Source organism: Amblyraja radiata, chromosome 6 (genome assembly GCF_010909765.2).
Source record: "Amblyraja radiata isolate CabotCenter1 chromosome 6, sAmbRad1.1.pri, whole genome shotgun sequence".
Taxonomy (NCBI): Eukaryota; Metazoa; Chordata; class Chondrichthyes; order Rajiformes; family Rajidae; genus Amblyraja; species Amblyraja radiata.
Genome location: NC_045961.1, coordinates 64949092 through 65021180, shown reverse-complemented (window position 1 = coordinate 65021180; position 72089 = coordinate 64949092).

The following is a 72089-nucleotide window of genomic DNA, read 5'->3' as shown; positions in this document are numbered from 1 at the left end:
ACTGATCTCAGCACAAAGAACACGGTCTTTATCTCTGACTCGGTCTCTGAATCATAACTGACATTAAGGTAGTTTGAAATGGGCATGATTGCGCACATTTGAAGTTGACAACATACCCACCAGAGCAGAGATTGGGAGTGTCCTTAGGTATACAAGTGCACTGAGCTTGCTAGTACCCATGAGATGAAAGATAGTTTCTTAATTGGTATTCAATAGTCTCAAGATATTGCTGATGGCTCATTAGCAGCCAATAGAATGGATAGTTCCCTTTCATCATACAGCAAGAGGCTTACATAGTGCAACATTATAAATTTGGTTGAATATGTCTGAATATTTGCAGATAGCACAGTGTTGCATGAGTTATTGTCCAACTCAAAGTCAATTGGGACTATGGTCCGGTTAAGAACAATGGCCATGTATGCAAGTTAGCATCATGGTATTAATAACCCATGTTTTTTCTACCATTAATGGTTTATCTGTTTAAGTGTTTCGCACACAGAGTTACTGCATGAAACCACAGAGCTTTGAAGTCTTCACGTAGTCACTCACGTGACTTTGAAATTAAAAAAGAAAGATTAAACGTGAACTTAACATTTGAAGTTTAATCTTTATTTTATGAGAAGTTGAAGTGAGGGAATACGTGCCCTCCACTCCCAACCCTACTTCTCATAAAGATCATTCGGTAGTTCTAAGGTCATTAATCTTTCTATAGTTTAAGTTCAGCAACTAGTCTGTGGTTTCATACAGCTGCTCTGAAGCTTGACGCGCATGCGGGCAGGCGGGCTCTTCACGTATTCCCTCACTTCATCTTCTCATAAAATAAGGATCAAACTTCAAACGGTAAGTTCTCGTTTAATCTGTCTATTTTATTTAATTCACATGTTGAAGCGATAAAGTTTTATTATTAATATTTATGTTTTATGTGTCATTCCTAACTGTCACTGTATGTCATGTTGTCACTTGCGGGTGGAGCACCAAAGCAAATCTCTTGTATGTGAATATACTTGGCCAATAAACTTATTATTCATTCATTCATTGATTCATCAACTCATGTAGTTCAAGATTTTTGATTACTGTTGTTTAGGTTTCAACTCGGAAGCTATGAAAAAACTCCACAAAATTGTGACCTGCTTGGTAAAATAAATTGCTATTATGATTGACTTCATTTTAAGATTGTTAAAAACAACTTGCACCGTTCATAGAACCTTCTTAGATGGCTCTGACATGTCATTCTCATTCTGACCATAGAAACATAGGTACAGGAGTAGGCCATTCAGCCATTCGAGGCAGCACTGTAATTTAATATGATCATCCAAAATCAGTACCCCTTTCCTGCTTTCTCCCCATTGCCTTGATTCCATTGGCCCTAAGAGCAATATCTAACTCTCTCTTGAAAACATCCATTGAAATGGTCTCCATTGTCGTCTATGGCAGAGAATTCAACAGATTCACAACTCTCTGGGTGAAAAAGTGTTTCCTTATCTCAGTCCTAAATGGCTTACCCCTTATTCTTAAACTGTGACCTCTGGTTCTGGACTCCCCCTACATGGGGAACATTTTTCCTGCATCTAGCCTGTCCAATCCCTTAAGAATTTTAAGAAGGAACTGCAGATGCTGGAAAATCGAAAGTACACAAAAATGCTGGAGAAACTCAGCGGGTGCAGCAGCATCTATGGAGCGAAGAAAATAAGGAATTAGGCAACGTTTCGGGCTGAAACCCTTCTTCAGACTGAAGAAGGGTTTCGGCCCGAAACGTTGCCTATTTCCTTCGCTCCATAGATGCTGCTGCACCCGCTGAATTTCTCCAGCATTTTTGTGTACCCTTAAGAATTTTATATGTTTCTTTTAGTTTAGTTTAGCTTAGTTTAGGGATACAGCGCAGAAACAGGCCCTTTAGCTCACCTTGTGCGCACCGACCAGCAATCCCCGAACATTAACATATCCTACACTAGGGACAATTGTTACATTTAAATCAAGCCAATTAACCTACAAACTTGTATGTCTTTAGAGTGTGGGAAGAAATTGAAGTTCTCAGAGAAAACCCAAGCAGGTCACGGGGAGAACGTACAAACTTTGCACAGACAAGCACCCATGGCCAGGATTGAACCCGGGCCTCTGGACCTGTAAGCGCAGTAAGGCAGCAACTCTATCACTGCACCTCTGTGCTGCCCTATTTTGTATATCTTTTATTTATTTGTTCTATATCTCTTTACATCACCGTCTATATCTCTCATTTCTCTTTACCCTGACTTTCATTCTGAAGATCTAGACGATCCCGTCTCATCCTTCTAATTTCCAGTGAATATAAGCCCAGTTGATCCATTCTTGCATCATGTCAATACTGCCATCCCGAGAATTAACCCGGTGAACCTACACTACACTCCCTCAATAGCACAAATGCCCTTCCTCAAATTAGGAGACCAAAACTGCACACAATACTCCCTGTGTGGTCTCACCAGGGCCCTGTACAACTGCAGTAAGACATCCTGCTCCTATATTCAAATCCTCTCACTATGATATTAGCAATAGTGATTGGGTCAGCGCCTGTCAGGGAGAACCTGAGGGAGAGTTCATGGTCAAGTAGGAATGGAGAAAATATAGTCGGGAAGTGGATCACACCATTTAGGTCACCTAGAGTGGACCACCCAGGAAGAGAACTGTTGGTGCTCTGTGATTGCCTGTAACTCCAATCCCATGAGCAGCCATTGTGTAAAGTTGTCTGGTACCTACTGTACATTTACACAGTGGCGCAGCGTTAGAGTTGCTGCCTTACAGCACTTTCAGTGCCAGAGACCGGGCTTGATCCCAACTACGGGTGCTGTCCGTACGGAGTTTGTACGTTCTCCCCTTGACCGCGTGGGTTTTCTCTGAGATCTTCGGTTTTTCCCACATTCCAAAGACGTACAGGTTTGTAGGTTAATTGGCTTTGTATAAATGTAAATTGTCCCTAGTGTGCGAAGGATAGTGTTAATGTGCGGGGAACGCTGGTCGGTGCAGACTTTGTGGGCCAAAGGGCCTGTTTCTGCGCGTACCTCTAAACTAAACTAAAGTTTATTTTCAGCTCAAAAAATGTCAAAACCGATGAATGACTGAGGAAGGTGATAGGGAGAAATAAAGGTCAGATTTAAGTGGTAGCATGCAAAGACAGTGATAGCAGGATTATATTAAGAATATAAAAGGTGAAATGGAAAAAAAAATGTTTTAATGTACTTAATCATTTTAAAATCACTGGAGATTGTTGAAAACTGATGGAATGAAGGAAACTGGGTAGTGCCACCTTCTTAAAAGCAGTTCTTGTTAAGTCCACATTTTTGTTCTTTGGTTACAGTGTCATGCACCAGCAAAAGGATGCTATTCTTTCATTTCTGTAAGGAAAACATTCTTCAATTTGAGTATGCTTGTTAGTATCTCCTTAACCTCAAGATCCGATGATGGCAACTTTGAATATTTATGGTGTTGTCTTTGTGGTAACATTTTTAAGTTTGAAATGGAATAATGATATACAATAAACTTGCCTTGTTTAGGGATTAATATATGATTCTAAACAATACAAAAAGCAACAGGAAGGTATTTGTATGTAGTAAGCTAAACCACGAGGAATAACAATATTGCAAAATGCTCCTGGGCCAGGGGGTGAAATAATGAATATTTTTTGCCAGAAATCATGTAGTAATCAACATTGGAATTATATATGTCGATGGTGTGAGGGCAGATTCATTCCTGTCCTATCATATTAAAAAAAATATCATATGAGTTGTGAGTCTGTGGGCAGCTGGAGCCACATCCCAAGATTAATCATTGCTTTATAAAAAAAAACCAAGGGGGAATGAGGTATATGAATTTCTGATCATCTATAATTTAAAGCTAAATCCTAAAAATGTTATTAAATAATGGAGTACTGAATGAAAACACATTAGAAGAAGGAAAAGTCTCCTGGCAAAAATTCTGTTGAGGATGGTAATATGTTTGCAAAGGTCAAATGCTATGATCTATGCTTGCAGGACATAATCAAAAAGCTGTAATAAGTGCAATGAATACACAAGAGTCGTGATGTTAAGAATACGGCTTTCTCGTTTTATACTTACAACAACATTACCCCTGGTCTCACTGATACACACACCTCATTCTTTCCATCAACTCATTCACAAAGTTCACAAACATTGACCATTCTGATATTTTCTATCTTCCACCACCCCAACCCTTTTGTTTTATAAACTGTTACACAAGTATTTAATGATGACACACTAAACAAATGATGACCTTTGCTCAACAGTTGTACAGGATCAATGTAACTTTTTATTATAGCATCTACTGTCCCTGTAAGTGCTACATAACTAGCTGGACCAGGCTGTCTATGCATTTCATAGCATTCAAAGTTGTTGACATATAAACAAACAAGGTGAGTATTAACGTATTGTGCAAGATAGTTTTGAATTTCTTATTTACATATCTGCTATAGAAAGCACAGAGCTATTTGAATATCATGTTACTGCATTTGAACATAGGACAGAAGAGGTCAGGATCAGGTCACAATGTTTGTGCCGAACATGATGTCAAGTTAATGTCCTCGGCCTTCACGCGATCGATGTCCCTCCATTATTCACATATATGTGTCTGTCTAAAATTCTCTAATACCTTACCAATACTGGTGACTAAAATTAGAGCACATGGTATTGGGGGTAGGGTGTTGACATGGATAGAAAATTGGTTGGCAGACCGGAAGCAAAGAGTGGAGTGAACGGGTCCTTTTCAGAATGGCAGGCAGTGGCGAGTGGAGTGCCGCAAGGCTCGGTGTTGAGGCCGCAACTGTTTACTATATATATTAATGATTTGGAAGAGGGAATTAGGAGCAACACTAGCAAGTTTGCCGATGACACAAAGCTGGGTGACAGTGTGAACTGTGAAGAGGATGTTAGGAGGTTGCAGGGTGACCTGGACAGGTTGAGTGAGTGGGCAGATGCGTGGCAGATGCAGAATAATATAGAAAATGTGAGGTTATCCACTTTGGCGGCAAAAACAAGGGGGCAGATTATTATCTCAATGGGGTTAGGTTAGGTAAGGGGGAGGGGCAGCGAGACTTGGGCGTCCTTGTACACCAGTTACTGAAAGTTGGCTTACAGGTACCGCAGGCAGTGAAGAAAGCTAATGGAATGTTGGCCTTAATAACAAGAGGATTTCTGTATAGGAGTAAAGAGGTTCTTTTGCAGTTGTATAGGGCTCTGGTGAGACCACATCTGGAGTATTGTGTAGTTTGGTCTCCTAATTTGAGGAAGGACATCCTTGTGATTGAGGCAGTGCAGCCTTGGTTCACGAGATTGATCCCTGGGATGGCCGGACTGTCATATGAGGAAAGATTGAAAAGACTTGGCTTGTATTCACTGGAGTTTAAAAGGATGAGGGGGGATCTTATAGAAACATATAAAATTATAAAAGGACTGGACAAGCTAGATGCAGGAAAAATGTTCCCAATGTTGAGCGAGTCCGGAACCAGGGGCCACAGTCTTAGAATAAAGGGGAGGTCATTTAAGACTGAGGTGAGAAAAAACTTTTTCACCCAGAGAGTTATGAATTTATGGAATTCCCTGCCACAGAGGGCAGTGGAGGCCAAGTCACTGGATGGATTTAAGAGAGAGTTAGATAGAGCTCTCGGGGCTAGTGGAGTCAAGGGATATGGGGAGAAGGCAGGCACGGGTTATTGATAGGGGACGATCAGCCATGATCACAATGATTGGCCGTGCTGGCTCGAAGGGCTGAATGGCCTCCTCCTGCACCTATTTTCTATGTTTCTATGTTTCTATGTTACCAAATCTGCTTCGACCACCGTCCCAGGCAGCATGTTCCAGGCATTCACCCCCTATATCTGAAGAACTTATCCCACACATTTGACCCTAAAGATATGTCATCTCGTCTTTGATATATCAACCTGGGATAAAGATTTTGACTGTCTATCCTATCAGGTCTCCCCCTCAGTTTTCAATGCTCCTGAGAAAACAGTCTAAATGTGTCTAACCATGCCTTAATAACTAATACCTTCTAATCAAGGCAGTATTCTGGTAAATCTCTCCTGTACCTTCTCCAAAACCTTTACATCCTTCCTGTGATGGAACAACCAGATTTGCATACAATACTTCTTATACTTTTATAAAACTGCAATATGACTTGCTGACTCTAAAACTTAATGCCTTAACTAACGAAGGCACGCCATATACCTTTTATCACTCTATCTTCTTGTGTATAGTATCAGGGAGTTAAAGACTTGGACTCCAATATCCTTCTGTATATCTGTGGTCATATGGGTCTTGCCATTAACTATATACCCTACCCTTACATTCAACCTCCCAAATGTTCAGCACCTCATACTACCAAGTCACCCAAATCCCATGCACCTTAATTTTCAGGTTCATAATCCCAAGAGGGACTTTATCAAATGCCTTACTAAAATCCATGTAGACAACATTGACTGCCCTCCCCTCATCACCTTTATCACCTCCTCAAAAATCTTCATCAAGTTATTAAGACATTATGTAATGTAATTTGGTGTAATGTGAGGGCTCCTAGTAGAACTGAACGATTGTACTTAGATGATGGCAGTAAAAAGATGATGGTGAAAAACATTACAGCTGTTTTTTGAATGTTAATAACTAAGTTTACTTTGTGCCAGATTAAATGCAAATACAGCCCAATTTCAATAAATTGTTGTGTATTGGTGTCAAGGGGATTGCTGAGCATGTAACTGGTTTCAGAACAGTTAAATGTGCATTGAAGTCAATTTATTTGAAGGAAGAGAATGTCATTATAATGGAGAAAAATTGGACAGAACTTATAAGAACACCTGAAATAAGATGCACAAAAGGACAAAGCAACTTCACCTGGCCATTGAATAAAGTGGAAAATATTTACACAAGAATTATGTACATAAAATCATACTCAGTCATTCACAGCAACGCAGTTAGCAGGCGTGATCAACCATCAAATTACTCAGTTATCTGCTTTATATTTGAAAAAGTATTGACAATTTTTGCAACTTTTCACAAATGTAATTTTTTTTTCACACTTTGCAGTTGAAGCCAGGAATGTTGCCAGCGGTGGTGGTGGAGGCAGATACAACATTTAAGAGGCTTTTTTATAGGCTCATGGATATGCAGAAAATTGAGGAACATGGATATGGATCATGTGCAGGAAGAAGATATTAGTTGAATTTAGCATCACTTTTTGACATGGACATTGTGGTCAAAGGTCCTGTCCTGTGTTGTACTGTTAAGTTCCATGTAAGTGACTTTTAATTAACTGCCTGTAAATTTTGGCATGAATCCCTAAGGTCTATAAAGATCCATTTTAGTCAATGACATTTGTGCATAATACATTACCCAGAACTTCATTAAGGCCAAAGCAGTAACTGAGTTCAAAGGTATTCTAAAAACACTAAACAAAACTAAAATCATTGCCTTTAATAAGGTCCCACATTGGAGATTAGTGGGCAAAATTAGAGCACATGTTATTAGGGGTACAGTACTGACATGGATAGAAAATTGTTTGGCAGACAGGGAAAACAGAGTAGGGATTAACGGCTCCCTTTCAGAATGGCAGGCAGTGACTAGTGGGATACCGCAAGGCTCGGTGCTGGGACCGCAGCTATTTACAATATACATTAATGATTTAGATGAAGGGATTAAAAGTAACATTAGCAACTTTGCAGATGACTAAAAGCTGGGTGGCAGTTTGAAATGTTAGGAAGGTGCTATGAGGATGCAGGGTGACTTGGACAGGTTGGGTGAGTGGCAGATGCATGGCAGATGCAATTTAATGTGGATAAATGTGAGGTTATCCACTTTGGTGGCAAGAACAGGAAAGCAGATTATTATCTGAATGGTGTCAAGTTAGGAAAAGAGGAAGTACAATGATATCTGTGTGTCTTTGTTCATTGGTCACTGAAAGTAAGCATGCAGGTACAGCAGGCAATGAAGAAAGCTAATGGCATGTTGGCCTTCATAACACGAGGAGTTGAGTTTAGGAGCAGAGGTCCTTCTGAAGTGGTAAAGGGTCCTAGTGATACCACACCTGGAGTATTGTATGCAGTTTTGGTCTCCAAATTTGAGGAAGGACATTCTTGCTATTGAGGGAGTGCAGCGTGGGTTCACAAGGTTAATTCCCGGGATGGTGGGACTGTCATATAGAAACATAGAAACATAGAAAATAGGTGCAGGAGTAGGCCATTCGGCCCTTCGAGCCTGCACCACCATTCAATATGAGCATGGCTGATCATCCAACTCAGTATGTTGAAAGAATGGAGCGACTGAGCTTGTATACACTGGGATTTAAAAGGATGGGAGAGGATCTTATTGAAACATATAAGATTATTAAGGGATTGGACACTGAGATCATTCCCATAACAAGCCACCCGAATGTCAGTTATGACCCAGAGACCAAGCCTGAGATTCAGTAAAGATTGTTCTTTGTGCTGAAATCAGTTGCTAAAAGCATAATCAATTTAAGAAATACTGCTCCCATTAGGAATACAGTAGAAAAATATTTGCATAATTTACTGATATACATTGCACACTATAATGAGTGTAGGCTTTAGAGCGGTCATATAAAAGACACCCTGCATAATGTTAGTGAACAGCGGGTGAATTACCAATCATTTATTGTCCCATTTATGGGAATATAGAGAATGACAAAGCAGCACAAGCAGTGTCAATTGTGCTATCACACAAACGCATCTCTAAGCCCAAACTGAAAGCAACACAAACCTCTGTTACTTCCGTTTAAAGGTAACACATATTTTGTTCACAAACTTCCCATACATCGTGTAGAGCTAGCTTCCCGAGAAATCAGGCTGCCCCAGCCATCACTCGTGACCGAGTAAATAGGAGCTGCTTCAGCCGCTTTACCATGGCCTGAATGAATATGTAAAGTTGGCTTTATTAAATTTCATGTTGCCTCATCCTTAATATCGCAAGCGGTATCTACTGATAAACCCCTAAGTTTTATCAGCTGCAAATTTTGCATGTTATCTAAAACTCAATGACACAATGCCCTTTGATCTGAGTAGGGCAACATTAACTTCCACCACTGGCTTTGTTATCAAAACACCAGATAAACTGTGCCTCATGTGTATAGATATTGCAAAGTATGGATCTTCAAGATCGATTCTCTGAATCAGCTAAATTGCTGAAAGCCAATCATTCATTTTAAACTGGGTAACTAAACACATGATCAGATTAGCCAAATCCTAACCTGATTCGGCATGCTCCATATTTCTGTAATCTTGAGAAATATTTGTTCTTGTTCTTGGGCAGACCACTCATCCTCCATGAGACGTCACTGATTCCACTTGGAACCACCATTCCTCTATTGACAATACGGACTGGAATCTTTCTGGCTTCTCTTGCCGCGGAAGATGCATATCTAGGTATTCATACATTTCGCTGATAACATATAATCAGAACCTTATGACTAGAGCTGAAAACACAGTACCCCTGATGTGGGAATATGAGTTCCCTGTCAACTCTTGACAATACGAGTCACCATGAATCCTCAGCGTTCTTCCTCAGAGTGGAATTTAGCATATTGCAAACCTGAACCAGGAATTGCTTCACAGTCCTCTGACTGAAACCACCTGTCTGAGTCGCCATAGTGCGCAACACAATCTCTTCGACCAGCCACTCAATTAGGAATACTGGTATTGAGAGCCTACAGATTATTATAAATACATTTTTGATTCACAACATGAGCCTGCAGGTCAGATAAAAATGCTATATGCCAGACCAGCTTCCTGCTGGTAGCTACCTATCCCAGAGAGAATGTCAACGATGTTTCCAACGGACTGGCAACTCCACTAACTGAGCAGAAATTGAAACATGTGTTGAGGGAGTCTTCAACTACTTCATTCTACTGAGCAGCCTGATAACCTCAATCACAGATGTTGAGGCAGTGCTTCCCTGGTCAATATGACCCATATGGCCAGCCAGTTCCATGGTGGTCTACCCTGAACCCTGCTAACTAAGCTGTTCCTACTTGGAACTTACAGAAGTTACTATCCAAGGCACCCTGCCAATGTCTCTGCATCAACCTGATCTTTCCTAGAGACAGTGGAAAGATACTAGACAGCCCACGCTGCCAGTAAACCCAAACCTGGGCCGACAGACTGCTCCATTTCGGAGTTTTACGGAGGTTAATAAAGAGACCTTATCTACCAGTGTCTCTGAACCCGGGTCAATCTGCTTGTTGGAGCTTTAGCGAAATTCCATTTGCAGACCCTGTCTGACCACATCTTCAGCCCCATGCTTGCCATTCCTTCAGCTAGTGTGATGTTAGGCAGCTGATGCCGCTGGCCAACTCCTCTTTTAGTGGCTTGCAGGGACTCCCCGGGGACGATGAGCGGAGCACCATACACCAACTTCGAGGAGGACGATGACAGATCCTCCTTGGGGGCCGTCCGAATCCCTAACAGGACCCATGGCAACTCATCCATTCACCCAGGACCCGTGAGACGAGCCTTCAGGGCAGCCTGAACCGCTCCACCAGCCCATTCGATTGGGGATGGTACGCTGTCACGTGGTGGAGCTGCTTCCCCAATTGGCGGGCCATGGTGGATCACAGTTCAGACGTGAACTGGGAGCCACGGTCGGACGTGATGTGAAGTGGAACCTCAAAGTGGGCAATCCAATTTTCCACGAGGGCACGAGCGCATGACTGGGATGAAGAGTCCGTGAGCGGGATGGCCTCTGGCCACCGCGTAAAATGGTCAACCACTTTAAGCAGGTGCGAAACACCCCGGAACAGAGGCAGTGGCCCCATGATATCCACATGTGCGTGATTGAACCGCCGGCGTGGCACTGTGAAGTCTTGAACGGGCGCCTGGACATGTTGATGCACCTTTGATGTCTGGCACGGGATGCACGCACGGGCCCAGCGACCGACCTGCTTTCGAAGTTCGTGCCACATAAACCTTGCGGCCACCATAGCGACTGTGGCTCAGATAGATGGGTGGGCCAGCCTATGGATCACCTCAAGCACGCGACAGCGCCAGGCCGCTGGATCAATAGGCCTTGACTGACCTGTGGAAACATCGCAGAGGATGGAACCCGAGGGACCCAACGGCACATCCTCAAGCACCAAGCCAGAGATCGCGATGCGGTACACCGGCATCTCATCGTCCACCAGCTTGGCCGCCGCCAAGGCGGAGTAATCTATTCCCGAGGCCGGGTTAAGCACGGCTGCAATTGCCGGACCGGACAAGGCATCTGCCACCAGGTTGCATTTCCCGGTAATGTGTCGGACGTCTGTTGTATACTCCAAAATAGCTGCCAGCTGGCGCTGTTGGCGGGCGGACCAAGGATCCAAAACCTTCGCAAAAACAAATGTGAAATACTGATTGAGTTGACATGAAGACAGAAGTTCAAGATGGCCATTACAGGTAGAACACAGGTGGTCTACTAAATGGTCACCACATCGATGCTTGGTTTTGTTGATGTTATGTCCCTGGATAGTGGTGAGGAAGGACGTGACAGGGCAAGTGTTGCACCCCTACAATAGCAGAAGAAAATACTGGGGGTGAGGAAGGATATGTATGAAGGTGTGAAAGGATCAGGGATTCATGAAGACAATGGCCTCTCGAGAAAACAGACATGTGGGTGGAGAGGAAAAGATGTAACCGGTGATGGGATCCTCTTGCAGGTGAGGGAAATGGGAAAGTATGGAAATGTAGGCTGGTGGGGTTGAAAGGTAGGGAACAAGGGCACCTGTTCTGTTTGGAGAGAGTGGGATGTGATCAGATGTGCAGGATCTGGAGGAAATGCATGTGAGGGCTTCTCTCAGTGGGAAGCCACCTTTCCTGATGATAGACGACGTATCAGATGTCCTAGTGTGGAAAACCTCATCTTGAAAACGGGTGCTGAGCGATGGAGAAAATGAGAGATAGGAATGGCATCTACACTGGAGATCAGGATAGGAAGGGGTACAGTTTAGATTGGTGTGGTGATCCATGGGGTCATAGACATTGCTGGATGCTTTGTCCTCCAAGATGGAAACAAAAAGATCAAGAAAAGAAGAAGTGTCAGAAATTTGGTGAAATTTAGGCCACGATGGACGTTGGTGGCAAATGTGATCAAATTGATATGCTGTGCACAGGTAATACTCTCGTTCATTATCCAAGACATTATCTTCCATCTATTAACCTGTAATCAACCAGCAATGGCAGAAGGCCCTGTAGGATGCAAATGCAAACAAGGTCATGGATGCTAATTACCTGCAGTAGTGAGTCACACCATTGCACAGAATCACTAGTACAGTGCAATGGCAATGTCCCTTTTATAATGATGATACAAATCATTATAATAACATTTGTCAATAATTACATTTGTCAATAAATCTGATGTGATTACATGGGAAATGAGCGAGCACATCATTGCACATCCAAGGTTATTCATATTAGCTCTTCAGTAATGGTTTGGAATATGAATACATACTTAATATTTTATAGTTTTATTTCTCTCAAGAACTACATTTATTCATTTGAACTGAGGAAAGGCCAGAAACTATAAATGCTTCTGCTTCTTAATGTTAAAACTTAACAGGATTGTGAAATTATTCAATTTTTGGAGGTCACATGCCTTTCATTTATTATCATTATAAATAGAAATGTCAATTTTCTATTGATGGATAACATAATGGCATCCTAATAAGGCTTCATGATAATATTGATTTATGTGATGGAATAGCAATAAATTTTCCAGATTAATGTTTCTTATCCAGACTGTCACGTTTAAAAGCATAATCTATATTACTAAATCTCTGTTTTTGACCGCTTTTGGTCTTCTGTGCTGCGATTTCTGAGAGAACGCCACCACCTATGGCCGTCATTTTTGGCCACCTTGCTCAGAGCTACCCTCCGCCGCATGTGCGCCGAGGATTTTTCCAGTCGATGAAAAATGACGGAGATATTAATGTTTTTACAAAATTCCGCCTTCACTCTGCTGCCCCTGCTGGAGGGAGGGGGAGGGACTATAAAACCAGGAAGTGGTGTGCCTCAATCAGTCTCTCATCAAGATGTGACTGCAAGTTGGGGGCTATGCGTCAGTAGATAGTGTGGTTATGGGGTAAAAGGAGCAAATTAATAATATTAATATAATATCAAGGGGGATAATTAGCGTGAGTGCGGGGGGGGGGGGATAGTTAGTGTGTGTGATGCTGCATGACGCCTCCCCCCCTCCCCCCCACAACCGCACGTTGGGGGAACAGACCCAACGGGTCTGCACTTGGTCTAGTAACTCATAAAACTCATTATAAATCAAGCACAATAAAAGTAATTAATTTTGAGAATTTTAATGTTTTTGGTTGTTTACAATTTGTTGATAAATAACAATAACAATCCCTAAAAAAGGACAGTATATTTCTGGACATCCAAGAAGAGTAAGAAGCCATTATTCTGTAGATGTATGATTTTCAGTTATGAGTTCTTTGCAGTTGCAAATGTGAAACATTTTACAATTTCATTAAAACAAATGAAACTAGTTAATACTAGAGGCATACTTGAGTAGCAATGTCACACTTTATGGTTGGGAAAAATATGAACCCATAAATATGTATTTAACATTTCCACTTTTTGGTTGACGTTCAATGCCATTGATATGGTCAATCATAGTGAGCCATGGAAACATGTAGCATTGAAACAGAGTCTTTGGCCTAACTCACCTCATTTAAGTTAGTCCCATTTGCATGCACCTGGCCCATATCCTTCTAAACCCTTCCTATCCATGTACTTGGTCAAATATCTTTTAAATGTTGCTATTGTATCTGTATTCAACTGATTAATCTGGTAGATGTTCCATATTTCCAGTGAGCTGCGAGCCGGCAGACCTGCCAGCAGCGTGTTCGTTTTTTCAACTTTTTTTGTTTTTTTAGTGTCTCAATTGTTTTTAATGTTTCTCTGTGTGTCTTTTTCCATGTCGCCTCCCCTGTGGACTAACATTGAGGATCGGTGCGGCCTTCCCGGAGGCGCACACGGGACTTCAGCAGCCGATGCAACGAGGATTCTTTCGTCGTGGAGTGGTCGAGCCTTCGACGAGGGACGCTGTAGGGGAGCACTCCGTTCGCTGGCCCGCGGCAGCATGAAGCCGCACCGTCCGGAGCCTGGGATCCCTTGTTGGGGACCCTGGAGGAGATGGGCTCTGACCGCCGGCCCGCAGCCTAATTTTAACCGAGGGCACGACGGGGACTTCCATCCGGAGCGGGGTCCCTCGCCGGGGATCCCTGGAGAGGAGCAACGACCGCCCTGCGGTCTGCAGTGCTTCTGGCTGTGGCGCGGCGGGGACTTTAAATCTTCGACCGCTGGCCTGCAGCCTACACCATCTTGAAGTCACGGTCTCCGGTGGGGAAGAACCGATTCTGGACTTACCTGGACTTACCTTGTCTGCACATCTGGACGCCCGCAGCAATGGCTGCGGAGGGTTGTGGTCCCGACCACGGGGGAAAATGGAGGAATGACCAATTTTTGTGCCTTCCACCATAGTGATGAATGCTGTGGTGGATGTTTGTGTTAATTTTTTATTGTGGATTGTGTGCTCCGCGTTCTTCCCAGACTCCAAAGATGTAAATGTTTGTAGGTTAATTGGCTTCGGTAAAATTGTTTTAAAAAATGTTGCAAGAGTGTAGCACGGTGTTGGTATCACTGATCGACAAAGACACAGTGCGCCAAAGAGCCTGTTTCCTCACTGTATTTCTGAAGTAAAGTAAAGGTGAGAGGTAAAAGATTTAATATGAAACTGAGGGGAAACTATTTCACAAAGAGTTTGGTATGTATATGGAATGAGCTGCCAGAGAAAGTTGTTGAGTCAAGTACAATAAAGACATTTATAAAATACATTTAGATGAAGGACCAGTGTCTGTGCTGTATGACTCGGTGACTCTCCGTGATTCTCTCTCTATCCAAAATTGGAATTTGGCCTTTTGGATTTTAAAATGAGCAATTTTCCTGTCAAAGTGATATTTGCAAAAATTGCTTTATTTGTGATTCCATGTTTGAAGATCATGAGCTGTAACACCCTCATGTCTATAACCACTGCTATATCTTATCATCACAGTGTTTTCCTTACATTCAGCCTCCCAGTACTAGGTGTGATGCCAGAGAACCAATGCTGCATTTTATTTTGGCATGATCCTGATCGTCTTTTCACCAGCTGGAAGTTTACAACACTTGTTTCCATTGAAATGACCTTTGAGGCCCAATCTGATCATTCACTATTCAGGCACTTGGCATATATCCTCGTCACTTTAATTCCTTGCATACACACAAGTCTATACGCTATAAGATTTACTGATAAATGCTGAGAGGAGTTTTCCCTGATGATGGAAATCCAGAAACAAGGGACATAGCTTCTGAATAAAGGGGTCAACATTTTAAATGGAGATGAGGATGAATTTCTTCTTACAGCACGTACTGAATCTTTGGAATTCTCTACTTAAGAGAACTATGAAGACTGCTGTTGAATATATCCAGCTCAGGTGGTTAAAGCTTTAGATTACAGGGGTATAGGGGAATCAAGGGTTATAGGGAACTGTTATCAAAGTTGAGTAGGCCAAGATCAGATCGACCTTGATACTAAATGGTAGAACAGTCTTGAGGAACCATGTGGCCTACACTTAATACAATTTCTGGTGTGCCAAAGTTCTTCAGTAGAATCTTGAAATTTAAAAAAAAACTATTAAAAAAAAAAGGAATGAAAGGTATGGTCCAATTCATCAATTAATAAGGAATATTGCAGATAATTATATTAATAGAACAATGGAATTTTGAAAGATACTCTCTTCCAGTTTATTCAGCAATGCATTTATATTACAGTTAATTTGTACTCAACATTAAACACATTTTTCTGCTCTTCTATATAATCCAATAGATATCTACCATACTCTGCTTTGAAGGTTCAATTTACCCAAAATCTCCAATGCCTTAAAGGTGAGAGTTCCAGATTTATACTTCCTACTGAAGTTATCTGATTTAGTCCCTGAAGAATCTAACTAAGTTTGTTTAAATCACTTTCATTTGAGGGCTCCCACCCAGGAAAATTATTACTCCTGATTTTATCAAATCTTTTCATGAATTTACTAGGTTACTCTTCGAATATCTACACTTTACAATTTACAGATTATGTTTTTTGTTGTTGTCTTAACTGAGTAAATCCACTGTACTTCTGGCCAATCTTCACTGTGCACATTCCAGAGGCACATGTTTTTATAAAGTCGCAATGAATGTAATTATGCACCTTAATTCCAGATTATCAATTGATAGGTAATTTCCTCCGCATTGTATCCAGACTTCCTTGAAATACAGGCCAACATTTCATCAACATTTGTGATTATGTTTCTTGATTTCTAGCTTTTAGTGATTTATATATAGTCAGTCATAACTCTTTGTTTTTAAATACACCCTCCCTTTTACATTCATCAGGCCTGGCTCACCTGTGGCTTTAGAGCTGGGAAAACTGCTCCTCAAGAGGCAAGCCACCAAGCCAAGCTCATAACCGGGAGCAAAAGTCACAATAGACATGAAGCTCCTCTATCTATATTAGAGCCATTAATCTTGAGCAGCAAGATACATAAAAAAAAATAAAAAAATTATAGTTAACTTCTTGCAATTAGATAAAAGATTCTACAATTCATTAAACACTCAGAGTAATCTACACAGAAGTATGAGATATTAAAATTGTACTTATGCTTTTGTTTTAGAAGAAATGTATGCTTAGATATTGGATTTCACACTGCAACTTTTTTCTTGGCACTATGTGATTGCTAATTGCTTTTGCACTGAGTAGATCATGATTGAGACTAGTTCAGAATCATTTAAATCCAAGCACAATATTCCACTATACATTAGTTACCCTTATGATCCAGTTTCAATTTTTTGTCAGTTACATAGATGTTGTCATTCCCCATGGGAGCTTGGACCACAATGTCCCGGGATAGTAGTTTCTCAGACAATACTACGCGGAACTAAAAGGCACTATATAGTAACAATAATAATTTATTAATTTCTGCGCTCACCTACATTGAAACATTTTTGCAACTTTTTTGATCTCTTGGCTATCCCAAACACTTCAAGCCAAATTCCTACCCACATCATGATGCTACCCACCCACATAGGCTATTAATCCCATTCCTTTTTATTCTGTTACCCACTCTGGCACATTGCTGGTCTTCCTCCACCTACAATATTAACTGTGATGCTGGATTTTCCATCTACCTCAATCACAACCTAAACACTCCAAAACAACAGACTTCAATACACCTGCCACCTTCCCCCAGCACCATCCACCCCAGCACACCACTCGATCCGTTCATTTGTAGCTGGCAAGTTCAGGAACCCGGCCTCAGAAAAAAAAAGCTTTAAGTAAGTGCAAAACGTAGTTTGATGCTTTACAATCTATGGCAATTTTGATACCAGCAAAGCCATTTCCTGACTTTGGTCCCTGGCCACTTTGAAGTGGTTGAATAGTGTCAGTGAGACTCACTCCTTGCATCTGGCTTGGATGACTTGGTACTATGGATATAGGTGACTTCACCTAATGGGATGAACACACAAAGATCCTGTTTCCATTTAATTTTTCATGGAGGACAGGATATCATCAATCAAACCTAAATAATGTTAAATATTAAAGGGTGGCACAGTGTTGCAGCGATAGATTTGCTGTCTTGCAGTGCCAGAGACCACGGTTCGATCCTGACTACTGGTGCTGGTAAAGGTTTGTAGGTTAATTGGCTTTGGTAAAATTGTAAACAATATCCCTAGTATGTAGGATTGCATTAATCTCCTGGGTGTTTGCTAAAGTCTAAAGTAATGTCTAATAAATTGAAAAGACATTTCCTTTGAAACCATTTTCTATTCTATTAAAGTCATTCTAATTAAATATAGGCACAATATAATATTTTAACATAACACATACTTCACCAATAGAAACTCTATGAAAGGTACACCTCAAATTGGATTTTTATGTTTTAACATTTTTATGTTTGAACTTAATAATCAAATACACTGAAGTGTCTATTTTATTCCATTGAATGCCATCTCATATTATTTGATTACTATTGGTATTGCAGCCATGATTACGCAAGAATATCACAGAATAGATTTGTTAAGGGACTTTGTAAAATATTTGAATTAAATATATATTTTAAGAGTGCTAAGTGAAATTGGTGTAAATTTGATGACATGAGACATTTATTTGTCACATGTACCAATTGGTACAGTGAAATGTGTGGTCACCATACAGACATACTAATAAAAAAGAGCACGGAACAAGATAGTCTTTAACATAGACATCCTCACACAGCGGAATCAAAGTTTCCCACTGAGAGGGAAGGCACCAATGTTCAGTCATCCTCCTCTGTTGTTCACCCATGGTCGGAGGGCTCCCAAACCCCTCACTGTCGCCGCAATGGGCGGCCCGATGTTCAGGCCCGCTAGCCAGATGATGGAACTCCGACGTCTGATCGAGAGAACATTCTCAGCAGCTTGAACTTCCGAATCGGCCACTTCCTATGATCTTATATTCTGCTTAGGATAAACATACGTTTTTATAATTTAATGAACACCTAACATGTTTTACTTTTAACATCGACAGGAAGTCTCAACTGGGATATGTTTAGGGCCATAAACATCACTAGTTTATTTGTTGGGAAATTGTCTGTCAACTGTGCTTCTGTATTATTTTGAGAGAGATTATTGAAGCATTTATAATTCGTCATTGGAGTGTACATGTAGATTGACAATTTAATTTTTCTATTAAGGACCTATTTAACTGACATCTGAAAATGTAATGTTTGAAACAGCATATGCAAGATTTTAACTATATTACTAACAAATAAACAAAGAGTAATGCTGCCATCAAGGTTAAGGATAGAGTCTAAATCTAATATGGATGCATTTCTACAGTCTGGCACACTTTTATGCTCAAAACACCTTAAAGCTGAATAATTTCTCTGTATCCAAAACATTTTAAAGTATTATTTCAGAAATCGGAGTAATATGTGGTACACGCAAACAAACAAAAAGCTTCAAGAAGATTTTGGTAGATTTTATTTCAAGAGAAGGGCTTTGAGTGTGTGTTGCTCATTTTTAAGTTATTGGACAATTGTACAAGACCCTTTGAATCTTGACAGTGATTACAGTCTACAATTTTGGTAGAAGAGTTTCACCCCTGTCAGGGAACGGTGCAAGGAAATAGTTAGCAATCAGATAATTTGCAATTTCCTTAATACAAAACTAATTTGTAACTATACACAAGGCAGCATGAAGGTTCACTGTCTGTTATAAAACTTGAGTCATGATTACTTCATTTGGCACTGTGCTGACTAGATTCCAACCAAGTTTCGTAGTTGCTAATTCGTCGACTTGGATATAGCTCCGGAGGTGGCGGCGCTGTGATACAGCTGCGGCTCGCCTGCAGTCTGTCTGTTTTTACTTTTTGTGTTGTTTTTTTTTGTCTAGTTTAGTAATTTTTTTGGTTATTAGGTGGTGTTATGTGTGTGGGGGGAGGGTGAAACAGAGCTTTCTGTCTCTCCCTTCGGGGGAATGCGACTTTTTTTGTCGTATCCCCCTTCTCTTCCCCCGTCTGCGCTGAGGCCTAATGGCGGAGCTGGCGGCCTCCAACCTGCGACCGACCTCGAGGGTCCGGAGGTAGAGCCAGCCAGGCCTCACCAACGCGAGGCTGGCCGTCTTCGAGCTGTGGCGACGTCCGGGTAGCGGCACGACTCGGCGCTCCGGTGAGGGCGGACGGCGCGGGGCTGCGACACTCCTGTGTGAGCGGCACGGCTACCGGCTGGAAGGCGCTCCCGTGTGAGCGGCCTGGGTCCCGGCTGGAAGGCGCTCCCGTGGGGGCAGCCCGGTGCGGGGCTGAGCCGCTGCCGTGTGGGTGGCCTGGCTATCGGCTGGAAGGCACTCCGGTGAGGGCGGACCGGCTCCCGGCATGAAGGTGCTCCCATGGGGGCAGCCCGGTGCGGGGCTGAGACGCTGCCTTGTGGGCGTCCCGGTGCGGGGCGGAGACGGTGCTCTGGCGGCTGAGGCGGCGTTCTGGCGGCGGCGACCCTGATCCGGGGCTCGGCCGCGGGCCAGTGGAGGACAATGTCGGGAGCTCGCAGGTCACAGGCTGGTGCCTGTTTTCCGGAGCACCCGTTGCAACAGCTGCGGGCAGCTTCGACCACCCCCGGGCCGCGGAGCTTGAACCGCGGGACTGATACCATCGCCCGGTGGGGTATCGCCTCGGCGCAGAGGGAGAAGAGGAGGGAAGAGACAGTAACTCTAAGACTTTTGCCTCATCACAGTGAGGAGGTGTTTGGTGAACTCACTGTGGTGGGTGTTAATTTGTGTTTATTCTGTTTTGTTATTATTACATGTATGGCTGCAGGCAACAGCATTTCGTTCAGACCGAAAGGTCTGAATGACAAATAAAGGATTCAATTCAATTCAGCTTAAGAGTTCAATTGGCTGCAATGCTGCACAATGGATCTACAATAAAATACAAGAATTACAGATTCTCAATTAATTGCTTGTTAAAGATTCACTCACCAAAATCAGTTCTCCCATTCCTCATACACCACATGACTACAGCCATTTAGGACTGGACTGTGAGGAGAAGTAATCTGGCTACAAGGTAGTGACATTGTACTTGCATTACTTTCATATCATTTCATCATGATCTTTTACCCACAATACAGGCATTACAGAAACCATTGGCAATAGCATATCTGAAAGAATGGAAAAAAAGGAAAGTGGCTGTACCTTCATACCTCATCACCACACATCACATGTCCCAATCAAACGACATTCACAACTGATGTACAAATTGAAAACAATGCAAGTGTGCAACTTACTTTTCATTTAATCAACATCTGTAACCTGGCTAGATGATGATGAAAGATAAAAATAAAGATATACTTCCGTGTGATTTAACAAACCGAGCCAACCCCTTAGAGGTTGACATGAAAGTGCTGGAGATACTTAGCAGGTCAAGCAGCATTTGACTTAGAATGAACGTTTCAGGTCAATGGTCCATCATAAATGAGGCCGTTCCAGCGAGTGGAACGGCCTCAGGCCACCGCGTGAAACGGTCCACTATGGTGAGCAGATGAGTGACACCTCGGGACGGTGGTAGGGGGCCCACAAGGTCGATGTGGATGTGGTAAAAAATGTGCGGTGGGACGACAAAATCCTGCAGAAACGCATGCACGTGGCGTTGGACTTTGAAAGTTTGCAGGGGATGCATGCCTTGGCCCAGGAACTGACCTGCCTACGGAGGCCGTGCCATACAAATTTGGCTACCACCAACGCAGTAGTTGACTGGATAGAAGGGTGGGCTAATTCGTGGACTGAATCGAAAACGCGACGTCGCCAAACCGTAGGGACGATAGGTCGCAGTTGCCCCATGGTGACATCACAGAGGACAGTAATGCCAATGAACCCAAGTGGGACGTCCTCCAGTATCAAACCCGAAATGGCGGTTGGATATAGAATCATCTCGTCGCCGTCCTGTTGCACAGCGACCAGGCCAGAATAGTCAATTCCCGAAGCTAACCTCCGAATGGCATTAATGGCAGGGTGAGATAAGGCATCAGCGACATGGTTGTTCTTACCCGCCACGTGTTGGATACAGGTGGTATACTTCGGATATGAAAGTCAAATGCCATTGTTGGCATGCGGACCAGGGATCGGACACTTTAGCAAAGGCAAAGGTAAGGGGCTTGTGGTCTGTAAAAGCTGTGAAGGGTGTGCCCTCCAGGAAAAACCGGAAATGCCAGACAGCAAGGTAGAGGCTGACAGCAGGGTCAGACGCGTCCACGGTGAGAGCGGTAGGGGCATTGGCCCACGGGTGAACGAGTATAGTTGCGTTTGCCAGTGCCTCCTTCGTGTCGTCGAACGCGGACGTGGTTTTGGCATCCCACACCAGGTCCTGCTGTTTGCCTGCCAGACACTGAAACAAAGGTCGCATACTCCGGGCCGCCGCTGGTACGAAACGATGATAAAAATTGATCATACCAATTAACTTATGGAGACCCTTCATTGTGGCTGGCTAGGGAAACTGTCGAATAACCTCCAAATTGGCGGGGAGCGGGGTTGCGCCCTGCTGGGTAACATGATGGCCGAGAAAGGTAATCGAGTCGTGGCCAAACTGGCACTTGGATGGATTAATAGCGAGGCCATGGTCACTGAGGTGCAGGCAAAGCAACCAGAGGTGCGCGCAGTGCTCTTGGCGAGACCGACTTGCGACCAGAATGTCATTGAGGTAGATGAATAAAAATTCCAACCCCCGGCTGAGCATGTCCATATGCCGCTGAAAGGCTTGGGCGGCCTTTTTTAGGCTAATTGGGCTTCTCAACCATTTGAATAGTCTGAAAGGGGTGATAATGGCAGACTTGGGCACATCATCAGGGTGGACAGGTATCTGGTGGTACCCGCGCACCAGATCAATTTGAGAAAAGTATTGTGTTCCGTCCAAATGGGCCGTGAAATTCTGTTTGTGAGGGATGGGGTAGCGGTCGGCAGTCGTGGCGTTGTTGAGGCAGCGGTAGTTCCCATTGGGTCTCCAGCCGACGGACGCTTTGGGGACCATATGGAGTGGGGAGGCCCATGAGCTGTTGGAGCGCCGCTCAATACCATCTCTTCCATTTGCTGGAATTCTTCCATGTCAAGCTGCAGCTTGTCAGGCCGGAGCCTACGTGCCCGTGTGTGTAGTGGTGGGCCGGTGGTGGGAATGTGGTGTACGGCGCCATGTTTGGGGTTGGCCGATTTAAACTGGGGGGTCAGAATCTCAGGGAAATCGGCCAGAATTTGACCATACGCATCGTCTGCGGCCAACACCGAGCCGAGATCTGGGGTGGTGAGGACCGCAGGCCACAACGATGTGGGTTGGAGGTTCTCAGATTGGACGAGACGTTGGCCTTTCACATCTACCATCAGGGAGTGGGCCCATAGGAAATCAGCGCCTAACCTGTTTGGTTGGGGACGCTGCAAGTCAGCTGCCCTGCCAGCAGTGTGTTCGTTATTTCTACTTTTTTGTTTTATTAGGTTTCTCTAAGTGTTTGTTTTGGGTTTTTCTTGGTATGTGGGGTTGGTGGGGGGGGGGGGCGGGGAAGGGGGAAACCATTCTTCAGTCACTCTCGACGGAGAGGTGACTTTTTCCATGTCGCTTCTCCGCCTACCCTCTCGCGGCCTAACAGCTTGGATTGGAGCGGCCTTTCCCGAAGTCGGGCCCAGAGCTTCAGCAGCGGGCGCAGCATGGACTTTTCCATCGAGGAGTGGGGGCGAACCCTTGCTGGGGGTCGCCAGAAAGGAGTGCTCCAATCGCTGGCCTGGTGACTTTGGCATTATTGGGCTGTGGTCTGCGGAGCTTCTAGCCGCGGTCGTGGCGTGTTCTTTATTATTGTAAACAACACGTACTATGCACGCACTTAGTTGGGAGTTAACAATTTGGCTGTTGTTATCGTGAAGAGCACTCGCTACTGAACACACTGAAAAGCACGCGAGCGAACCCCTGTCACGTGACCATCCTGACCAATGACGAGGGTTCTGCATACACAGTTTAACCACTAGGTGCCGCTACAGTATTTGCTGCAAATACTTACAGCTCCACAATGAAAGGAACTGAATGTTACATTACTTTTTGAAGATAATTCGTAGAGTTTCAAAATTGTGGTATCTTCTTTTAAGCAAAAGTTGACTTCACGGTTACTATAGTGCATGAAACTCAATTTAACACTATTTATTATATATAAGTTAATAACGTTCACTGGGAACTTGTCTGCCCAGCTCTGTGCCAGGTTCAGAAAGTAATGACATTGTATTTTGAGGATGATCTTTCATTGAAATTGAATCACCTTACACACAAAAATATAGCACAACATGAACCTGTTTTCACAGAAAATGTATTTGTAGCTTTAGGTTTCTGTGTTTCAAACCACCCTCACCACACAGCTGTTAAATGTGTACAATCATTGTTGGTTTTTCTAAATATACAATACCTTTCATGTTTTCCACTTTAAATTTATAACCATTTCTATATCCAAATCTATTTCACCCAACACATTATTGCTCCCAGTAGTGTTTTGTCAGTTACCTACAATTCTGCCATTTTATATAACCGTCTGTACTTTTTAGTGAAAATCAACTCTACACGAAGATCATAAATGCAATGTGTTCCACCATGCACTGTTTACAAGCCTTCAACAACAAATCAAAGTACATCACATCCTTATGGGGTTTTTTTGCACAATAATTAACACTCTTTCCACGTAACTAGATAAACTCCCATAATATCTGCTCTCATTTTGGGAATAACTCTCTGTAAGCATATTATCATACACATTCTTGGAAATCTATTAACACTACGCAAATCTCTTTATCTGTAAAATCAATTACACCTTAAAACGCCATTAAATATGTCAAATTCAGAAATCTGGATTTGCTCTGGATCCAAAAATCTATATTCACTACTCTGAATTATTTCTTGTAATCTTGTATGTTCAGTATTTTACATCTATCAGTGATTGTCTCCTGGCACACCAATTTCCAAAGAAAGACCCCAGTGTCTATCCTGTAACAACAAATTTCCAATTCTCTGTTAAATTGATCGGAGGGTGCAGAGGAGAGATATTTATTTTTACAGCCAATAATGCTTTTAAAAATAAATCTAAAACATTTACTTTCTCCTGCTCATTGCAGTTGAGAATCTTCTAAATGCATTTGTCATATGGTCCCAGGCCATTAATGTTTCAAACCTCCATGGATAAGCTAGTTTAGAGCAGGATAAGTGTTATAGTTATTTACAATTCACTGTAAAAATACTCACATAACACCCTGGAGGCACATAGAGAGAATGCAAACACGACTGTAGTTTTTTGCTCATTTAGAACTAAATCATGTTTGATGTAATTCAAAATAGAGGGGAGATCATGAATTTTGCAACCTGAGGATGACTTGCAGTAAATGGGGATTTTACTGTCTGTGTAAAATAGTCATTCAGAACATATTCTGATGTGACTTTGCCAGTCTAGAATGGTCACAGTGATATGTACTGACTTATTTTATATTTGTTCTCAAACCTTGGGTGTACAGTGAATATCAGCAGTTATTTCACGTTACAAAGTTGAAAATTTAACTGATAAGTTGTCGATTATCGAACTTCTACAGGTACATGGTAGAAAGCACACTGACTGGTTGCATCACCGGCTACCTCAGTAGCTCAGTTGCCCAGGATTGAAGGAGTCTGCAGAAAGTAATAGACATTGTGCAATTCATCACAACCTATCCACCATCAAAGTGATCTACATTTGTCGCTACCTCAACAGGGTGCTAATATCATCAAAGATGGCCACCACTGATCAAGATCCTGATGTCATTTTTAATAACCCTCTTTGCTGTCTATGTAATGTGCAAATTTACTAATCATGCCTTCTACGGTCTCATCCAAACCATTGATATAAACCACACACAGCAATGGGCCCAGCACCAATACCTGAGGCACACCACTAGTCACAGGTCTCCAATCCAAAAGAGCAACTTTCCTCCATCAGGCTTTGCTTTCTTCCATGAAGCCAATTCTCTACCAGTCAGCTAGCTCCCTAGGTCACATGGGAACTAATCGTCCAGAGCCACCTACCATGTGGAACCTTGCTTGGTTCCACATAGACACAAAGCTTTGCCCACATCAATATTTTTGTTTACTTCTCCACAAAACTAAATCAGATTCTCTAACACAATTACTCACTTACAGAACCATGCTGACTATCCCTAATCACCGGTGTCAATCCAAAAACATATATAATCCAACAGTCCTTCCTCATTACCTGCTGTGTTACTGCCTATTATGTCTACTGAACTTTCTTTCATCACCTTTCATACCAACATCCGAACTCCCACCAGCCATAGTCCTGCATTGGGTCCTGACCTTCCTGCAAAAAGTATTTTCCAACATTTACAGTAGATCTAGCATTAAATAATTAACAGTTACATATTTTCAGGTCAGGATTGCATGATGATGTAGTATTTTAGTATTTTAATTCTGAAACTCACCATGCAAAAGCACTGAGCAAATACTTTCACTAAAGGAAGTGAAACATTTTAAAAAGATGATTTCAATATTAGGGATGGACAAAAAAATTCCATTCATCAGTAAAGAAAAAGGAAAATGAATTGTTCAGATTCTGAAACCTGGAGAAATAGCAATTACTTTGATCATCTGTTAATTCCCAGAGAGGTGGCAGCAAGAAATGATTAATCACTTTGCTTAGATGGCATGCACACAGGAGGGAACACAGTGTTCTGCAAACTATTTTGACAGAGGAATGACAGCATTGAAACACGTCAAAGAAGTCAATGAGCTGTATGCAGAAAATTGGAGAGTTTTACTAGAATTGTTGTGCATTACTTATATTTGTATAACACTACTACTAATTGACTGCTTATCAATTGGAGATATACAATCAGGTAATGCCATTTATAGGCAATAACACTCTTGGGCATAACTGCTTTTGATTCTTGCCATCAGATTTGCAGTTCAACAAAGGAAATCTTATGCACAGCCAATACAGTACAGATCTCTCTTTAAATTTTCCTCAGGAGGTCTTGATGATGGATCTGTTCATCTCATCCCAAAAGAGAAGGATTGTATGGCAGGTCACCCAAGACTAGAAAGTGGCAGTGAGTGAGAAAGGTACAACATACAAGGGCAGGTGGAGTGGTTGACAAAATACATAGCAAGACTGGCGAGAATTTTTTTGATGTTCTATATGGCATATTCTATACAGACCTGCTTAGCATTGCGATCATCTTTGTCATGGGCCGACTGTTGGAAGAATAGAAATGCCCAATATGTACTGTAGCTGTGTAAACTTTGCATCCATTACATCACTCATCCCCACACCCATTGAAATTCTCCACATTGACATGTGGCCTAGGTTTGCTCCATTACATCAATAACCACACTTCAAGATTATTTAATGAGTTTTATTACATCTTGTTTAGTTCTTCCTCAATTACATTTCCAGTCCTTTGCTCTGTGATTTAAAATGAGTTCATTCATTTGGTCTTCATACCATGTATTTTCTGAATGCTGCAATGTACTAAGTGCATGGAATATTGTGTACCTATGAATGATATGTTACATTTGGTAATTTAGGCCTCTGTCCAACAATACGATTCTTACTCAGTTCTATAATATCTATGTTACTAAAAGTCTGTTCTTGACCGGTTTTGGCCATCTGTGCTGCGATTTCCAAGAGAACGCCGCCACCTAGGGCTGTTATTTTTGGCCACCTCACTCAGAGCCCCCCTCCGCCTCTTGTGTGCTGAGGATTTTTCCAGTCGATGAAAAATGCCAGAGATATTAATGATTTTACAAAATTCCCCATTCTCTCTGCTGCCCCTGCTGGTGGCAGGGGGGATGGACTATAAAACCAGGAAGTGGTGTGCCTCAATTATTCTGCAAGCTGGAGGAAGGCAGAGGGTCACGTTTCTCTGAGCTGTGAATAACACTGAACACATGTTCACACAACTATGAGTAAGTACCCTTAATGTGGTTTGAAAATGAAAATATGGTTAAAGTAAAAAAGCACTGCCTGCAAATGGTTGTTTGGGGGGTTTGGGCTGCAATAAAAAGGCACTCTCTCCCCCCCCCCTCCTCTCCCCCCTCTCCTCTCCCCCCCCCCCCCTCTCCTCTCCCCCTCTCCACTCCCCCTCTCCTCTCCCCCTCTCTCCTCTCCCACCCTCTCCTCTCCCCCCTCTCCTCTTCCCCCTCTCCTCCCCCCCTCTCCTCTCCCCTCCTCCTTTCCCCTCTCCTCTCCCCCCTCTTGTCCCCCCCTCCTCTCCTCTCCACTCCCCCCCTCTCTCTCTCCCATCTTTTTCTCCCCCTCCTCCCCTCCATCCCCTCCCCCACCGTTCCTCCTCTAAACCCCCCTCCCCTCCACACACTCCTACCCCCTTCGCCCCACTCCCCTCCCTGCTCCCCACCTCTCCCCTCCCCTTACCTAACCCCCCTCTCAGCAGATAAAAAGGCACTCTCTCTCCCCCCTCTCCTCTCCCCCCTCTCCTCCCCCCTCTCCTCTCCCCCTCTCCTCTCCCCCCTCTCCTCTCCCCCTCTCCTCTCCCCCCTCTCCTCTCCCCCTCTCTCCTCTCCCCCTCTCCTCTCCGCTCTTACCTCTCCTCTCCTCTCCTCCCCCCCACCTCTCCTCTCCCCCCCCCTCCTCTCCCCCCCTCTCCTCTCCCCCCTCTCCTCCCTCCCCCCCTCTCTTCCCCCCCCTCTCCTCTCCCCCTCTCCTCTCCCCCCTCTCCTCCTCTCCCTCTCCTCTCCCCCCCCTCCTCTCCCTCTCCTCTCCCCTCCCCCCCTCTCCCCTCCCCCCCTCTCCACTCCGCAGGTGGAACTCACCGCGGCTCGAGAGACTCGAGAGACTAACAGAGACTAACAGAGGCAAAGAGGTTTGCCACGCACTGCAAGGGAGCAGTGGACCAGACAGGAAGAGCGGAAGGAATTACCACTAGACAGCCAAACCAGTAGGTAATTTACGGCTGGGGTGAGTACTTTCCCATTTATAGGAGGTAGGATTATATAAATAAGGGGTGTATCAATACAGTAGGGGATTCTTAAATAGGACCAGTTAATTACTTATATAAGATGGGCGGTCAGGAGATGTGCCAATACTGCGAGATGTGGGAATTTGTCGACACCATTGATGTAGAAGATCCCTACAGCTGCAGTAAGTGTTTGAGGCTAGAGGAACTCCAGCTCCGCATTGATGAGCTGGAGACCCAACTTCATACGCTGCGGTACATCAGGGAGGGGGAGTATTACCTGGATGTTTTGTGCCAGGGGATGGTCACACCGACCAGTTTAACTAATTCAGTAGGCAGTGAGCAAGGAAAGGAAGGTGTGGCCATAAGCGAGGCAGGTAGGGGGAACCAGGAGGAGATGCGGCAGGAGCCACAGCCCTTGTCCCTGACGAGCATGACCGAGGCTCTTACTCAATGTAAGGACGGGATCAGGGGCTGTGGGAGGGATGAGCAACCTGGCTGCAGCACCGTGGATCAGGAGGCCATTCAAGAGGGGGGAGTTAGAAGAAATGCCGTAGTGATAGGGGATAGTATTATTCGGGGGGTAGATAAGGTTCTCTGCGGCCAGCAGAACATGTCCCGAAGGCTGTGTTGCCTACCCGGTGCTAGGGTTAAGGATATCTCTGCGATGCTGGAGAGAAATTTGCAGTGGGAGGGGGAGGATCCAGTGGTCGTGGTCCATGTGGGGACCAATGACATAGGAAGGACGAGGAAGGAGGATCTGCTGAAGGAGTTTGAGAAGTTAGGGAATAAATTAAAAAGCAGAACCTCGAGGGTACTGATCTCCGGATTGCTACCTGAGCCACGGGCCAAATCGGCGAGGGTACGTAAAATTAGAAAGCTAAATGCGTGGCTCAAAGACTGGTGTGGGAATAATGGGTTTGGTTTCTTGGGCCACTGGCACCAGTACTGGGACAGGGGGGATCTGTTCTGTAAGGACGGACTTCACCTGAACGGTGCTGGGACTGGGGTCCTGGCAAATCATATAACTAGGGCAGTAGAGAGGTCTTTAAACTAAGTAGCGGGGGGGAGGTATCAAGGGGGGTAATAACGGCAGGGGTAGAGGAAATAGAGCAGGGTATCAGTGGGGAAGCGGAAAGTCAAAATGTGACAGGAGACAGAATGTGTGAAGATAAAGCTCTAGATGTAAAAGGGGCAAAAATGGAAAGGAAGGGTAGTAAAAATCATCTGAAAGTGCTTTATCTAAATGCACGGAGTATTCGTAATAAGATAAATGAATTAACGGTGCAATTAAGTATATATAGTTATGATATCGTGGCCATTACGGAGACATGGCTGCAAGGGGATCAGGACTGGGAGTTAAATATAGAGGGGTACTCGACAATTAGGAAAGATAGACAGGAAAGAAAGGGAGGAGGGGTGGCCCTTTTAATAAGGGAGGGAATAACGGCAATAGAGAGGAAGGATATTGCGTTGAAGGATCAGGATAGTGAAACAGCTTGGGTACAGATAGAGAATAATAAGGGGAAAAAAACACTAGTGGGTGTAATTTATAGACCTCCAAATAGCTGTGACGCTGTTAGTCAGAACATAAATCTGCAAATAGTTGACGCATGTAAAAAGGGAACTGCTGTAATCATGGGGGACTTCAATTTTCATATTAATTGGGCAAACCAAACTGGGCAGGGTAGACTAGAGGAAGAGTTTATAGAATGTATTAGAGACGGGTTCCTAGAACAGTATGTCACAGAACCGACAAGGGGGGAGGCAATCTTGGATCTGGTTCTGTGTAATGAAGCAGGATTAATTAAAAATGTCATAGTTAGGGACTCGTTGGGAACAAGTGACCACAATATGGTCGAATTGCATATTCAAATAGAAGGGGAGCAGGTTGAAACTCAGGCTAGGGTGCTTAGTCTAAATAAGGGGGATTATGAAGGTATGAGGACTGAGCTGATCAAAGTTGACTGGGATAGCAGACTCAAGAATAAGACGGTACATGAGCAGTGGTGTACGTTTAAGGGTATACTGTATAACCTTCAAGAAAAATTTATTCCTATGAAGAAAAAAAGGGGTAAGGGTAAGAACAGTCAGCCATGGCTCAGTAAAACTATAAAGGATAGTATTCGGCTGAAGGCAAGGGCATATAAGGTAGCCAGAGATAGTGGGAGGGTAGAGGATTGGGAAGCATTTAAAGGTCAGCAAAAAATAACTAAGAGATTAATTAAGACGGGGAAAATAGACTATGAAAGGAATTTAGCGAACAACATAAAAACTAATAGTAAGAGTTTTTATAGCTATATAAAAAGAAAAAGGGTGGCTAAGGTGAACGTTGGTCCATTGGAGGGTGAGACTGGAGAGTTGTTGGTGGGGAACATGGAAATGGCAAAGGCATTAAACGAGTATTTTGTATCAGTCTTCACCATAGAAGACACAAAAAATATTCCAACGCTGGATAAACAGGGGGCGGTAGGAATGGAGGAGCTAAATACTATTAAGATCACCAAGGAGGTGGTATTAGGGAAATTAATGAGACTGAAGGAGGATAAATCCCCTGGGCCTGATGGATTACATCCAAGGGTCTTGAGGGAGATAGCGGTGGGGATTGTGGATGCATTGGTGATAATTTTCCAAAACTCCCTGGAGGCAGGAACGGTCCCAGTGGATTGGAAAATGGCCAATGTAACACCTATATTTAAAAAAGGAAGTAAACAGAAGGCGGGTAACTATAGACCGGTTAGTCTAACATCGGTGGTGGGTAAAATGTTAGAGACAATTATTAAAGAAACACTAACGGGGCACTTGGATAAACATGACTTCATCGGACAGAACCAGCATGGTTTTGTGAAGGGGAAGTCCTGTTTAACGAATCTGCTCGAATTCTTTGAGGAAGTAACAACCCGGGTGGATAAAGGGGAACCGGTGGATGTGGTATACTTGGACTTCCAAAAGGCTTTTGACAAGGTGCCACATAAGAGACTATTGCTAAAAATAAAAAATTATGGGATTGGGGGTAATATATTAGCATGGGTAGAGGATTGGCTAACAAATAGGAAGCAGAGAGTGGGGATAAATGGTTCATACTCGGGATGGCAACCGGTAACTAGCGGGGTTCCGCAAGGGTCGGTGCTGGGACCCCAGTTGTTCACAATTTATATAAATGATTTGGAGGAGGGAACCAAGTGTAATATATCAAAATTTGCGGACGATACAAAAATGGGAGGAAAAGTAGGGGATGAGGAGGATAGGAAGAGTCTGCAAAAGGATATAGATAAGCTAGGTGAGTGGGCAACAACTTGGCAGATGAAATTTAATACTAATAAATGTGAAGTCATTCACTTTGGGAAAAAAAATGATAGGGCAAGTTATTTTCTAAATGAGGAGGAGCTGCGTTGTAATGCAACGCAAAGGGATCTAGGGGTATTAGTACATGAATCACTAAAAGTTAGTATGCAGGTGCAGCAAGCAATCAGGAAGGCCAATGGAGTTTTGGCCTTTATTGCTAGGGGGATTGAGTATAAAAACACGGAGGTCTTGCTGCAGCTGTACACAGTATTAGTGAGACCACATTTGGAATACTGTGTACAGTTCTGGGGTCCATACTTAAGAAAGGATGTACTAGCCCTGGAGGCAGTGCAGCGAAGGTTTACAAGATTAATTCCTGCAATGAGGGGATTGACATATGAGGAAAGGTTAAGTAGGCTGGAACTCTACTCTTTGGAGTTTAGAAGAATGAGAGGCGATCTCATTGAAACATATAAGATCGTGAGGGGCCTTGATCGGGTGGATGCACCGAGGATGTTCCCAATGATCGGGGAAACTAGAACTAGGGGACATAGTTGCAGAATAAGGGGGGGTTCTTTTAAAACTGAGATGAGGAAGAACTTCTTCACCCAGAGGGTGGTTAATTTATGGAATTCACTGCCCCAGGGAGCAGTGGAAGCAGAAACTTTAAATATATTTAAGACTAAAATAGATGGTTTTTTAGCTGCCAAGGGGATAAGGGGCTACGGGGAGAGGGCAGGGATATGGACCTAGGTATGGTTAGTATAGTAAGACCTGAGTGATCTCCTGGACAAGTGTCGATCTCCTGGATTGGGGTCGGAGAGGAATTTCCCGGATTTTTTTCCCGAATTGGACCTGGGTTTTTATCCGTTTTTTTGCCTCCCCCAGGAGATCACGAGGTTCTTGGGGTGGAGAGGGGTGATAGCGGTATAAAGGGGAGGATAGTGTCTTGTGTTCTGTGTCTTGTGTCTACTGTTTGTGGGTAAGTGTGTCTGTTTAGTGTTCAGCCATGAGCGAATGGCGGTGCGGGCTCGACGGACCTGGTGGTCTACTCTCGCACCTACTTTCTATGTTTCTATATGTTTCCCCCCTCTCCTCTCCCCCCTCTCCTCTCCCCCCCTCTCCTCCCCGCCTCTCCTCTCCCCCTCCTCTCCCTCTCCTCTCCCCCCTCTCCTCTCCCCCCCGCCTCTCCTCTCCACTCCCCCTTCTCTCTCTCCCCTCTTTTTCTCCCCCTCCTCCCCTCCATCCCCTCCCCACCGTCCCTCCCCTCCACACACCCCTACCCCCTTCCCTCCACCCTCCTCCACCTCCCTGCTCCCCACCTCTCCCCTACCCTCACCTCACCCCCCTCTCAGCACACCCCCTCACTCCCCCCTCCCCCTCTCCTCTCTTCCCCCTCTCTCCTCTTCCCCCTCTCCTCTTCCCCCCCTCTCCTCCCCCCTGTCCTCAACCCTCTCTCCTCCCCCCCCCTGTCGTCAACCCCCTCTCCTCTCCCCCCCTCTCCCCCCCCTCTCCTCAGTAGCTAAGCGTCAGGAGATAGGGTGGTTATGGGGTAAAAGGAGCAAATTAATAATATTAATATAATATCAAGGGGGGTAATTAGCGTGAGTGCGGGGGGGGGGGATAGTTAGTGTGTGTGACACTGCATGCCGCCTCCCCCCCCCACAACCGCACATTGGGGGAACAGACCCAATGGGTCTGCACTTGGTCTAGTAAAATTTGGATAATCTAGAGTTGTGGTGATAAAAATATATAATTGCAAACTTTTTATTCTGCCTACTTATGATTGCTTGGTTTGTGAAGGTTATACTTTTTTTCAGAACAATATATTTTATGTGTACAGAGTAGACCAATGCACTGAAATCTATTTTATACATATTTTTAAGACATATAATTTTATATTGATTAATGTGATAATCAGCAAATTATTAATCAGAAAATCAGAGCTGTGAATAACAAGGACAATGGAATAACCCAATGCAATACTTTAAACTGTGTAGAAAGAGTAAATCAAAATTACAATTAGATTGGGGAAGATGAACTCTTGGAGTATGAGGAATGTTTTCTCTCTGAATCATGATTTTGAGGAACCAGGGAAACAGGTAATTTTAGAACTAGTTGTGCAATGAAAAATGGATAATTAACAATCTGGTAATTTGGAACTTGACAGGGAGGTGTGTTCATAATTTTGTTTAGTTTATTGTCACGTGTACCGAGGTACAGTGAAAAGCTTTTGTTGTGTGCTAACCAGTTAGCGGAAAGACAATTCATTTAATATAATCATAGAAAATCTGATCAAAGATAGTCCGAGGGTCGTCAGTGAGGTAGATAGTAGTTCAGGACTACTATATGGTAGGATATCATAGGATAGTTGGAAATAATTTTGTTCGACCTGAAAGGAGGGGCTGCAAAGCTCTGACAACAGTAGATTGGGTCACTGTATTGCACTGCATTATAAACTGCATTAGGTGGAAAGGCAATAAACAGATATAGTAATGTATTAATACAAAGTTTACAACAAATATTTAAAACAAACATACAAAATGGGAAATTTAATCCAAACACAGCTAATGAGTTAAACATAATATTAGGTCAAGAGAAAGACTAATAATGTTACCAAAAAGAACAATAATCATAAGAATGTTACCAGAAAGAACAATAATCAATTTGAAAATTTCAAAGTATGCAAGAGATCACTGAGGAATTAACATGAGGGGAAAGGAGAGTGTATCCTACAAAAAAAAACAGACTGTAAAGAAATTCATAAAAGACACTTAGAGCGCAGAGGAAAAGACCAGCAAAAGTCAATATCCTTTCTGATAGATTGAGAAAAGAAATATCATATTGGAGAATGGGACAGAAATTAACATTGAAAGGTACACAAACAATTATTGGAAGGTCTCGAGTGATTGACGAGCTGAAAGAAATTAATATATAATATTGCATAATTTAAAGAGACTGCCAGCTGACACATTTCCAGGACCAGATGACTAGTATGCCAAGGTTTTGAAGGTGGTAATGAATGCATTGGCGCCAGCCTATAAAATCCCATAGTTTAGGCAATAGCTTTCAGTATAGATTGACTGACACCTCTCAATCAGATTATCAATCTCCCTTCTGACCCCACTAATGAAGATAAGTTTGATATAGAAATAGGAAGCTTTGGACTATTTAGCTTGTCAGTGGCATGAGGGAAATGTTGGAACCTATTATAAAGATAAGAAGTAGCGGAGTACTTCAAAAATAATAAAATCATTGAGCAAATTCAAAATGGATTTATGAAGGAGAAATCACAGACTTATGCAGCATGAAGACAGGCACTTCAGTCCTACTCGCCCATGCCAACCAAGATTCCTCATACAAGTCAGTCCCATTTACCCACTTCTGGCTTATATCCCTCTGAACATTCCCTATCCACATATCCACATTAGGCAGGAAATGGTGTTGGATAGGCTGATGGGATTGAAGGCTGATAAATCCCCAGGGCCTGATTGTCTACATCCCAGGGTACTTAAGGAAGTGGCTCTAGAAATCGTGGATGCATTTGCGATAATTTTCCAATGTTCTATAGACTCAGGATCAGTTCCTGTGGATTGGAGGGTAGCTAATGTTATCCCACTTTTTAAGAAAGGAGGGAGAGAGAAAATGGGGAATTATAGACCAGTTAGCCTGACATCGGTGGTGGGAAAGAGTCAATTATAAAAGATGAGATAGCCGCACATTTGGATAGCAGTAACACGATTGGTCTGAATCAGCATGGATTTACGAAGGGGAAATCATGCTTGACTAATCTTCTGGAATTTTTGAAGATGTAACTAGGAAAATGGACATGGGAGAGCCAGTGGATATGGTTTACGTGGACTTTCAGAAAGCATTTGATAAGGCCCCACATAGGAGATTAGTGGGCAAAATTAGGGCACATGGTATTGGGGATAGAGTGCTGACATGGATAGAGAAGTGGTTGGCAGGCAGGAACCAAAGAGTAGGGATTAATGGGTCCCTTTCAGAATGGCAGGCAGTGACTGTGGGGTACCGCAAGGCTTGGTGCTGGGACCGCAGCTATTTACAATATACATCAATGATTTGGATGAAGGGATTCAAAGTAACATTAGCAAATTTGCTGATGAAACAAAGCTGGGTGGCAGTGTGAACTGTGAGGAGGATGCTATGAGAAAGCAGGGTGACTTGGCAGGTTGGGGGAGTGGGCAGACTATTTTTTCCTCGTTAGTATAGTGATTAGTATCCCCGCCTATCACGCAGGAGACCAGGGTTCAATTCGCCAACGAGGAGACACGGGGTTCAATTCCCTGACTTCTTGTTTTTGTTCTATACATGTTAAGCCTTCATGGCTACTTTTTTGATGTTTATTAATAATTGCCTCGTTATATACTCGGAACAATTAGGGGCCGGTATGAAGTGGCCATTTGGCTTGTTTTGTGTGTCATTAATGATGGCACGTGTCTTTAAATTTTAGACTGCCCGTTATATTGTGGGTGGGATTCATGACGTATTTTAGGGCATGTTTTGAGCTAAGTTTCATGCGCAGAAGCTTAGTTTTTAGTTTAATTTCGGACCAGCATGGAGAAGGTTTACGATTTGACCATGGAAAGTGTAACGGAGACACGAGGAGTTTTCTAACATTTAAAGTGATAAGCTGGAGTTCGATGAAGATTATAATAATGTCGGAAGAAGTTTGGATGTACCTGACTGTTTTTCATCAACAATCAAGAATTTATTAATCAAAAGACTGTGTTTTGGAAGATTTGTCTGTGAAGAAGCTCTGAAGGTCTCTGACGGTGAGCTTTCATGCGTATAAAGACATTCCCCTGAACCATGCAATCCATTTAGCAGCTGGAGGGAATAATCTCTTGAACGATATAAAAATCTGCTGCTACAACCCCCTCCTACACACACCCGTCCAACCCCCTCCCCTTCCCCTCCCACACACACCCCTTCCCCCCCCGTACACACCCCCTTCCCTCCCCCACAATCCCCCCAACCCCACTCACCCCCTCCCCCCACATGCCTGCAGCCCACACAGCACTCCCCCCACCCCTCCCCCCACACACACACACCCACCCCCACCATAACCCTCCCACCACACACACCCCGCCAAATACCCACCCCGCCACACAGCGGTAGGCCACAGCAGGGGTAGGCAGCAGCAGTGGTAGGCCATGGCAGCAGTAGGCCACAGCATCGCTCCCTCCTCCTACCGGCCCCTGACAGGCCCCGCCTGAAGCTGTCCCCATCCCCTGGCTACAGAACGCTTCCACTGGCCCCCGCCTAAAGCCGTCCCCGTCCCCAGGTGCAGGATGCTGCCCCCAACACCGGACCCCACCTGAAGCTGTCCCGTCCCCAGCTGCAGGACACTTACCCCCTCTCCCCCAAACGGCCCCCACCTGAAGCCATCCCCATCTTCAGCTGCAGGATGCTCCTCACCAGTCCCCGCCTGAAGCTGGTGGGGAGCGGTAGCTAGAAGCCATGGCCATGGCAACGGTAGGCTATGGCTGCCACTGCCTCCCACCAGCCACCATCTGAAGCCCTCCCCCTCCTCCTCCCCGGCTGCAGGACGCTCCCCCCTCACCCCCACCGGCACCCGACAACCCCCCTTCCCCGTAGCCGCCCCCTACCCCGGCTGCAGGATACTCTGCCCCACCGGCCCCCGATGACCCCTGCCTGAAGCTGTCCCTCTCCTCCAACTGTAGGATGCTCCTCCCCCTATACCACCAGCCCACGACAGCCCCCGCATGAAACCGTCCCCCTCCCCAGGCTGCAGTACAATCCCACCCCCACCGGCCCCTGCCTGATTCCGTCCCATTCCCAGCTGCAGGACGATACTTTCCCTCCCCCTCCTCACCAACCCCCACCTGAAACCGTCCCCGTTCCCAGCTGCAGGATGCTCCCCACCAGTTCCCGCCTGAAGCTAGTGGGGAGCGGCAGCGTTTACCATGACAGCAATAGGCCATGGCAGCGGCATGGGAAGCCAGCAGTAGGCCACGGCAGCGGTAGGCCACGGCAGCAGTAGGCTGTGGCAGCGGTAGGCCGCGGCGGCGGTTGGCCGCGGCAGCGGTAGGCAATGGCAGCGCTCTTCCCTCTCCCCACCGGCCCCCAACAGGCCCTGCCTAAAGCCATACCCCTCCCCTGGCTGCAGGATGCTCCTCCCTCCCCCACCAGCCCCCAACAGCACCCGCCTGAAGTCGTACACCTTCCCTGGCTGCAGGACGCTCACCCCATTGGCCCCCGAGAGCCCTTGCCTGAAGTTGCAGAAAGCAACAAGAGACGCGACAAGAAAGAATGGACTGAATAAATCTCATCTTTAATGTTTGAATTGTTCTTTTTGTTATTCACATTTTAAGCTTTAATAATCCCTTTTCCACTTGCCCTGCCCGTCAGCGGCACCTGCGCAGTAATACCTGTGTGTTCTACGTCCCAATGGGAACCCAATGGGCGGGAATGGCTGCACTGCTGGAGAGCCGCTAAGAGTGGATGTGGGGGGGGGGGATAGAGTGAGTGCAGGACGCTCCCCCCCACCCCCACCGACTCCCGACAGCCCCCACCTGAAGCTTCCCCCCTCCCCAGGCTGCAGGACGCTCATCCCCACTGACCCCTGCCTGAAGCCATCCTGTCCCCAGCTGCAGGATGCCCCCCACCAGTCCCCACCTGAGCCGGTGGTGTGCGGCAGCGGTAGGCAGTGGCAGGGGTAGGCAGTGGCAGTGGCAGTGTTAGGCTTTGGCAGGGGTAGGCAACGACAGGCATAGGCAGTGGCATGGGTAGGCAACGACAGGGTAGGCAGCGACAGGGGTAGGCAGCGACAGGGGAGTTGTCGGGTGCCGGTGAGGGTGAGGGGGGAGTGTCCTGCGGCCGGGGAGAAGGAGGGGGAGGGCTTCAGATTGTGGCTGGTGGGGGGGGGGGTGGCAGTGTTAGCCGTAGCCTACCGCTGCCGTGGCCATAGCCTGTCGCTGCCTATGCATGTCATGCATAATGGTCCCCAAGCAGCAGGCTGAAACAATATATACAGATATCAAGCAGTTCAACCCAAATGGGACGTTATGATTTGTAATTTCAGTCTCAACTCTGTACTTGCTCATCTATCGGTAACGTTTTTGTTGTATTTACAATATTATTTATTTATTACGAAGATAACGGTTGCTTCCAGTTGACGAACATTAAGTAACTCATTTGCCTCCTAAAATGGTTCTGGCTATGAATTAAACTGGTGAAAATGGGGTTCAGACACAAGTAATGACAAATATATTTTGTTATAAATTTGTTAATTCTTCCTCAAGATTCATGAGTCCCTCAAGAAATAATTATTCACAGACATAACACAGCATTTTTTCCAGTTATCTACTTCTTGATCATTTTATCTATTATCTACATGGCATGATTCATTCTCTTAAGGCTATGATACAGTGATCAGTGGACCAATGTCTCCAAGTTGCGCTATTCAGTCACAACATTTATTTTTTGAAACATAAGTGACTCAAGTGTAGTCACAGCATCCATGCAAAAGACATTTTATTATTGCAAAGTGTAATAAATCATATCACCTCAATCCCCACCCAATTAATTAATGCAGAGATAGATTTTCATCGTAATGCCTGTCAGTTTAGAAATGGTTAAGAATTCCTGAAAATTCTGGTCAAAACTAATTCAAAATGTTATTGATTTCTTCAAAATAAGATTCTCTCTTTAGCACTTGGTGCACAATCATAAGGGTTTCAGGTTGATGAAGTGTTGAGAAAGGCTAATTATTTCAAAATCTAATTTAAGGAAACACAGCCAATTAAGGAGTTGTAAGCAAAGGGAAAACAAAACAATCACAATCATAATCATACTATATTAGCCAAGTATGTTTTGCACCATATGAGGAATTTGATTTGCCATACAGTCATACTAATAAAAAGCAACAGAACACACAAAATACATTTTAACATAAACATCCACTACAGTGACTCCTCCACATTCCTCACTGTGATGGAAGGCAAAAGAATATTCAATCTCTTCCCATCTTTGTTCTCCTGTGGTTGGAGGCCTTGAGCCTTCCTTGATGGGACGATCTTGACTCCCGTAGCTGGCAGTCAGGCCCTCTGTGTCGGAGCGATCAAGCTCCTGCATAGGGGGGATGTCAGCTCCCCGCACCAGCGATCGACCCTGGGTCAGGGCTAGTCGAAACCTTCTGTGACTTTGCTCCCGACATCGGTCTCTTACCCAAGACTGCGAGCTCCTGATGTTAAAGTCCGCAGGCCGTAGTTGGAGCATCGATCCCAGGCAAGGGCTCAGCCCCGATGGTAAGTCCATGCCCCACGGTGGTCCCAAGGTCAGTCCCAAGCAAGGCCCACAATGTTAAGCATTTGAATCTGATAGATGCATTCGAACCATTGGTACACAAGAGTGGAGAAGATAATTAGGAACAGCTATCAAAAACGGAGGAATTAATAAAAAGTTAAAACAAAAGTGCTTGACCAGAGAGGGGATAAAGGGTGGTCCGGTCATTACAATGACAGTCAGCATTGGGGTTGAGCAGTGATCATAAGCTGGGCAGTGTTGTGGGGATCCAGAAAAGAGCATTGGATTGGTACATTTCTTAAAAGTGTTTGTGTGACACAGAATCTCAGTGCCACACTCTACAAGCTGGGACTGGCTTCAAATGATCTCCTTTAACTAATGCTAAAGCACAAATGGATGGACAAAATAAGTACATGTGGCTTTCAGATGTGGCTTGGATGTCAATGGATGCCACGGTGCTTGTCTGGACTTCAACAAATGGTGGACCTGGAGGAATGGAGGACCTGCAAATTAACACCATGTAAATTACAGTACAATGTCTATGGTTCTCTTTACATTTCTATTTTAATTGAAATTAAATTGCTCAAAACACAAAAATTTAGCATTGCATAATCTAATTTTCAGCATTCGACTTTCTGGACATCCGGGGAATACACCATTTTGCTGTTGTTTTTTAACTGCATTAACTGTTTAAATCCTAAAACTTCAAAGCTTGTATCCCGAGTATCATCATTTATACATGGGTACCTTCAGAAGGGTTCAATTGATAGTTACTAAAAACAGGAAATATGAGTTGTTGCATACTCCTTCGCCTGAATCAAGTAAGTAAGTTTATTGACCAAGTATTTACATACAAAGAATTTGCCTTGGTGCTCTGCCCACAAGTAACAACATGACACACAGTGACAGTTACGAATGACTCAGAAAACACTAAACATTAATGATAATAAAACATTAATGATAAAATACCATTGATCAAGCATGTGAACCAACAAAATACTAGATCAAAGGGAGGCTACAGATTTTTGACTGTTGAGTAGAGCAACTACTCGTGGATAAAAACGGTTTTATGTCTGGCTGTGGCAGCTTTGACAGTCCAGAGTCGCCTTTCAGAGGGAAGTGATTCAAAGTGTTTGTGTCCAGGGTGAGAGGGGTCAGAGATGATCTTGCCCGCTCATTTCCTGGCCCTTGCAGTGTACAGTTCATCAATGAAGGGAAGGTTGCAGCCAATAACTTTCTCTGCTGATCGGACGATTCGCTGCAGCCTCCTGGTGTCGTGCTTGGTGGCTGAGCCAAACCAGACCATGATGGAGAAGGTGAGAACATACTCTATGATGGCCGTGTAGGATTGGACCATCATTGCCTGTGGCAGATTGTGCTTCCTCTGCTGCTGTAGGAAGTACATCCTCTGTTGGGTCGATGGTAGCCCCCCACTTAAGATCCTTGGAGATGATGGTTCCCAGGAACTTGAAAGACTCCACAGATGTGACTGTGGTGTTGTTGATGGTGAGTGGGGTTAGGTGAGGGGGAGCTCTCCTAAAGTCTACAATCAATTCCACTGTCTTAAGAGCATTGAGCTCTAGGTTGTTGCGATGGCACCAGGACGCCAGCTGTGACACTTCCTGTCTGTAGGCAGATTACTCCCCATCCTGGATCAGTCCAATCAGGAATGTGTCGCCCGCAAACTTGAGAAGCTTTACAGAGGTGTCTGTGGAGGTGCAGTCGTTGGTGTAGAGAGAGTAGAAGAGAGGAGAGGGTACGCAGCCTTGCGGTGCTCCTATGCTGAGTGTTTGCGGGTCCGAGATGTGCTTTCCCAGCCTTACATGCTGCTTCCTGACTGTCAGGAAGCTGGTGATCCACTAACAGAGGGGTTCAGGCACAGTCTACTCGGAAAGTTTGTAGTGTAGTAGCTTTGGCACAATGGTGTTGAATGCAGAGTTAAAATCAACAAACAGGATCCTCGCATAGGTGCCCTGGCGGTCTAGGTGCTGTAGGATGAAGTGCAGGCCCAGGTTGACTGCACCATCCACAGATCTATTGGCCCGATATGTAAACTGCAGAGGGTCCAGCAGGGGGTTTGTGATAGTTTTCAACTTGGCCAGCACAAGCCTTTCAAGTGTCTTCATGACTACAGAGGTCAGTGCGACAGGCCTGTAGTCATTAAGATAAGTAATCCTTGCCTTTTTGGGTACAGGGACAATAGTGGAGACTTTGAAGCAGGCAGGGACAGCACTTGTTTGCATGGACTCATTAAAAATGTCTGTATAGACCGGTGCCTGCCAGGGGGAAACATTGTCAGGTCCTGGGAATTTCCGGCTTTTTTGTCCTCTGAAAAGCCTCTCCACCTCCTCTATTTTTATTGTTGATATTGGATAAGTGATGTTGTGCAGCACAGAGGGTGTGGATGATTGGGTGTGAAGTGGTGATTGGAAGTTGCTGGGTGTAGGAGGGCCAAGTCTTTGCAGACTGAGGTCAGGCTGTGAGTGGGTGTGAAGTGTTGGTTGGGGTGGTAATTGGTCCAGTATTTTCATATTGGAGTCTTGCCTTAAGTAGGTGTGAAGTGGTAAATGGGAAGGAGGCCATTCTTTGTTGACTGGGGTCTGGCTGTGTTCGTTGGGGAGGAGAGGGGAGGGGAGGAGTGGGGATGGGAGGGGATGGGAGGAGAGGGGAGGGGAGGGGAGGGGAGGGGAGGGGAGGGGGTGCCAGGGTTACGCTTCTAATTTTCAAACTTGAAGTAAAACTTATTCAGGTCGTTAGTCAGCTGACGATTGTCCAAAGAGCGGGGTGCTTTCCTCTTGTAGCTGGTGATATCTTACAAACCCTTCCAAATTGAAGAAGTTTCAATAGCTGAGAACTTGCTCCTCAACTGCTCAGAGTACCTTTCCTTGGCAGCTCTGATGCCTCTTCTCAGCTTGTACTTGGCCTGCCTGCATCCCCGCTCCTGTAGGCCTCCTATTTAGGCCATTGAGCTGTCTGAGTTCTGCAGGAACCAGGGCTTGTTGTTGTTGACCGGGTCTTAGTTGGAATGCAACTGTCCTTGCAAAAGCTGACATATGATGATACAGTGTCCGTATACTCATCGAGGCATGTGGTTGCTTCCCTGAACACATTCCAATCCGTGCCGTCAAAGCAGGATTGTGGGTTCTCAATGCCTTCGCTTGTCCACCTTTTTGTTGTTCTGACCACAGGCTTAGCAGCTTTTAGTTTCTGCCTGTAGGTCGGAATAAGGTAAACTAGACAATGATCAGAGAGACCCAGACCTCCTCGGGGAAAAGAGCGATATGCGTTCTTGATTGCCGTATAACAGTGATCGAGTGTTCTCTCCCCTCTGGTGGGACAGGTAACATGAAGTCTGTATTTTGGAAGGTCACGGCTGAGGTTAGCTTTGATAAAGTCCCCCAATACAATGACCATGGAGTCCGTGAATTCACTCTCTACCCTCATTACCTGGTCAGCGAGTTACATTTGCGCCTCACGTACGCAGGCTTGGAGGGGAATGTAAACTCCAGCGAGAATAAAGGAGTTAAATTCCCTCAGAGAGTAGAAGGGTTTGCAGTTTATAAAGAGGGATTCTAGGTTGGGAGAACAGAAATTTGACAGTTCCGTGATGTCGCTGCACCAGTCCTGGTTGGTATAGAAGCATATTCCACCACCTCTTGATTTCCCCTCTGCCTCCACTTCGCGATCCGCTCTGTGAAGTTGGAAGCCAGCCAGATGCAGCGCGCTGTCCGGGGTCGACTCACAAAGCCAGGTCTCGGTGAAACACAGGGCAGCAGCTTGAGAGAAGTCTTTGTTTGTCCGTTGCAGGAGTTGCAGTTCGTCCACTTTGTTCTTGAGAGAAAGTACGTTTGCCAGGAATATGCTCGGTAGTGGTGTGCCTGATCCTCGTCGCCGGAGTCAAGGGAGTGCTCCAGAGCACTTCCCACAGGTCCCTCTCCGTCTTAAGACCATGAACGCAGCCACAGCCAAGCCGAATAGTATGTCCAAATAATCCAGCGAGTGAGAGAAATGCGGAATGATGTTTGTAGGTGCCGTATGTTCGATGTCTATAAGTACCTCTCTCGTGAAAGTAATCTTTGTAGCATTTTCACAGACGACACAAATGAACAAACACATACAAAACAGCAAGGAGCAGTACACCATGGTCGCCATCGTTGGCGCCAGCAGCAGCAGCAGCTACACTGCAAGCAGCTACAAAGATATTAAGGCTAATCAACTTTTTTGAAATATTTCCCACAGTCTTATCTATTACCCCCAAATTGTATAATTCAATTACACACAAGAGTCAACTACAATAACACATTAATCTAATTTACATGTTTTTGGGATGTGAGACAAAACTGGAACACTTACAGGAAACCCACATGGTCACAGGGAGTTTGTGCAAATTCCATGCAGGAAGCATTCAAAGTTAGGTTTGAACGCAGATCTGCTGTTTCATTGCAGGTTAATAGTAAGATTAAACGAGAACTTACCAGTTTGAAGTTTGATCTTTATTTTATGAGGAGTTACGATGAGCGACTACGTGAAGAACCCAACCAGTCCGCATGCGCGTCAATCTTCAAACAGCGGTGTGAAATCACAGATAACAGTAACTGAAGTAACATAGTAAGATTGTAAACCAGCCATACCAGATGACTTTTATGATATGAGGGCCGGGAGCGGTGGGCACTTAATCGCTCATCGTAACTCCTCATAAAATAAACATCAAACTTCAAACTGGTAAGGTACACAAAAAAAAGCTGGAGAAACTCAGCGGGTGCAGCAGCATCTATGGAGCGAAGGAAATAGGCAACGTTTCGGGCCGAAACCCTTCTTCAAACTGGTAAGTTCTTGTTTAATCTTACTATTTTACTTCCGAGTCACGTGAGTGATTCCGTGAAGATTTCAAAGCTCTGTGATTTCATGCCGTAGATATGAATCCAGGCGTCTCACACTGCATCAGTTGACTCAGGAGGAGTGAATAATGAGCAGTACATTGAATCATGGTACAGATTAACATGTTGATGCTTTAATTCACAAAAAGAAAGAAAGAAAACACAATAGCGACCCCTCTCTCCCAGGGGGAAGCTATGAAACAGAACTTAAAATGTAATGGGCGAACACCCTGGGTTCGATAAGTGGTTTATTATAAAACCTCTGAAAAGTCAGTTAATTTGACCATCCTGCGGCCGCGAGGATATGGTCTAGAGGGACATCCATTGCCCTCGCTGCTGACGTTGATGCCGCCCTGGTGGAGTGAGATTTAAAATTGTCAGTATTAACTCCTGCACAACCCAGCACTTGTTTCAGCCATCTTGAAATGGTCTGAACCGACACTTTCATATGTGGCTTTTTGTGGCTAATAAACAATGCTACCTCCGAATCTCTGAGGCTCTTGGTGACCTCGATGTAATGTCACAAGTGCGCCACTACACACAGTCGTAAATCTGTTGGATATGCTGACAGTACAAGCTTGAATCCTGACACCCTTGGTCTGCTTTGTTTAATTAAATCATAGATGTAAAATATAACTTCATTCCCAGATTACACCATCCTGTCCAGTCGCTGCTTCTGCAAAGTCTGAACCCTTTGCGCTGACACCAGCGCCATGAGCATGACCAACTTCAGGGTAATATTCACCAAAGACAAGGATGTGGCTGGACCCCACTGACAAGCAGCGTGAGTACCACGCTCACATCCCAGATTTCAGAATATCTGGGTCTGGGGGGATTGGAATTAAAAACACCCTTCATAAACCGGGATATTAACGGATGAGATCCTACAGACTATAGTTCCGACCCCAGGCAAAGGAAGATGACAGGGCACTCCTGGCACTATTGGTGGTACTACAGCTCAACCCTTCATCAAAATTCTAGCACATCTGGGATGCATGCTGTGTGGTATGTAATGTTCCCATGTAAACAAAACTCCTCCCATTTCCTGACATGAGAGATGTACTGCTTTTTGGTACTATCCCTCCAGGACGATGTGATGACACCCACGGTAAGATTGGATAGTCCCAGACCCGGATATGGCCTCCTTAGAATCTGCAAATTAACATATTAATACGATCACACAATGGGTGTTAATCCCCAGTCACAGGATGCACCAATAGGTCATTACGTTTTGGGACCACCATAATAGGCTGTGTTATTATGTCCGAAATGAGAGGGAACCATGGCTGTGTAGGCCAGTCTGGTACCACCAAAACTCCTGAGGCGGAGTCCTGCTTGATCTTGATCAAGCACTGACTGATGAGGCAGAATGGGGGTAATGCATATAAAAACACTCCGCGCCAGAGTAGCGAGAATGCATTTACCGCTACTGCCCATGGGTCTGGTTCCCATGAAACATACTTTGGTACCCGGTGATTGAGTCTGGATGCAAAGAAATCGATATCTGCCATCCCATACCGAGCAACAATATCAATAAATACATCACGATTCAACATCCATTCAGTGTTGTCATGGAATTTGCGTGACCTGGTGTCTGCCACCATGTTGAATCTGCCTGGCAAGTAGACAGCTGAAACCCAAATGCTTCTTATAATGCACCAGTGCCAAATAAGGTTAGCCAATCTGTCACAAGATTCCGACTTGATTCCACCCATGTGATTAACATACGCCACTGCCATGGTGTTGTCAATCTGAAGCTGAACGTGTAAGTGGTACAATAAGCCTTAAGCCCATAGAATGCTCCCAATAGCGCTAAATAACTAATTCCATGTGATTGGAGAATAAATGCCTCATGCATATTCCATCTGCCTCCACAGCTAGAAATTGTATCAGTAGCACCTCAACCTAGGGCACTAACATCAGTCTGTAAAACAACTGAAGGTGCTTCAATCAGAATTTTGCTGGAGCGATTTGAAATGTTTCTTATCCACCACTGTACTTCAGCAATAGCTTCAGCTGGTAACTGCTGGGCCTGTTGAAATGACCTGCATGTATCCCCAGTGCCTGTACCTTTGCCCTCTGTCAATTTTGGTAATGCAAAGGTCCATACTGTGCAGCTGGAAAGGCAGCTACCAATTTGCCAATCAAGCTGGCCACATGCCTCATTGAAGGTGATTGCTCCCCTATGAGCTTGTTACAGCCTTCTATTAAATCTAATCTCTTGCCCTTGGGCAGAGTCACAGACATGTGAGTTGAATTATCAGTGAATCCCAAATAATCAATAACTTTAACTGGTATCAATTTTGATTTAGCTGGATGAATGAGAACCCCCAATCTCTCAACCATGAGTTTAACAGCTGAAACAGATAATTCAGCTGCCTCCCGGGTTTTTCCAATTATTAAGGTATCATCGAAATAAGCCATTACTATATGACCCTGAACCCGGAGTAGCCCCAATACTGGTTTTAGCAGCTTTGTAAAAATCTAGGGGCTGAGGTTAAAGCTGCAGGCAGTGCTTTAAATTGCCATTATTGCCTCATCCAGCTAAATTTCAAATATCTCCTATGATCTTTATGAACAGGCACTGAGTAATATGCATATTTTAGAGCTATACATGCCATATAACACCCTCTGGAAACCAATTGCTTGGCAGTAGCAAATGTTTCCATTTTAAAATGTTTGTACTACACAAACGGATTAAGGTCTGTCAGGTCCCAGATAATCCGACTCCCACCATCTTTCTTTGGTCTAGGAAAAATATTAGACAAGAATTGGTGAGTTTGATAAACTGTCTTCTCAATTACACCTTTTATATATAATTTTTCAATTTCAGCTTGATCCTCCAAATTCTCCTTTTGTGAGAAAATGAGTGCCCGCCTTGGTGTATGATGTGTGGGTGGACACAAATTGGGAATTAATTCAATTCAAATCCCTTGTATACTTTGCAGTATAAACAACTCTGATGTTATCCCATACCATTCATTCAGAAACCAGTGTAATCTCCCCCCAACAGGTAGGTAATTCTCACTCAATATGTTTCGACAAGAACCAGACCCACCTACCTCCATGGTTACCAGTGGAATTCTCTGTCCCCTGGTTCTGGTGGGAAAAGGCATGTTTGCCCGTGCTCCTGCTGGAGTGCGCCAGCTGCGCACATTGAATGGCCGGCTTGGTCCTTGACCGGACCCGGTTTCAGCAAACTGTTTGTAGGGGTACTGCCTCCGTAGGGTTCTGCTGGTCATTGGCGCCTTAATGAGCCCGACGGTTTTTGCCTCGTCGTCCAGCTCCTTCACCTGTTATGTGAGGTTTTCCCCGAACAGCAGATTCGGTGGCTGGATGTTGCTAGGCTTACACAGGGCAGCGAACTTCAGGTTGATCGTAGGGCGAATGGCGCTCTTTCTCAGGCAGTTTATCTCAAAGTGTGCATTGCACATGAGAGCCAGGGCATCCTGCTGAACATCAGTCAGGTGCCCACCATCCACCGACCTGCCGAATGCTGTAATGCTCAAAACGAGCAGCTTCAGCACCCTTTGCAGCCTCATTTCCTGCGCCCTGATGTTTACGCCCATATGGCTCCAGGTGGCATGGTTTACGGCCGGCACTTTAAGCAGGATACAATTAGCCGGGGTGTCGTACTTCTTAGCCGTTGCATCCATGGTCGGCTCCTGAAGCTGGTGTGAGGCCAAGTAATTTATACTCGCAGCCAACTCTTCACCCAGCAGCTCTCCTGAGTCTGTTGGGATGGCAAATCTTGCTGCCAGGAATGGAACCTCCGGCTCGTGCCCTTCATCCCTTGGGGCAGCCTCCACTGCTAAGCCCACAGATTCAGCGTCAGAATCATACTGACCCGTTATGCTCTCCTCCTCCAAGAGGGAGACATTAAGCAGCCCTGTAGTTGGTGCCGCTGGCACGGACTCTTGGAGAGGCCGGCGCTGACACAATTCCTCCTGCTGGAGTGTGTCTTGGTGGAGCATCCTCTCCATTATGAGCTCCATCCTGCATATCCGAACAAACACGGTATCCATTCTCGGAGGGGAACCCTCCTGGCCAGACTTGTCCGAGTCTATCGGCCTTGCAGTAGCAATGTTACAAAATTTTGAGATTTAAAAAATCAAGTCTTTAATTTATCCCATCAGATAAAGCATAAAAAAGAAGTTTAATTTACACCTAATTCACATTCATATCTTCAGTATTAAAAATGTTATGGCCATTTTCATACTCGGAAATTGGCATCTTGTTCCCTATTGCTTTTTCATTGACTTAACACAAAAGCTGTGATCGAGAACATTTAAAAGCCCATAACTTTCTTAACATTTAAGAGAACTGAAATAAATTTTCAGTTATTATAGATTGAAGCATTCTGAAACAAATATGAAACAATCTTACTTAGATTACTTGAAATTAAAGCATATAATTAATTAGTTACCTAATTGTAGCTAATTACAAAATTCAATTACTAGATCTAAACATCTATCTATTTCTTAAGAATAGATTAACATTTTTAAATAGCCTAAGTGTCCAAATAACATTCACACAAGAATTCAGAATATAACATAATTTTTAAATCTCATTGTCATGGGTTTATAGGCCAAATGGAAGGAATTTAATGTTTAATACCTGTAAATTAATGGCCATATAAATCAACTTGCTTGTGGGATTTTCTGGAACGCGACCATTTGGAACGTTGAGGTTGCGGTGATTTTAGTCCCCCATATCTATAGCAAATACACTGCCGGTTCTTCGGGGAAAAAACCCACCTTCGCAACTTAAAATGTGAATTAAATGCATCTTAAGAAACACTTCTATACATAAAAATAAACTACTTTCTTTTACCTGTCCCCTACATAAAATCCGGCCCCATTGTCGGCATTGACGGCTTCAGAAGCTGATTTAAAAATCACTCCACCGATTAACTGGTCGGGCGAATTTTTTTTTAAAACACACAGAACGGCCGTCGGAACAATTCTTTAGCAAAAAATTGCACTCCAACAAATATAATCCAGGACCAGTTCGGAAAAAAACGTGTTTTAACCCTGTCCCCCCCCCCCCCCCCAAACACGCCAAAATCGAGCACACGGCCAGTGGCAGAATTGCAGCACCGCTGAAGGTAAGTATTGTAACATACCTACTTGCAGAGATGCTGGTGGCTTTACGCCCCGCAGGCGCAGCCACGGTGCCCTCAGACACCAAGTCTGCAGTCGCTGGTCTTACTGTTAGCGACTCGGTAGATGAACTAGGCGGCCGCTCGCTACCCGCACTCCCGCGGTCTTTAGTTACTTTCGCGACGGCTCGCCTTGCTCTCAACGTTTTCTCCATGCTTGGACTTGCCTCCTTTAACAAGAATTATCAAGCGCAGAAACCTCTGACTAAGTTTGACATTTACCTGAGGCTTTTTAAACTTACCGCTGGAGGAGCGCTGCACCTCCTAGCCGGTCACTGCCCCATGCGTCAGACGTAATGACGAGCATGCGGACTGGCAGTGTTCTTCACGGAATCTCTCACGTGACTCCGAAGTAAAATAATTTGTATTTTGTTTCCACGCTGTATCTCTAAAAAGTCTAAAAAGGCTGCAGAAATATCTTGACAGTCTGCAAGACCCCATCCCAGCACACCAATTGTCATAGTTATCAATTTTTTTAAATGTTTGAAAATGTCAAAGATATTCACAACATTTAAAAAAAGTAATGTTAAAAAATATATACAGTAGTTAAAAGACCAAATCATGTTATCTCAAAAATTTCAACTATCAAGGGGTAATAGACAGGGATGTGTGTTATCACCCCTGCTATTTGCCCTTATGATAGAACCCCTGGCTGAAATTATAAGAATTCATCCGAATATTCAGGGCTATAATACCAGGGACTCAAGGAATAAAATCTCATTATATGCAGACGATATACTTTTATATATTGCAAAGTCACAAACGAGCATACCAAATTTATTAAATTTAATAGAGGAATTCGGGTCTTTTTCTGGATATAGAATAAACTGGAATAAAAGTGAAATCATGACATTAAAACCTCAAGAACCTACACACTTATTGAAGTTCCCCTTTAAAATCGCAACAGAAAAATTTAAATATTTGGGTATTCAGATTACTAGAAAATATAAAGCATTATTCAACGCTAATTTTATACCTTAATTAAATAAACTTAATACGCTGATTAAATTTTGGAAAACACTTCCTTTATCATTATTAGTTAGAATAAATGCAATAAAAATGATCTTCCTACCACAATTACTATACCTATTTCAGTCTATACCGGAATATATACCAAAATATTTAAAAAAAAATTAGACTCTAATATTACTAATTTTATTTGGGACTATAGATCACATAGAATTACAAAAAAACACTTATGTAAACCAAAAGAGGTCGGGGGACTTTCACTTCCGAATTTTATGTATTATTACTGGGCAGTGCATATTAAGAATATAATTGGGTGGTACACACAATTGCTGGGGAAACTCAGCGGGTGCAGCAGCATCTATGGAGCGAAGTAAATAGGCGACGTTTCGGGCCGAAACCCTTCTTCAGACTGATGGGAGGTGGGGAAAGAAAGAAGGAAAAGGGGAGGAGGAGGAGGAGCCCGAGGGCGGGCGGATGGGAGGGTGGGAGGAGACAGCTAGAGGGTTAAGGAAGGGGAGGAGACAGCACGGGCTAGCCAAATTGGGAGAATTCAATGTTAATGCCATAAGGACGCAAGGACCCCAGACGGAATATGAGGTGCTGTTCCTCCAATTTCCGCTGTTGCTCATTCTGGCAATGGAGGAGACCCAGGACAGAGAGGTCGGATTGGGAATGGGAGGGGGAGTTGAAGTGCTGAGCCACCGGGAGGTCAGGTAGGTTATTGCGGACTGAGCGGAGGTGTTCGGCGAAACGATCGCCCAACCTACGCTTGGTCTCACCGATGTAAATCAGCTGACATCTAGAGCAGCGGATGCAGTAGATTAGGTTGGAGGAGATACAGGTGAACCTTTGTCGCACCTGGAACGACTGCTTGGGACCTTGAATGGAGTCGAGGGGGGAGGTGAAGGGACAGGTGTTGCATTTCTTGTGGTTGCAACGGAAAGTGCCCGGGGAGGGGGTGGTGCGGGAGGGAAGGGAAGAATTGACGAGGGAGTTGCGGAGGGAGCGGTCTTTGCGGAAGGCAGACATGGGGGGAAATGGGAAGATGTGGCGAGTGGTGGGGTCACGTTGGAGGTGGCGGAAATGGCGGAGGATTATGTGTTGTATTTGCCGGCTGGTGGGGTGAAAGGTGAGGACCAGAGGGACTCTGCCCTTGTTGCGTGTGCGGGGATGGGGAGAGAGAGCAGTGTTACGGGGTATGGATGAGACCCTGGTGTGAGCCTCATCTATGGTTGCAGAGGGGAATCCCCGTTCCCTGAATAACGAGGACATTTCCGATGCCCTGGTATGAAATGTCTCATCCTGGGAACAGAATAATAATTTACTGGCTGGATAGTTCTACCCAACAGACAGAATGGATAAAAATGGAGGAAGAGGATTGTCATCCTTGTAATATAGGAACGATCCTCTTCTCCCCGAAAAAACTGAATAACACAATATATAAGAAGAACCCAATTATATATGGTACAATAAGAATTTGGAAACAAATAAAAGTATCTTTAAAATTAAGAAATCTATCATTGTTAATACAAGGATATCAAAAAATAACTCCTGAATTATTGGAAGAAGCAATGAATATTGAAGCTGACTCACAAAAATTAATATCATATTTATATAATAGTATTCTCAATATAGACCTACCATCGACAGAGGTACTTAGAGAAGAGTGGGAACGGGAACTAATGATACAAATTACAAAGGTTACATGGGAAAAGTACTTAATATATATTCACAAATGTTCGATTAATGTAAGACATAATCTAATTCAATTTAAAATTTTACATAGATTATATTATTCAAAAACAAGATTGAACAAATTTTATCCAAATATATCAGCCATTTGTGAGAAATGTCTATCCCAAAATGCAACTATAACACACCCCTTAGTTTCCTGCATAAAACTTTATAGATTTTGGAGTGATATTTTCGAAATATTTACAAAATTATTCAAGATAAGAATGGAACCTAATACTGAAATGATTATATTTGGCGTAATGGAAGATGGGAATAAATTGAACATATCTCAAAATTTATTTTTTAACTATGGTTTAATAATAGCAAAAACATTAATACTTAAATTTTGGAAAAATACATTAATACCAACGTTTAAAATGTGGATTGCAAGTATGTTGGACACCGCACATCTTGAGGAAATGCGATTCCTCCTAATGGATAAATCAGATCAATTCAAAACTAGCAATTATAGGCCTGTTATTTTGACTTCAGTGGTGGGCAAATTAATGGAAAAGATACTTAGAGATAATATATATAAGCATCTGGATAAACAGGGTCTGATTAGGAACAGTCAGCATGGATTTGTGCCTGGAAGGTCATGTTTGACTAATCTTCTTGAATTTTTTGAAGAGGTTACTAGGGAAATTGACGAGGGTAAAGCAGTGGATGTTGTCTATATGGACTTTAGTAAGGCCTTTGACAAGGTTCGTCATGGAAGGTTGGTTAAGAAGGTTCAACTGTTGGGTATAAATGCAGGAGTAGCAAGATGGATTCAACAGTGGCTAAATGGGAGAAGCCAGAGGGTAATGGTGGATGGTTGTTTGTCGGGTTGGAGGCAGGTGACTAGTGGGGTGCCTCAGGGATCGGTGTTGGGTCCTTTGTTTGTCATGTACATCAATGATCTGGATGAAGGTGTGGTAAATTGGATTAGTAATTATGCAGATGATACCAAGATAGGGGGTGTTGTGGATAATGAAGAGGATTTCCAAAGTCTACAGAGTGATTTAGGCCATTTGGAAGAATGGGCTGAAAGATGGCAGATGGAGTTTAATGCTGATAAATGTGAGCTGCTACACCTTGGCAGGACAAATCAAAATAGGACGTACATGGTAAATGGTAGGGAATTGAAGAATACAGTTGAACAGAGGGATCTGGGAATAACCGTGCATAGTTCCTTGAAGGTGGAATCTCATATAGATAGGGTGGTAAAGAAAGCTTTTGGTATGCTAGCCTTTATAAATCAGAGCATTGAGTATAGAAGCTGGGATGTAATGTTAAAATTGTACAAGGCATTGGTGAGACCAAATCTGGAGTATGGTGTACAATTTTGGTCGCCCAATTATAGGAAGGATGTCAACAAAATAGAGAGAGTACAGAGGAGATTTACTAGAATGTTGCCTGGGTTTCAACAACTAAGTTACAGAGAAAGGTTGAATAAGTTAGGTCTTTATTCTCTGGAGCGCAGAAGGTTAAGGGGGGACATGATAGAGGTCTTTAAAATGATGAGAGGGATAGACAGAGTTGATGTGGATCAGCTTTTCCCTTTGAGAAAAGGGAAGATTCAAACAAGAGGACATGACTTCAGAATTAAGGGACAGAAGTTTAGGGGTAACATGAGGGGGAACTTCTTTACTCAGAGAGTGGTAGCGGTGTGGAATGAGCTTCCAGTGGAAGTGGTGGAGGCAGGTTCGTTGGTATCATTTAAAAATAAATTGGATAGGCATATGGATGAGAAGGGAATGGAGGGTTATGGTATGAGTGCAGGCAGGTGGGACTAAGGGAAAAAAAGTTGTTCGGCACGGACTTGTAGGGCCGAGATGGCCTGTTTCCGTGCTGTAATCGTTATATGGTTATATGGTTATAACAAGTTGGTCTCCATTTGTCGTCTTTTTGGAATCATATGGTGCAACACAATTGTGAAAAAATAACAGTTTCAGGACTGGACGAGGGTTGGTCAAGATTATAAACAATGATCTCCTTACTTTTTTTTAATTTACATTTTTAAAAAAAAAATGTTTTATTCTCTTTTTTCTATTTTATTTTTCTCAACTTTCTTCACTCATTCGTCATTTTTCTTTTTCTTCACACACTATATATCTCTCGTCTTTCTATCCTTTACTATCTAACTTATTTTTCTTATTCTAATCTTTCTTTAATATAACAACAACAAAAAAAGAAGCTGTACATAAAATGTATTATGAAAATATATATTATGCACTTTGGTGCCAGATGATTGTACTTACTTCAAATAAAATAAAATAATTAAAAAATAAAAATAAATAAAAGACCAAATCACTTGCATGAACACATGCATTTATAAACAATTCAAGATCTTTCAACTAATTTAATGAATGAAAATAGCTCCATTTACATTCTTCCCAGCGGTTGGTTTCTCTCATTTATTTTAATGGCAGCTGTGGTATTTGCACTGGGATTATTCAAGCACAGGCTGAGCAGGCAGATTCAGTCTGCAGGAGTTAGCACTGCTCATTTGCAGGCCAGGGGGATTCCATCCTACCACACAGGAAAGGTGACGTTACAGAGACAGAGCCCAAAATTGCTTGGCTGAATTTGGTCCATGCTGCCGCTAAGTACAGGGGCATGCGCAGAGAAACATGGGTAAATCCAAGTAGTAGCAAAGTTGGGAAGGGGATTCAGCTAATCATTTTAGAAAGAATGGGAGGGAAAGAATTGATAAACTAATTTAACAGTGATCCCTATTCTAAATGGATTGGAGTCAGGGAGTCACAAAGCTCTGCAGCATGGAAACGGGCACTGTGGCCCACCTTGTCCATGCCAACTAAGTTAAATTTCTTGGCTATTTGCCCCCACTTCATCTATATCCATCTATACCTTTCTATCCATGTATCTGTCCAAATGTCTTTTGAAAGTTATAATTGTATCTACTTCTATAGTTTCCTCTGACAGCTCAACCCAGATACAAACTATCCTGGGTAAAAAGGTGTATTCCAAAGTTGCAAAAACGTGGGGTTTATGCAGGCATTTTAAGGGATAAGGTAATGCAAGGCTTAAACAGCCTTGTGTTTTCCCCTTAAACTGTTCTATAAAAAGCATTGTTTTGATCTGTCTGCCAGCTTCTGACAGGTACAGGGTCATAAATGCCCCAGTGGACTTGCTGGAACAGAAAGACAACGAACAAGGATTGATTGATTGCTGTCTGGAGGCACAACTTGGACCTTAGAAACATAGAAACATAGAAACATAGAAATTAGGTGCAGGAGTAGGCCATTCGGCCCTTCGAGCCTGCACCACCATTCAATATGATCATGGCTGATCATCCAACTCAGTATCCCATACCTGCCTTCTCTCCATACCCTCTGATCCCCTTAGCCACAAGGGCCACATCTAACTCCCTCTTAAATATAGCCAATGAACTGGCCTCGACTACCCTCTGTGGCAGGGAGTTCCAGAGATTCACCACTCTCTGTGTGAAAAAAGTTCTTCTCATCTCGGTTTTAAAGGATTTCCCCCTTATCCTTAAGCTGTGACCCCTTGTCCTGGACTTCCCCAACATCGGGAGCAATCTTCCTGCATCTAGCCTGTCCAACCCCTTAAGAATTTTGCAAGTTCTATAAGATCCCCTCTCAATCTCCTAAATTCTAGAGAGTATAAACCAAGTCTATCCAGTCTTTCTTCATAAGACAGTCCTGACATCCCAGGAATCAGTCTGGTGAACCTTCTCTGCACTCCCTCTATGGCAATAATGTCATTCCTCAGATTTGGAGACCAAAACTGTACGCAATACTCCAGGTGTGGTCTCACCAAGACCCTGTACAACTGCAGTAGAACCTCCCTGCTCCTATACTCAAATCCTTTTGCTATGAAAGCTAACATACCATTCGCTTTCTTCACTGCCTGCTGCACCTGCATGCACACCTTCAATGACTGGTGTACCATGACACCCAGGTCTCACTGCATCTCCCCTTTTCCTAGTCGGCCACCATTTAGATAATAGTCTGCTATCCTGTTTTTGCCACCAAAATGGATAACCTCACATTTATCCACATTATACTGCATCTGCCAAACATTTTCCCACTCACCCAGCCTATCCAAGTCACCTTGCAGTCTCCTAGCATCCTCCTCACAGCTAACACTGCCCCCCAGCTTAGTGTCATCCGCAAACTTGGAGATATTGCCTTCAATTCCCTCATCCAGATCATTAATATATATTGTAAATAGCTGGGGTCCCAGCACTGAGCCTTGCGGTACCCCACTAGTCACTGCCTGCCATTGTGAAAAGGACCCGTTTACTCCTACTCTTTGCTTAGTACACACACATTTCTGTAAATGGGATAATTATAATTAGAATTAATTTGCAACATTGTAAGCATTGCTTGCCTGTGGTTTATCATTCCCTAAAATACTTTGAATAATGGAATTTATACATTTGAAAACATCTTATTACCTGATGAAATATAAAATAAACAATGTTAAAATTGAGAATGGAAGCACCTGGAAAGCATACTAATATATAGATAAGGATAAGGAAAGGCTAAAATATGCATAAGGAATGTTCAAGCTTGTTGTAACTGGATGTTTTGCTGTTGTGCCTTGATTAGATGGTTTGGTCAGTTTTTAGGGATTTAATAGACTGTGGGAACCGTTGGGTCCCATGTTCACACGGGAGGGCTGGTCCCCCGACACAATATTCCACCTCTCCACCAATTCCAATATTGGTGGTCAGTGGGGGGGGGGGGAGGGGGGGGGGGGATTTCTGGAGCACTGGTAAGGGTGTTGTTAGCTGCAGGGACTACTGGTCTCCAGAGGGCTAGTATGGACATTGTGGGCCAAATGGATTCTTGGGGTGGCAGGTCAGTCCCTCAAGCCTGATGTGCTGGCAGTTCACTCACGGCTGGTGGGCTGGCAGTTGACTCATGGCTATTCCTTGAAATTCCATTTCAAGCAGTGTGCAAGGCCACCAAATTCAAATCCATTTTCCTACCATTTCAAGCAGGGTGCAAGGCCACCAACTTCAAGTGCAGTTGCTTACCTCTTCGAGCAGGGTGCAAGGCCACAAAATTCAACTGCAGTTTCATACCACTTCAAGCAGGGTGCAAGGCCACCAAAATCAGGTTCAGTTTCCTACCACTTCAAGCAGGGTGCAAGGCCACCAAATTCAAGTGCAGTTTCCAACCACTTCTAGCAGGGTGCAAGGCCACCAAATTCAAGTGCAGTTTCATACCACTTCAAGCAGGGTGCAAGGCCACCAAATTCAAGTGCAGTTTCATACCGTTCAAGGAGGGTGCAAGGCCACCAAATTCAAATGCAGTTTCATACCATTTCATGCAGGGTGCAACGACACCACATTTAAAATACAGTTTCCTACCATTTCATGCAGGGTGCAAGGCCACCACATTCAAATGCAGTTTCATACTATTTCAAGCAAGGTGAAACCACCATTAAACCACACAAAACACACAACTCACAGTTCAGTAGACATTCAGTGTGTTCAGTTGATTCACAGCTCAGACTGAGTTGTGACCTCTCCCTCCGCATCATGCAGAGACTGAGCCACACCCATACTTCCGGGATTTATAATCCCTCCCCCTTCCACCGGAAAAGATGTGGCCTTCATGACGTGATTGACAGGAGAGAGATTCTCAACATTTTTTAAACACTAATAAGACTTTTTTTTTTCATTGATGGGAGGAATCCTCTGCACCTGATCAGCAGAGTGGGACTGAGAAAGATGGGCAAAAATCACAGCCGTAAGTAGTAGCGTTTTACCTAAAATCAATATAGTGCAAACAGGAAGTTGTCAGGTTTAGATAAACAACCATTTGCAGTGCATTTTCACTTCAACCCAAACAACCATTTGCAGTGCATTTTCACTTCAACCCAAACAACCATTTGCAGTGCATTTTCACTTCAACCCAAACAACCATTTGCAGTGCATTTTCACTTCAACCCAAACAACCATTTGCAATGCATTTTTACTTCAACCCAAACATTCATTTGCAGTGCATTTTTACTTCAGCCCAAAGAACCATTTGCAGTGCATTTTTACTTCAACCTAAACAACCATTTGCAGTGCATTTTTACTTCAACCAAAACACCCATTTGCAATGCATTTTTACTTCAACCCAAGCATATTTTCATTTTCAAATCACATTAAGGGGACTCACAGCTGAGTAGACGTGTTCAATGTTATTCAGAGCTCAGAGAGACGTGACCCTCTGGCTTCCTCCATCTTGCAGAGACTGAGGGAGGCACACCACTTCTGGTTTTATAGTCCCTCCCCCTCTCTCAAGCAGGGGCAGCAGCAAGAATGGTGATTTAAAAAACCCCATTAATATCTCTCTGATTTTTCATCAATGGGAAAAATCCTCTGGTCCAGGATGGCGGAGGGGGGCTCTGAGCGAGGTGGCCAAAAATGATGGTGGTGGGGTTCTCTCGGGGTTCTCTCAGAAATCGCAGCACAGTGAGCCAAAAGCGGTCAAGATCACACTTTTAGTAATATAGATTTGTGTGAAGGTGCAGAAAAGGCAGTAGCGGGGTTATGATGAATATAAATGAAAAATATATGAGACTGAGCCATACATTTTGCTCAAAGAACAGGAACTGGCAAGATAATTAGGTTTTATCTAAGCCTGTCTTTGCAACTATTGAGCTTAATAACATTATTACCATTATCAATGTGAAGTAATTTCAACGTTTTAAATACATGTACTAAAGGGACTACATTTAACACTCTGCAATTCCACAGTAAACAAAAAGTATTCTGGAGGGGAATTAATACGAGCAGATTGGTGGACACCTAACGTGATTCCTAAATATGCACATGGAAATAAAACAATTCTAGGAGATGATAGATGTGTTTATTTAATGGCAGAAGTAATAATCATGCCATACTGGTAATCAGAAAGGGAACAGAAAAAAATAACTGAAAAATACATGGTTAGTTTTATAGATGTAATGTTTTGGATTTTCGAAACACCTTCAATAATTAATGTATGGTAGACTTGTGACTATGGTTGAACACTATAGATCTATGGATTATATCAATATTGTTAAGGTACTAGTAAGTAAGTAAGTAAGTAAGTAAGTAAGTAAGTAAGTAAGTAAGTAAGTAAGTAAGTAAGTAAGTAAGTAAGTAAGTAACAGGCACGTGCCGTCAGGGTAGGCAAGGTAGGCACTGCCTACCCTGACTAAAATTATAAAATGGTAATTACTAAATATAAATAGTAAAGGCATGGGAGAATTATGCCTATCTAAGAGATCGATCTCTTAGGTAGGCATAATTCTCCATGCCTTTCATCCGCAGCACTTGCAACACGCGAAGCTCTGTGCAGCCCACGTGCCATCAGCGCTACTTCAAGCCGTCAATTTCAAGGGGAGCTGAAGGCAGCTGAAACTATGCCTTTGCTGCACTGCGCAGGCGCAGCAGTCTACTGCGCATGCGCAGCGCTAGTTTCTTGGCGGGTTTTTCAAATATGGATTGCCATTATCTTAAGTGTATCTTAGGAAACAAAGAGAGAAGAATGGAGTTTGTGTACCAATAATGTGGTAAGTACATTTCTTGGTGCTATATGTTTTTAAATAAAGGATTTCCCGGGTGGGGGAGTTCCTTTCACAGTGTTTGGGGAGTCTGGCCCGGGGTAAAATTGCGGGGTGGGCAGGACTGTTGTGAAGGAGGGGGTCGGGACCATGCCACTTGCGACGCTCCTTGCACGGATGGAGGCCGTGGGGGAGAAGTAGATCGGGTGGCTGAGAGCGGCCGCCGGGTCGGACAGCAGAACCGGCTGCCACCTCAGCACCTTCTGCCGGCCCCTGCTCACCTCTGGCAGCTCTCCGTCTAAAAACCTCTCTCCTGCCGCTCGCTGGCCTCACTTATGTCAGCCCCTTCCCGCAAATCCTTAAATTCTGACAGCGTGATTGAGGTTACTTGGCTGTGGAAATTTAAGGAGTTGCGGGAAGCGGCTGACATGAGCGAAGTCGGCGGGCGGCAGGTGAGAGGGGTTCAGACGGAGAGCACTGCCAGAGGTGAGCGGGCTGGCAGAAGGCACTGAAGTGGTGGCCAGTTCTGCTGTCGGGTCCCGGCGACCGCTCGCAGCTACCCGAGCTGCTTCTATCCCCGGCTACAATGCGGTGGCTCCGCATCCAGAGCGCCGCGGCAGCAGTGAATGAGTGAGTGACTGGCATTATCTCCGACCCCCTCCTTCTCAACACTTCTGCCCTCTCCGCAACTTTACCCCTGGCCAGACTCCCCACACGCTGTGAAAGGAACTCTCCTCCCAATTGGTCCCTTGAACAAGTGTTGTCATTCAATAAGATGACAACTGATTCAACTTTTCCCAGTGCTCCCGTTTTTCCCACCATCTCTCCACCTGCCATCACCCTTCACCCCCCCCCCCCCCCCCCCCAACCCACCCCCTCCCACCCCCCTCCACGCATTCAGTAATTCAGAATAAAGGAGACTTGGAAGCTGTTGCGGTTGCAACCAAACAACTTGAATTGTTACTGTCTTTTTTTTTTAATTTATGGAGAGAACAATCTGCGCATGCGCGGTTTAAGTTTTTTTTAAAAACCTGTTTGACTGCCAACCTTGAGTAATTACTCACGGCACGTGCCTGGTAAGTAAGTAAGTTTATTGGCCAAGTATTCACATACAATGAATTTGCCTTGGTGCTCCTCCCACAAGTAACAACATGTCATACAGTGACAGTTACGAATGACTGAGAAAGCACTAAACATTTATAAAAATAAAACATTCATGATAAAACACCATTGATCAAGCATGTGAACCAACAAAATACCAGATCAAAGGGAGGCTACAGATTTTTGGCTGTTGAGTAGAGCAACTACTCGTGGATAAAAACTGTTTTTAAGTCTGGCTGTGGCAGCTTTGACAGTCCGGAGTCGCGTTCCAGAGGGAAGTGATTCAAAGAGTTTGTGGCCAGGGTGAGAGAGGTCAGAGATGATCTTGCCTGCTCGTTCCCTGGCCCTTGTACTGTACAGTTCATCAATGGAGGGAAGGTTGCAGCCAATAACATTCTCTGCTGATCGGCCGATTCGCTGCAGCCTCCAGGTATCGTGCTTGGTAGCTGAGCCAAACCAGACCATGATGGAGAAGGTGAGAACTGACTCTACGATGGCCGTGTAGAATTGGACCATCATTGCCTGTGGCAGATTGTGCTTCCTCAGCTGCCATAGGAAGTACATCCTCTGTTCTGCATTTTTGACTGTGGAGTCGATGGTAGCCCCCCACTTAAGGTCCTTGGAGATGATAGTTCCCAGGAACTTAAAAAACTCCACAAATGTGACTGTGGAGATATATAGATATATAGATTATAATCGATATATAATAACTTGTGTCTGATAGATTATATCACTCGATTTACTAAAGAAAAAACTAAAGATAAGGCAAATGTAATGGATCTAAAATATGTGGGCTTGGAAATTCCTTGGTATTTTAAAGTGGCATCCTATGAAACACTATGCCAGTTATTGCAATGCTCAGAGATAGACATTTTAATCAAATGGCATATGAAGCAACATATTTTTATAATTGTCAATGATACGGCTCGTGTGCAAACTGTAGGGCAGGCCCAAATTCACATGTAAAGAATTACTTGTTGCCATTGTGAAAACAAAAGGCATGGATTTGCAACAGGATCCAATGTTTGGATTACAGACAACCTCTTCCCCCAAAAAGCCCGGAGAGTAAAGAATAATTACCCAAGTGATTTCATTGTTGCGTATAGTGGATGCCATTAGGAATGTTTACCATTTCCTATACACCTGTGTAGTATAGGCACTGAAGACCAAAGCACAATTACCAAAAATGTGCACAGAGTCCAATGCATATAGCTGCTTCAGATTCAATAAGATCTACTCTACCTAAAATCCATTTCTTCCACTACAATTCCATTTTTATATTCTCTGTCAGTAGTGATTTGAGAAGTTTTTTTTTGTTCTCATAAAAGCATTCCTTGAACATTATTGTTATTCATGAATTCATCTTGAAATATTTATAAACAAAATGCATTGTATGCATCATAATAGGCATGGATAATACAAAATTGCAAGAAAATGGTTGACAGATAAGTTGGTGGTAAAACATTTACAGTACAAAGCTGCATCATTTTTATAGATATATGGAAGAAGATTACATAGAAACATAGAAACATAGAAAATAGGTGCAGGAGGCCATTTGGCCCTTCGAACCAGCATTGTCATTCATTGTGATCATGGCTGATCGTCCCCAATAACCCGTGTCTGCCTTCTCCCCATATCCCTTAATTCCACTAGCCACTAGAGCTCTATCTAACTCTCAAATCCATCCAGTGATTTGGCCTCCACTGCCCTCTGTGGCAGGGAATTCCACAAATTCACAACCCCCTGGGTGAAAAAGTTTTTTCTCACCTCAGTCTTAAATGGCCTCCCCTTTATTCTAAGACTGTGGCCCCTGGTTCTGGACTCGCCCAACATTGGGAACATTTTTCCTGCATCAAGCTTGTCCAGTCCTTTTATAACTTTTTATGTTTCTATAAGATATCCCCTCATCCTTCCAAACTCCAGTGAATACAAGCCTAGTCTTTTCACTCTTTCCTCATATGACAGTCTAGTGAACCTACGCTGCACTGCCTTAATCACAAGGATGTCCTTCCTCAAATTAGGAGACCAAAACTGTACACAATACTCCAGATGTGGTCTCACCAGAGCCCTATACAACTGCAGAAGAACCTCTCTACTCCTATACTGAAATCCTCTTGTTTTGAAGGCCAAGATTCCATTAACTTTCTTCACTGCCTGCTGTACCTGCACGCCAACCTTCTGTGACCGGTATACAAGGACATCTAGGTCTCGCTGTACCTCCCCCTTGCCTAACCTAACCACATTGAGATAATAATCTGCCCCCTTGTTTTTGTCACCAAAGTGGATAACCTCACATTTATCTATATTATAATGCATCTGCCACACATCTGCCCACTCACTCAACCTGTCTAGGTCACCCTGCAACATCCTAACATCCTCTTCACAGTTCACACTGTCACCCAGTTTTGTGTCATCCGCAAAATTGCTAGTGTTGCTCCTAATTCCCTCTTCCAAATCATTAATATATATGGTAAACAGTTGCGGCCCCAACATTGAGCCTTGTGGGACTCCACTCGCCACTGCCTGCCAGGAACGGACCTGTTCACTCTTACTCTTTGCTTCCTGTCTGCCAACCAATTTTCTATCCATGTCAACACCCTACCCCCAATACCATGTGCTCTCATTTTAGTCACCAGTCTCCTGTGCGGGACCTTATCAAAGGCCTTCTGAAAGTCTAGATGCACTATATCCACTGGCTCCCCTTCATCCATTTTACCACATAAAATTCCAGAAGATTAGTCAAGCATGATTTTCCATTCATAAATCCATGCTGACTTGGACTAATCCTTTTACTGCTACCCAAATGCCCCATTATTACCTCTTTAATAATTGACTCCAGCATCTTTCTCACCACTGATGTCAGGCTAATTCCCCTGGTCTGTAATTCCCCGTTTTTTCTCTCGCTCCTTTCTTGAAAAGTGGGATAACATTAGCTATCCTCCAATCCACACGAACTGATCCTGATCCTGAATGCAGACCATCAGGCCCAGGGGATTTATCATCCTTCAGTCCCATTAGCCTACCCAATACTATTTCTCGCCTAATGAAAATTTCTTTCAGTTCCTCGACTCCCTTAGATCCTTTGTCCTCCAGTACTTTAGGGAGATTGTTTGTGTCTTCCTTAGTGAAGATAGATCCGAAGTACTTGTTCAACTCTTCTGCCATTTCCTTGTTCCCCATAATAATTTCACCCGTGTCCGCCTTCAAGGGACCCACATTTGCCTTTGCTACTCTTTTTCCCTTAACATATCTAAAGAAGCTTTTACTGTCCTTCTTTATATTCCTGGCCAGCTTCCCTTCGTACTTCATCTTTTCAGCCTGTATTGCCCATTTTGTTTCCTTCTGTTGTCCTATGAAAGTTTCCCAATCCTCGGGCTTCCGGCTACTCTTTGCTGTGTTATACATCTTTACTTTTAGTTTTATTCTATCCCTAACTTCTCTTGCCAGCTATGGTTGCCTCCTACTCTCCTTAGAATCTTTCTTCCTTTTTGGAATGAAATAATCCTGCGTCTTCCGGATTATGCCCAGATATTCCTGCCATTGCTGTTCCACTGTCATTCCTGCTAGTATCCCTTTCCAGGCTACCTTGGCCAGCTCCTCTCTCATGCCTTCATAATCCCCTTTGTTCAACTGCATCATGGCCACTTCCTATTTAACGCTCTCCTTTCCAAATTGCAGATTAAAACTAATCATATTATGATCACTATGACCAAGCGGTTCATTTACCTCAAGTTCTCTTATCAAATTTGGTTCATTGGCAACACTAAATCCAGAATTGCCTTTTCACAGGTCGGCTCCATTTTACCAGCTGCTCTAAGAATCCATCTCGGAGGCACTCTACAAATTTACTTTCTTGGGGTCCTGAACCATCCTGATTTTCCCATTCTACCTGCATATTAAAATCTCCCTTCACCACAGTGGCATTACCTTTGTTACATGCCAGTTTTAACTCCTGCTGCAACTTACACCCTACATCTGGGCGACTATTTGGGGTCTACTAAGTAGATAACACCAATTAGTGTCTTCTTGCCTTTGCAATTCCTCAATTCAATCCACAGTGACTCTACCTCGTCAGTCCGTATGTCTTCCCTCGCAATTCCATTCCTCACCAGAAGAGCTACCCCCCCTCCTCTGCCCACCTGCCTGTCCTTTCTATAGGATGTATATCCCTGAATATTAAGTTCCCAGACCCGATCCTCCTGCAGCCACGTCTCGGTAATCCCCACAATGTCATATCTACAAACCTCTATCTGAGCCTCAAGCACATCTACTTTACTTCTGATACTTCGCGCATTCAAATACAGTACTTTTAATTCGTTACGCACCTCACCATTCACATCGATCCCTACTACACTTGGCCATACTCTCCTATCCCTTTGTGAGATTTATTTCCCGTTTATTCTGGGGTCATTAACTATCCCTTTACTCCCTTTTCCTTTAACTCCATCCTCGACTATCCCATTTGACCCCCTCCCCCTTATTTAGTTGAAAACCACCTGCGTCGCAGTGGCAAACCTGCCGGTCTCCCACTTGTTAAGGTGCAATCTGTCCCTTTTGTACAGTTCCCCCATACTCCAAAACAGTTCCCAGAGTTCTAAGAATGTAAATCCCAGCCCCCTGCACCAGTTCCCCAGCCACATATTCAGGTCCTGGATCTCCCTGTTCCTGCTCTCGCCAGCACGAGGAACTGGAAGCAAACCGGAGATAACCACCTTGGAGATTCTGCTTTTCAGCACTTTTCCGAGCTCTCTAAAGTCATGCTTCAGACTATTCATCCCCTTCTTTCCGACATCGTTTGTGCCAACATGCACTACAACTTCCGGCCATCCACCTTCGCCCTTGAGGATTTTCTGCACTCTGTCCATGACATCCTGGATCCTGGCACCCGGGAGGCAGCACACCATCCTCGAATCCCGTTTGTTGCCGCAGAAACCCTTGTCCGTACCTCTCATAATGGAGTCTCCAACCACCAATGCGTTGCCTGACTTCGGCCTCTTTGGTTTTAGGCTCAACAGCACTTTTTGATTTGCAAGCCCGTGCGCCGCTCATGCATCAACGTCTTCTGTCCCGACAGCTTTTAAGTGGGTGAACCTGTTCACAAGAGGTACAACACCCGGGGATCTGTGCTTTCCATGTTTACTTCCCTTTCTCACCATCACCCACCTTCTCTATTCCAGTACCTTAGGTGCAACAATCTTGCTGTAGGACTCGTCGAGGAACGACTCAGCCTCTCGGACGAACCTGAGGTCATCCACTTGCTTCTCCTGAGGTCACCACTTCCTTCTCCAATTCCCCAACTCGGTCCTTCAGGAGCTGAACCTGGATACATTGCATAAAATAAATACATTAAGGATCCGCAGATGCTGGAATCTTGCATACAGTAGAACACAAAGTGCTGGAGCAACTATGCAGGTCGGGCAGCATTTCTCGAGGACATGGATAGACGCGTTTTGGGTCGGGACCCTTCTTCAGACTGATTGTAGCACGCAAGAGAAAGTTGCAAAAGAGGTGTGGGTAGGACAAACTTGGCAAATAATATGTGAAAGATAGACAAAAAGAGTTGGAGTAAATCAGTGGGTCAGGCAGCATCTCTGGAGAAAAGGATTAGGTGACGTTGAGGGTTGAGACCCTTCTTCAGACTGTCAGGGGAGAGGGAAACTGGAGATATGAAAAGGTACCTAGAACAAATGAATGAAAGTTACGGAAAATAACTAATCAAATCAATGATGATCAAAGAAAGGCGAAGCTCACAATGGGTTCAGTTCAGTTTAGTTTAGTTTATTGTCACGTGTACCGAAGTATAGTGAAAAGCCTTTTTTGCGTGCTAACTAGTTAGCTGAAAGACAATAAATTATTACAATTGATCGATTTACAGTGTATAGATAAATAATAAGGGAATAACATTTAGTGCAAGGTAGAGCCAGCAATGTTCAATCAAGGATAGTCTGAGGGTCATCAAAGAGGTAGCTAGTAGTTAGTTCTGCTCTCTGGTGATGGTTCCATCTGGTTCTATGATGTTTCTTTCAAGCCTTGGTTCAGAATTTCAAACACGGCCTTAACAGCCAGGTAAAATATGTGGTCGTACTAGCAGCTAGTTTACTACTGCGCCTCAGGGTTACCTTTTAATTTTTCTCAGCTAAACTCCATTTGCCACCTCATGCATCTTGGTGGTTTCTGACTCATCTGTCAACCAACATATAAACTTTCTGAACTAAGTTAAGAATGTGCGCCCACAATGAGAAACATTAAAAACTGGAAATATTTAACAGGTGAAGCAGCATCTTTGGAGAATGGAACATAGATGACATTTCAAATCACGTTAATGACGATGCTTCACGTTATCTCCCACTGTACATAAAAATACATGTTTATTTTGCTCATTCACCTTACTGGCAGCATCATACACAACTTCAAATTGCACCAAACAATGCATTTTTTATGTACATTGGGTGATAACATGAAATATCTTCACCAACACACCCCTGTCATCAATCACGTTTTCATCAACTCATGGTGAAAAGCTGCTTCTGCAGCACTTTTCTCAGATGATCATCTTGATAAACACAAAACAATTGACAACTCTCCTATTCCAGGAAATAGGACTTGTTAGATTAAACCATAAACCGATTAAGAGGTTGCAATGATGTTAACTATGCTTGTGCTTGCAAAGTTAATAATTACCATTGCATTGACCACTGCCTAATTCACTTTAATAACTCCACCATCGTGGCCCCAAAATAATGTTAGTAGTAGAAGCATTGTCATAAGAAAATCAGTGTTGAAGGTATCAAAACCTCACATCAATAGGTCTTTTCAGACAGACAGTGTGATGTCCTCAAAGGTACACAAAAATGCTGGAGAAACTCAGCGGGTGCAGCAGCATCTATGGAGCGAAGGAAATAGGCGACGTTTCGGGCCGAAACCCTTCTTCAGACTGATGGGGGGTGGGGGGGGAGAAGGAAGGAAAAAGGGAGGAGGAGGAGCCCGAGAGCAGGGGGATGGGAGGAGACAGCTCGAGGGTTGTCCTCGTGTCCAGTGTGATGTCCTCAAACCAGTTTAATGAGAATGGCAAGAAAATCCAGGAGCTAATTAACCACAAGGAGTTTATGGATTGGAAATTTCATGTTGTCCCAAGGGAAAAGCAACAGATTTACAGGAACTCAAATGTCAAGGACCAACAGGAAACTCATGCAAGACATTTATGGATTCTTATGAGTCCTCAGGTCCATTGATAGCCCAAATACCAAAGATCCTTTTCCACAAAGAGCTGGGAATGGGAATTGAGTTTAGCACAGATAAAGAAGAAGGAAGAAAGAAGGACCTTGACCTCAATGGAGGAAAAAAAGGTATCCCATAGTTGCTGTCAGATGATACTTTGCATTTACGTTATAGTGAGGATATGATTGCAAAATAAATTGGAACAACATTACTGGTGATCCAGGTTTGCGAAGCATGCAGAGACATCACAAATTGTAGTGAAACCCCTTTTCTGAGAATATCCTCCTAACCCTTGACATTTATAGAAATCACTCCCATCATGACTTTAACAAAATGAAGAAAAATAAATCCTCACCTTTTCGGAAGACATTGCCTGAGCATTAAATCATTTGTTTTTATTCAAATAAGTTCCACTTTAATGCTGTTGCTGGCCATCATCGTTTTTCAAGTAGATGTGAACAATTTTGATGTATTTCTTGTTAGTAAAGATCTTGTTTTCTCTGCAGAAAATATGAATGAATCTGAGATTTAACAGTGTGTCAGTGTAAGTGACAGCCTGCATCTTCTGCGTAATTAATTAGAACACCTGCCAGGTGATTGAATATGTTGATCATTAACATAATTAAATTAATACAGTACCTAATTTGCATGTTAAATCCATATGTCATTTATGTGAGAAATAATTTGGTCTTGTTACATATTCTTTGTTGTTTGTGAAATAGTGTAATTGTACTCGCAGTGTTTTAAAGAATGCTTTAAGGTTTGAACATTTCTGATATAACCATATAACATATAACCATATAACAATTACAGCACGGAAACAGGCCATCTCGACCCTTCTAGTCCGTGCTGAACACGTACTCTCCCCTAGTACCATATACCTGCGCTCAGACCATAACCCTCCATTGCTTTCCCGTCCATATAACTATCCAATTTATTTTTAAATGATAAAAACGAACCTGCCTGCACCACCTTCACTGGAAGCTCATTCCACACTGCCACCACTCTCTGAGTAAAGAAGTTCCCCCTCATGTTACCCCTAAACTTCTGTCCCTTAATTCTCAAGTCATGTCCCCTTGTTTGAATCTTCCCTACTCTCAGTGGGAAAAGCTTATCCACGTCAACTCTGTCTATCCCTCTCATCATTTTAAAGACCTCTATCAAGTCCCCCCTTAACCTTCTGCGCTCCAAAGAATAAAGCCCTAACTTGTTCAACCGTTCTCTGTAACTTAGTTGCTGAAACCCAGGCAACATTCTAGTAAATCTCCTCTGTACTCTCTCTATTTTGTTGACATCCTTCCTATAATTAGGCGACCAAAATTGTATACCATACTCCAGAATTGGCCTCACCAATGCCTTGTACAATTTTAACATTACATCCCAACTTCTATACTCAATGCTCTGATTTATAAAGGCCAGCACACCAAAAGCTTTCTTTACCACCCTATCTACATGAGATTCCACTTTCAGGGAACTGTGCACAGTTATTCCCAGATCCCTCTGTTCACCTGCATTCTTCAATTCCCTACCATTTACCATGTACGTCCTATTTTGATTTGTCCTGCCAAGATGTAGCACCTCACACTTATCAGCATTAAACTCCATCTGCCATCTTTCAGCCCACTCTTCCAACTGGCATAAATCTCTCTGTAGACTTTGAAATTCTACTTCATTATCCACAACCCCACCTATCTTAGTATCATCTGCATACTTACTAATCCAATTTACCACACCATCATGCAGATCATTGATGTACATGACAAACAACAGTGGACCCAACACAGATACCTGTGGCACCCCACTAGTCACTGGCCTCCAACCTGACAAACAACCATCCACCATTACTCTCTGGCATCTCCCATTCAGCCACTGTTGAATCCATCTTGCTACTCCACCATTAATACCCAACAATTGAACCTTCTTAACCAACCTTCCATGAGGAACCTTGATATATTAAAAAATAAGGCAAGAAGGAAACCAACATGATTTCTTTAAATTAATGAAGTAGTGCAGAGCAGGAAATAATTTTGATGTCAATTTAAAATATTAATTTGCTATTTAATCTAATGTAAACAATTATAATCTCCTAAAATGGTTGACATTTGAATTCACTTCAGTGAATCTTTCAAACACAGTGATCACCTCACATATTGCCACAGTTCAGGTGTATGTAAAAGCAATTTAAACAAGAATCATTTATATCTTGCAACGCAAAGGCAACCACCACGTACCATTTTGAACAGGTTGCAATTGCACAGGTGATGAAACTGAAAATGCCAAACTACTGAGATTACTTGAAATTTTAGAGTACTACACATTATCGCTTTTGATTATATTATTCTTATTTTTAAGTATAAATCTAAATGTTCTTATGTTGACTGAGTGTGGTGGTGAAATAGAGATATGAACCACGTGCACTTTCTGCAGCAGATTATGCTGAGGTTTGGTCAGGTCTACCTTGCAGACCAGCTCATCTCTGACTTCCACACCAACTCTTTGAAATATTCCAGTGAGAGGTGCAAGCAGGTTAGATGCCTATTCCACTTCTTGACTCAGTTCAATTTGCCAATCGCTTCAAGATTTCGAATTAGATAATTTGAATTAAGGCTGCATAACTTTGGGTGGAGAGGAAGCAGATTATTCACATAAACATTCTACTTCCGCTACTTCCTTAGAAGGCTTGGGAAGTTTGATTTGGGAACAGCTCCATCCAAGACCACAAGCGAATCGCAGCCCAGACCATCTCACAAACCAACCCCTCTACCATTGACTCCAGTTGTATCTCGTGCTGCCTCGGCAAGGCCAGCAGCATAAACAAGGATAAGTTGCACCCTGGCCTTATCAGGCAACTGAATCATCCTACCACGACGAGAGAGCAGTCCTGAACTATCATCTACCTCATTGGTGACCTTTGGACTATCTTTGATTGGACCTCATTGGCTTTACATTGCACTAAACGTTCTTCCCTTATCGTTTATCTATAAACTGTAAATGGCTCGATTGTAATCATGTATTGTCTTTTTGTTGACTGGTTAGCATGCAACAAAAGCTTTTCACTGGTAATGTGACAATAAACTAAACTAAATTTTAAGAGCACCAGGACAATTGCATAAGGTTATTTAGATTATGTGGTTCTATACTGTCAATCGGGCAATTAAAGGAGGAAAAGAAGTGATATTGTAGGATTATATTGGTAACTCATCTAGATTATTTTGTACAGTTTTAGGTATTAAATTATCAAAATAACATGTTGTGGTTTGTTGAGAGCTGCGGAGCAAATCTAGCAGTGCTGGGACAATGAGGTGGGATTTCAGTCAAGTATAGACAGATTTAGATCAATTAAAGCAGAGATTCACCTGGGAATTCAATATTATGGAGAGGG